General features: G+C 36.2%; 3 protein-coding genes and 1 non-coding gene across 4 annotated transcripts; 2 read left to right on the forward strand and 2 right to left on the reverse strand.

Annotated features, from left to right (window-relative positions):
- The first annotated feature begins 28,999 nt into the window (after nt 1-28,999).
- On the forward strand, nt 29,000-31,039 carry LOC143634405 (auxin-responsive protein IAA12-like). The gene is made up of 4 exons (XM_077102496.1): nt 29,000-29,531; nt 30,262-30,497; nt 30,578-30,671; nt 30,751-31,039. Exons 1-4 carry the CDS (start codon nt 29,257-29,259, stop codon nt 30,809-30,811), a joined length of 666 nt encoding a protein of 221 aa, XP_076958611.1. The 5' UTR covers nt 29,000-29,256; the 3' UTR covers nt 30,812-31,039.
- A 26,125-nt stretch (nt 31,040-57,164) lies between these two features.
- Nucleotides 57,165-57,245, reverse strand: TRNAL-CAG (transfer RNA leucine (anticodon CAG)). Its single transcript has one exon. It is a non-coding gene; the product is annotated as a tRNA-Leu (tRNA).
- A 7,064-nt stretch (nt 57,246-64,309) lies between these two features.
- LOC143634434 (uncharacterized) lies at nt 64,310-66,651 on the forward strand. Its single transcript, XM_077102521.1, has 3 exons — nt 64,310-64,860; nt 65,077-65,163; nt 65,265-66,651. The coding sequence occupies exons 1-3, from the start codon at nt 64,477-64,479 to the stop codon at nt 66,213-66,215; spliced, it is 1,422 nt and encodes a 473-aa protein (XP_076958636.1). The 5' UTR covers nt 64,310-64,476; the 3' UTR covers nt 66,216-66,651.
- Nucleotides 66,652-67,511: 860 nt separating this feature from the next.
- Nucleotides 67,512-71,966, reverse strand: LOC143634437 (alcohol dehydrogenase class-3). Its single transcript, XM_077102525.1, has 9 exons — nt 71,789-71,966; nt 71,542-71,678; nt 70,895-70,941; nt 70,487-70,812; nt 70,322-70,404; nt 70,150-70,225; nt 69,888-70,045; nt 67,847-68,008; nt 67,512-67,770 (listed from the first exon to the last, which is right to left on the reverse strand). Exons 1-9 carry the CDS (start codon nt 71,820-71,822, stop codon nt 67,660-67,662), a joined length of 1,134 nt encoding a protein of 377 aa, XP_076958640.1. The 5' UTR covers nt 71,823-71,966; the 3' UTR covers nt 67,512-67,659.
- Nucleotides 71,967-72,089: the final 123 nt, after the last annotated feature.

A 72,089-nucleotide genomic window follows, 5' to 3' on the forward strand; every position in this document is an offset into this window, starting at 1 on the left:
GCTTCCGATCATTATCGAGTTATTCAACCCTTGTATATTGTTATTTACATAAATGTTAACACCACAACTTTCATTCACCTCACCGGATGAGAACCCAGCGCCACGATGGATGATCAATGAAGCTTCCAAATTCGGGTTGCTAATGATATTGGGTCGTTGGAAGGCTGCGCTACCGGGGTCTCGGCGGATGCTCTCTGACGCCATGATTTGAGCTATGAGAGTAGATATGTTGATGGTGGCTGGTGTTTGGTTTTTGTGGTGTTTCATGGTGGTAATGTATGTTATGATTTACGAACCAAGAAAGAACCATACTTTGCTTATACAATTGGTAGTGGTATGGTTGATGCCTTTCTCTACCCACAAGGCAGCTTTATGTGTATGTTTGCCCAATTAATGATAGCTTCACAGATACACTTTTGCATTTTAACTTGACAATAATAGTGTTAAGTATAGGTGGTTGATATAAATGAGCTACTAGGCTAAAACTATGTTATGGTAGTGTGAAAGGGGCGTCAAAGCTACCAAGTTAGCATGCTTTGACGGTCAACACTGATGTGTGCCACGTCCATCAGTCCATGCACATGTACACAATGTGGGCTTCTAGTAGTTTTGGTTCCATGCATTTTCTTTTGATTAGATTAGTGGCCGGTTATTTGTTTAGCTAATGGGTAGTTTAAAGAAGTTAGTAATTGTATGGCTATATAATGGCCACAACCTATTTCCATTAGGGTATGAATGAAAAATGATGATTTGATTAATTAAAATCTCTTCCAAAAATCTATGATTTCTAATCTAGTTTCTATCTATTTTCTTTGGACCATTTGATTAACGAACGAGGTTCGTAACAAACACCGCCACACACCTAGCGTAAAGGGCAGGAAAGAGGCGCAAGGTCCGAGGGCAGCGTTACCATGGGTGGCGGGCATGAATGCTTGTTTCTATGATTTTTAAAAATTTTTCATTATTAACTATAAATTTAACCAATCGTTTCACTCCAATCAATTATTTATTTACCCCTTTCACTCGCTTCTCACATAACACACACTCTAGTGAGTGTGAAATTTAAAAGCCATTTTGCCACTTAAAACGCTTACATGACGCGATTTGCCAATTCAAATTCCCATTCCCCTTTGTTTTTCTTTTGTTATTTTTGAAAAATAGGATACATGGAGCAATGGCATCTCTTCTTGGGCATATTGCACATCAGGTAAAGAAGTTTGTCCAGACCTGTAACTCTGTAAGAATTTTCAGAGGGCATTTTAGTCTTTCCCTCTATACGGTAATACACACCATAGTCCATAATCGAGTGGGATTTGTTTCATGTCGGATTCCGAAAGCATCAAGCATTCGCACGTGTGAGAGCATCCATAATGGTGGATGAGTAAAACAAACTAAACGCGCCTGTAGGTGTAGGGTACGTAAAACCAGGTACGACATTTTATTTATTACATTATGTATTATGTTTATTACATTATTATTGTCTACTAACTAGGCCTATTGGCAGGCCCGGCTCCTATAAAGCAAAAAAAAAATTTGGGCCGAAGGCGAAATTTTATTTGGGCCTTAATTAAAAAGAAATGTTTTGTTGGTTTAAACAATTAAATTTTTATACAGGTTTATTTGGTTATAATTTGGGTTGTGTATAAAATTTTTATATAAAAATATGATTAACAAGTCACAAACAAATGAGACTTGAACCCATAACCTTTTGGTTGAGAGTAATACCCCTTTGCCACTAGACCAAGCTAGTGGTCTTGTAATTAAATTTAAACATCAAATATACATATTGTTTTTAATAAAAATAAATATAATTTAAAAAAAAAATTCGGGCCTAACGAGATGCCGGGCCTATGGCCGTTGACCACCCCGCCACCCCTATGAGTCGGCCATGCCTATTGGGCTGGGGGGTTTGTGGAGGTAACCCGTAACCGGGTCTGGCTCAATAAAGGTTAGGGTTTCATGATGGTAGTCATGAAGTTCCTATATAAGAACCTTTATCATTCATTTGAAGAACTTTCTCTGGGACCCTAGACTCCCACTACTACAAAAACAACCATAAGATGCGGTGATTTTGGCCAAAAGGTACGGTTCTAGGACCGCACCAAATAGCATCGAATCTTTTGATATAGGAACCGCACCTTTTAAAAAACCGCATCATCTGGCATGTATAGTCATAACCGCACCTTTTACATCCTAAACTAAATAACCAAACCGCATCTTTTAACATATGAACTAACCGCACCTTTTAGCTTAAATTCTTTTTTTTTAATTAGCTAGCTGGAAACATATCTATACAAAACCAAATGATATATATATATATATATATATATATATATATATATATATATATATATATATATATATATATATAGCTGGAAATCTTCAAATATACATCTAAATACACATATATACAGTATTTTATAGATGCAAAACCAAATAATATATTTAAAAAAAGGTTTCAAAATATCCAAAAATCATGTTTCAAAGTACCACAAATGCAATCCTCATACAAAAATCAATTTCAAATATTCAGTTCACAAACTCTAACTTTCATCCTTGCAACCCAAGAGACACGACTTCAATCTTCATACTTGCAATGCAATCCGAATCCAAAGTCTTCATACTTGCCTAACAAAACAACATATCCAAAGTCTTCATATATGCATTTACACTAACACAATCATATATATTTTATACTACATGTGACACGTATATATACATATAACACCACACCTAGGTGCTTATTCAATCAATCAATCATACCCAGTAAAATCCCACCGACAGCAGAGCTATAGGTAGGGTCTGGGGAGGGTGGGATGTAGGCACACCGTACCTCTATCCAAAGGAATAAAGAGGTGGCTTCCAGAGAGACCCTCGGCTCGAAGAACATGTGTATGAAGCAAAAAAAGGAAATCAAAGTTTAACAGTTATATAAAAAACTATTACTAATTATAATAATATTAATAAAAAGGTCACAGTTTAACCGCAATATAAAAGCTAATAATAATAATAATAAAGTATGTAAGGGAAATACCATTATGGTATGTGACCTAAATAAGTTAAGTCTAAGCCCTAAGGTATTCAATTCTCTCTAAAAATCCTTAACTTTAATTCTACTTCTCCACGAATTCCTATCCTCAACCATGTCCTCAGAGAGGTTTAGGTCTATCAAATCATGCCTAATCCTCTCATCCCAAGTCAATTTCGGTCGTCCTCTACCCCTCCTCCCCTCTATAGTAATGTTTTCTACGGATCTAACAGGATTCGTCGTCTGTCTTCTCTTTACATGTCCAAACCATCTCAATCTCCACTCTCTTATCTTGTCTGCTATGTTCGTCACCCCTAATCTCTCGCGAAGCACAACGTTTCTTATTCTGTCTAGCCTTGTGTGCCCACACATCCAACGTAGCATTCTCATTTCTGCTACCTCCATCTTCCGCACTTGTGCCTTCTTGATGGCCCAACAATCTGTTCCATATAGCATTGCAGGTCTAACTGCCACCCTATAGAATTTTCCCTTCAGATTAGTCGGGAAACTCTTGTCGCATAATATACCTGTGGCTGCTTTCCATCTACACCATCCTACCTGAACTCGGTGGGTCACATCACTGTCTAATTCCCCATCGCTCTGTACAAATGATCCTAAATACTTGAACTTCGTTACCTGCGGGACCACCTGCCCTTCAATTGTGATGTGTGCGTCTTCACTGTCGTTTATCTCACCAAAATCACAGTGTAGGTACTCCGTCTTAGATCGGCTAATCTTTAAACCTTTTGTCTCTAAGGTTGTTCGCCACTCCTCAAGCCTCATGTTTAGATCTTGTTTTTTCTCAGCAAGTAACACAATATCATCTGCGAACATCATGCACCACGGGAGAGTCCCCTGAATCGACTTTGACAACTCATCCAAGACTACTGCAAAAAGAAACGGGCTCAACGCTGACCCCTGGTGAAGACCTACCTCTACAGGAAAGAAATCAGTATCCCCCACTGGCGCACGGACACTTGTTTCACTCCTGGTATACATATCCATAATTATCTCTATGTATTTCCTGGGCACTCTTCTACCCTCCAAGCACTCCCAGAGCACCTGTCGTGGCACACTGTCGTAGGCCTTTTCTAGGTCAATAAACACCATATGTAGATCACGCTTCTTCTCCCTATACTTTTCCATTAATCTTCTTATAAGGTGTATTGCCTCTGTGGTGGAACGCCCCGGCATGAAGCCAAATTGGTTGACCTAGGTGCTTATTCAATAAAACAAAAAAAAAACTAATCAATTTAGCTTATGGCAGTTTACGCATCAACCATCCAATGCAAATTGGAACATAACCATATAGTAGCATGTATTTGTCCATTGGAAGCTAAATTCAAAAATGATAATAAAGTTACCTAAAATATAAAGTATTCGATTCACGAAAAGGGGCAATTTTGTCATTAAAAAACCAGTGCAGTTTAAAACCCGAACAACACAAGTCAAAAATTAATCAAACTCAAACCCTACTGCATACTAATATTTAAGCGAGTTTGTACTTGGCGCGTTAAATATAAATGAACATAAAATGGTAGAATTTGGGATAACCTTAAGACGCTTTAGAGAGTCCATGCCCGGCACTCCAACAATCAAACTCCAAACACCTTAGTAATCCCATCAGCCATTAATTCTACGACCATAAACTCAATGTTCTTATGAGAAGTAATCTCTTTTGTATTCCACAACTGAAATAAATAAACAAGGTATCTAAATGTATACATATTAACAAAAAAGTTGATATTTTAAATATGTAAAACACTTACCTTTTCAATAAAATCATGTTGAATGGTCCCAACAAACTCCCACATATGTTTAATAACCATAAAACCACATTCCCATGCTTCTTTTTGTTGGTTGCACTGCAATTAGAGTTCACAATTAATTATTTTAAACACTTGAACGTAAATAAGTTGATAAAAGAGTAGAGAACATACATTCACCGCTATCCAAGTAAATTTTCTCTCGAAAGCATTATCAATAAGACCCGATATGGTGTAACTCTCCTTACGTTTTCCCCTTTTTAAAGAATCAACAATATAGGCGGTTAAGATGCCCGGTTCAAATATTAAAAGCGTCCAATGAACACTAAAAAGAAGAAATTATAGAATAGTTAAATATATACGTATGTGTATGTACCGTGAAAAAGTAAATATTACCCTTCAATATATGGTGCAAGAAAATATCTTTTGTTTCCATGGTATTTGAATATTTCTTTGATGTATTCTACAACAGCATCCAAACTTGTATCACATTCTATAGCTTTAATGCGGTCAGGATCAAAGAATGCGCATCTGGATTTGGGCAAGAGAAAAAATACCTTGAAACAAAAAAAATATACCGTATTTAGACAATAATAACTCACATTGCAAACGAATGTATAACACTAAAATCAAGCCACTCGTTTATAAATATTCCTAACAGCTCCGAATATGGGATTGGAATTGCAACTCGTTCGGGTTACATCCCTTGGGGTGAAGAAATGCAAATAGAATGGCGCTTACCAACAAATTTGTGTAACTGATCAAACAAAAATCGAATGATACCCGTTTTTTTCTTTAATTCTCCAATTTATGTTCCAAATCAGGATCTTCCCATTTATAGCATTCAGAATCATTTATTACTGTAATTTGCGCTTTAGGCTAGGTACGGTAGCATATGTAGCAATCTGTTGTTGATCCATTAACTAAAACAATTACATAAACATTAGTATGATTAATAACATACATGTATATATATACCAATTTTTATATAAACAGGTTTTTGAGAACTTACGGCCTTTAAAAAACCATCTTGAAAAGGATCAGGATTTTCCATTTGAACTTGGTTGTCTTCATCAACCTAAAATAACAAACGAATTGTTACAACACTGACAAATCAAACGAAATTAACAAAAAAAAAAGTAATGGGTCGGCTACCAAATGATAACATGAACTACTCGCCATGTTGTCGGCGTGGACGTGTGATGAGTCACGATGCACTTCAGCAACCTAAAATTACAAACAGATTGTTATACTGTGAACAAATCAAACTAAATTTAAAAATAATTATTAGAGTAAATGAGTCGACCTTTTGTGGACGATAACTTGAAGTGTATGTGGTGTCATCGCCATGCATTTGTGGCGATGTATTTGTACGACCCTGTGACCCGCGACTTGAGTCCACTCTTGGGGCACTAAGTGACTTGCTAGGTGGCCCTTGGTTCACAAGCTACAATTTAACAAAATAATATTATAGTAATTAGTAATGTATTTATATACTACAATATATTCTAATATAAAAAATACCCTTATCGCATCTCTTGGCCATTGAACGATCTGGTCGACCATTTGTTCAACTCGTTTAAGTTCACTCGTCATTGTCACTTTGTAGGCTTTCAACGTCTTAAATTCATCAATGACATCATCCACCGTAACCTTGACACAACCCTCCATTATTGTTTTACAATGTAGAATTGTATCAGTGCTCGGCGAGGCCATACCATCAGCCACCTTCTCTAGTGAATCACCCACTTTTAGTAACAACTCACAACTGAAAAGGCTCTGAAAAACCATTCAACATTATAGTTACACCACACAACTAGTAACAACTCACCCACTTTTGGCCTAGTTACCTGTTTGATCTTTAGTTCTTTACTAGTATTTGTTTTCAAGTACGTTCGTTTGTGTTCACTTACTTTTTTTAATATATTCTTTAAACTTTTTGGCCCATTACAGTATAGCCTAGTTTTAATAATTTTTTAAGCCCAGCAGTTTATATATTTACAATTTTGGGTGAAGTGGTGCAATAAAGGTTGTACCAGCTGCAGTAAAATTTGTACACCACTCCCCCATCTTATTAAGAAAATGTATACACTGAACAAAAGAAAATGGACCAAATGGTAATACACTGAACAAAATGTGTTTATTTGAAAGACACTCCTTAAAAAGAATTTATATTTTCTTCAAACAAAGTTGAAGCCACCAGACTATTTTTCCACAAAGGCCAAAATTATTTAGTAAATTAGTTTTTATGTCTTTTGTTTATTTTATGATTTAAAAGTTTACACCAAAATGCGTTTGAGGTCACTGTTCAACGAGAGTCAACAACCTGTTTATATTTTGTTATAAAAATGTAGGTTTTTAAATTATAATTCTTTATATACTAAGTTGTTTAAATATTAATATACGTATTTAATATTATTGTTCAACTTTATTTTCAAGAGCAATATATGAACTTACTCTGTGATGTGTGTTGGAGGACGATCAGCTACGGTGACGGAGGACGACGGGTGAAGGCTTCAGGTGCGGAGGAAGGCTGGTGAGGGCGGAGGACAGCCGGTAAGGGCTGAGTACGGCCGGAGACGGCGGAGGACTGCCGGAGACGGTGGAGGACGGCCGGATACAGCGGGTAAGGGCTGATGACGGCCAGTGAGGGCTGAGTACGGCTGGAGACGACGGAGGACTGGTGGAGGCTGGCTAGGGTTACTTGGTTGTAACTTCTCTATTTTTGGTGTGTGAAAATTATTTTAAGTTAATTATAGTTATTATATTTTGGCTGAGAAAATTTTTTTTTGGAGGGAACAGGTAAAAACTTTTGAGAGGGAAACAGGTAAAAAATAATTTATGGTGTAAACGAGCTTGGCTCGTCTAAAATTACTAAAGTCAATAAACTTTAAACATAGAATTAATAAACTCACTACGATATATAAAAGGTTTAAATGAAATAATACAATCAACAATGTCTCATTAATATGCATAATCAAACACGCCATTTTTTATCTTCATCATTCTTGTTTATTCTGCATAAAAAAATAATAAACTGGCTGTTATACTAAAAAATAAGAATAAATTATATTAATAAATTGATTATATCAAACCTTCATCAACGTAAACCCCGTTGATGTCATCACGTAAGTTTGTGGTATGCACAAAGTTGTCGTAATTAACCGGTTCAGTATCGACCGAAAATGGTGGAAGATCATCAAAGTGGTCGTATTCATCCTCGTTAACGACATTATCAACACCAAGAATGCGTCATTTACCTTGCAGTACAATGTGGTATCTTGTTTTGCTCGGGTCCTTGACATAGAAAACTTGTGACACATGTTTGGCCATAACGAATGGTTCAGATTTATAGACGTGAGTTGAAAGGTCGACAAGCGTAAAACCATATTTGTCAACTTGAACGCCTGTACGGTTATTCACCCACTTACATCTGAACAAATGAATTTTGAAATCATGATAGTCCAATTCCCACATTCATTCTATAGCATCATAATAAGAATCTTTGGCGATTTTTATCAATGTATCACGACGTTATCTTCTGAACTCGGTTGTTGATGCTATTACTGTAAGTCCACTATTCTGCACCACACTTTTTTTTATCTTGATCACGGGTGTAAAATGTATAACCGTTAATGTCGTACCCTTGATAAGTATCAACTATAAAATCTGGACCTTGCCCTAACCTTTTTATGGTTTCATCAACATCAGTTTCTTTTACCTTCCTTTTCATCCACTTTGATAACTCTTTGTTTTGAGTTTTTATGTACCATATATCATCCTTACCCGGGTTTGTCAACCGTAGCATTTGCATGTGTTCATTAACATATGGAGCAAGACATGTCATGTGTTTCAGGTCCACTAAATGCGCATCATGTAAAAGTTCGTGACCTGGCGAGAATGTTTTGAAACCAACTCCAGCATGACCATTAAGTCATCCTAAATGATGAGTTTTAGGAATACCAACACTGTCAAGACCCTCCACATAGCCTGTAAAAAAAACAATATATTATATTGTAATTTAACACTAATAAATGTAATATAGTATTGATAGAATTACCTTGGCAGAACTCAATCACCTCTTCAGAAGTATACCCTTCAATAATACTGCCCCCTGGTCGATGACGATTTCTTACATAAACTTTTAAGACACTCATATATCTTTCAAAAGGGTACATGTATCGTAGGAACACAGGACCACAAGCCTTAATCTCTTGTACGATATGAGATATTAAGTGAACCATTATATCAAAAAATGATTGTGGAAAATACATCTCTAGTTCACAAAGGGTAACATAAACGTCTTTTTGCCATTTATCCAGTCGAACTCGGGCTTGGCTCGTTTGCACCTCTACACACACAGGCATAAATATGTATATACACATATAGATAACAAAATATATACAGATACTTATAAACAAGTCAACAATAATGCAACAAAATTAAAATTCTCCATACCTTAATTAATTTGCTTGGTATTTGAATGATATATCTTGATTACTAGACAAATCAAACTTTAAATATGTATACATCAAAAAATATATAACAATACATAAATGTATAAGTTAAAACTAAATTAATATGCCTCAAAGTTGAGTTACGTAAATGATGTGCAGGTTGGTTTGGAAGAAAAAAAAAAAAGAGAGAAGTTATTATATCATATATATATATATATATATATATATATATTTATATAAGAGATAATAATTTGAAAGCTGGTTAAGTTAATTGGAAGAAAAAAAGAGATAAGTTAGAATATATAAGAGATAATATATAGTTTGAAATTAGTTGAACTTTTGAATTATATTTGTTGGGTGTCATGTGTGAACCGCATCTCTTTTGCTATCGGCTATCAAAAGGTGCGGGTGTTATTTGACTGCATCTTTTGTCTTTGTGAACCGTTGTATTAATTTAGCTTAAAAACCGTTTTTATGTCAAAAGGTGCGGTTGAATAGCTGAATCGCACCTTTTGTATTTTGCCTATCACATCTTTTGCCCATTTTTGTAGTAGTGTCCAACATATTTGTGTCTGTAAATAAGAGGAAACTCTTAAGTCACCTCCACTCCCCCGCTTTTCTATGGCAAATCTCAAGCATTCGGGAGAAGAAAATCAAGGCGTCGGTTCGTTCAACTCGAAGACCGGGGAACTTAGACATGTATCCGACCCGGATCCATTTCACGTTTGTTCAGCGCGACATCAGATTTTCACTCATTTACTTTCAAACACAAAAAATTCTCATTTTTCCTCCAACACTACATCCATTTTTTAAGCATCTGTATATTTCACATCGTCACCTTCTATTTTATATCTATAAACTCATGTACTTTTATAAACTAAAATCTTATTTCTTAATTCATATTATTTAAAAATCAAATAGGTTAAATAGATTTAAAATAAAATAATAAAGACATATAAATAAAATTTTAAGATTACATAAACAATAAATAAAACAACCACGCGAAACACACAAAAAGAAATTATTAAATAACTTTTTTTAAAATTACATAAACAATAACATTTTTTTATTAAAAAATTTTACCCTTGAAATTAAAAGAAATTATTTTTTAATTCAAAAAGAAAAATAATTAAAGTGGGTGTTTGAAATTGGTTTTAAATTTTAAATGAAAAATTAATCAAATTGGACCTACTTATAATGTTTAATTCCATCCATTTTGATGGATATGCTCTAAACTGAACATCACATTCAATGTGCATTTATCCAGTTTAGAATTATAAACAATGTCATCTTAGAACTAAATATCACACTGGAGATACTCTGATATGCCAATAGAAATGCTACACTGGACAACACTACATGTGTTACATTTATTATTCATCTCGATTTAGTATTAACAACATTTAATTAATAGAATTCTAATGAAATCTTTATAACATCAAAATGCCTAATTATTTTTTCACAACGTGCTAGACATTATCCTACACCATTTTTTCCTATACGGTTCGTATAAGGCTATATGGTCGTATAAAACCTTAATCGTGTCAGTTTGTGTCGGATGTGTCAGTTTGTGTCGGATGTTTGTCGGTCATTGTTTGTGGTGCCTTGTATAGCCCTGGGCTGTAAAAGCCTATGCGGGTCGTATTTTAGAAAAAACATTTCGACAACCATGTATTTATATGATTGGACATCCTATGTAGCCATCATCCAAATATATTATTTGACTTGCAACATATTTTTTTTAGCTATTTTCTCCGCTCTGCTTTTCAACCCTTTCATTTTTTGTTTTACTTGTATAGAATTATGTTTTGTATTAAAAAGTTGAATGATATGATATTTTAGAATAAAATAAATGTCTATCCAAATTTACATAACATAATTGGCTAAGTAATTTGTAGCACTAAACGGCTCGTATAATTGGCTAAGTAAAATTTACATTTTCATTTTCCGACGGTGCTTAAGAGTGTTCAAAGCAAGGCTGGCGTTTTCTGCAAAAGTTTTATATACGGTCGTATAGCCCAATACGATTGTATAGGTTTTATAGTGTGTTAGTGAGCAATACGAGCCATTAAACACCTACACGGCTCGTATATGCCTATCCGGTCGTATAGGCTGCAAAACGTTTTTCCCATGTCCGTTATGCTTAGCCTATATTGCCCGTATAGGCCTATACGAGCCATATATGCATGCCCGGTCAGCATAAAGGCGGTGTATGAGGATCACGTCCCTTTATCAAAGTGTTGCTTTGAACTTGTTTGTAGTATTTTAATAATCTCTAAAAAGTTATGTTTGGGTATAATAAAAGTTCCAAATAGTCAAACAAGTATGTGATTTTGTGATAAAATATAGTAGATGATTAACCTTATGTCATGTACACAATTAATTTGAACGGGTAGCTTTGACCCATTTGTATTTTGGTAAACTAAACTTATATGCACATGTGTATGAATAATATGGATAAACAGGGTAGCTAGCCATGAAGTAGTTAATGACACATGTTTGGGTGGTACATTTACTAATGGTGCGTTACATTGTTATGGTACCGGCATTTTGGGGAATAATCGTATAGGATTTCTTGATCATGTTTGATGTAATTAAATATGGTAGTAATATTGATTGGACTTGATTGCATTTATGGTCTCTGTGATGCAATTTAAAACGTAGTTTTCAACCTCGTGGTGGCAATTCCGTGGAAAAACATTGGTGGCGGTCCTTTTTTTGCTCTTTAGGTTTTCTCTTTATTTGACTGCTAAATCCAGGGGTAAAGTTGTCTTTTCACGATAATAATAATAATAATAATAATAATAATAAGACTTAACAAACTCATCTTCATCAACAGGTTTGTTACCCATTGTCATCACAGGTTCAGAACCCGTCTTCATCAACCAACCCATCTTCATCCAGCGGATAAACCAGCAATCGTTCATGCTTACCTTGTTCGATTTTAAATAACCCTAATTCTTGTCTCAATTTGAAATAACCACTCCACCATACTCAACTCTCTCAAACCCCGTCTTCTTTCAAAATAACCATGCTTACCTTGTTCTTAGCATATCTTCTTTCAAACTCATCTTCTCCGGCGTCATTTCGATCGGAGACGTCGAATCTCCGTCTTAAACCTTCTTCCGGCAACGACTCTCACCTTATCGTTACTCTATCACTCGAAGACCGTCATGTTGATCAGTTCTTCATGTAAGTAATAGAAAACATGATAAATATTAAACCTATGAACCTGTTACAGCAGAGAGAGAAGTAACCGCAACAGGGTATGATGTAGTCGACATGTTTGTCATCTTGGTCAAGTTCCCCTTTAGATGTATAGTTAAGGATGGAGATTAGGGTTCTTGAAAGGAACCCGGTTTTCGGAAAGAGGAGGCACACAAAATTGTTATGTGTATGATTAGGTTTTGATGTTAATATTTATCTCTCTTTATATACATCCAAGGGGAAACCCTTTATTAGCTAGTAAGGGTAATATGGCCCATCAACAATTACCAAACTAATATATAATAAGGTATAATTAATATTTTGATCTATTATAATATAAATGATTACAATGTCCATATATAAATATATATAATTATATATTTAATCTTACACGCCAAGTTTAGCCTACATGATAACTCGTTCAATCAAATCCACAATGTAAGGTTTTATTGCCGAATAAGAAAATTAAAACCCGAGTAGATTCCGGCGCGAACGACGTGGGCCGAGGCCCAAGGAGAAGGTAAGGTTTTCTGGCTAGAAGGGATGTCGACGGCGGCGGTAGATGAATCGACCGTCATTAATTTGCGGATTAGGATTGATATATAATGAATTTGAAATTGGGATGAGAGTATTGGGGGTTTTAGATAAGTATGGAGATGGTTAGGTAAGAAAATAATATCTATGTTTGAAAAAACAGAGCCAAACTTTTATCAATAATCATTTTAATCTAGTTGGTTGTATGTGTTGTACTTGGTATGGCTAAACCAGCTGGGTTCGAAACTCATGCTACATGGTTTTGTTATAATGTTTTGGAGGGAAATCGTTTAATATAATGAAGGTCCAAATTGCATTTATTTAAAACCACATGGTTGCAGATTGCAAGGGTATTAGTGTCTTTTCACTAAAAATTAACGTGGATAATATGTTATGAAATGTAGGATCAAAATACCACATACATGCAACAATTGAATTCTGATCACTCGTTTGTTATTTGAACGAAGTCTTTGATAATGGAATTTGAGTTGTGTGAAATATGTCAAACTGTATGTCTTTCATTCCATACATTATTGTGTACATATACAAGAGATAGCAACTAATCAGGAGATATACACGGTAACTAAATCAATCTAATAATACAAAATATACATAACAAATATGCTTGGCTAAGACACCCCCTCAGGCTTAGCGGCAGTAGAACGAACGCAAAGGCTGGATTGAACTTGTTAAACAAGGAGCGAGGCAACCCTTTCGTAAATATGTCGGCGTACTGGTAATCTGCTGGCACATGTAGAACTCGAATGTCGCCGACCCGAACTTTGTCCCGTACAAAATGTATGTCTAGTTCGACATGTTTAGTACGTTTGTGTTGTACAGGGTCTTGTGATAGATAAACGGCTGAGAGGTTATCACAATATATAACGGTTGCTTGACGAGTGGGGACAAAAAGTTCAAGTAGTAAGTTACGTAACCAACTCGTTTCGGCCACGGTATTAGCAACCCCACGATACTCGGCTTCAGCACTTGATCTCGAAATTGTAGGTTGTCGTTTAGAAGACCAGGAGACCAGATTTGTGCCCATAAAGATACAATATCCAGAGGTGGAGCGTCGTGAACCTGGACATCCACCCCAGTCCGCATCGGAATATGCTGTAAGTGTTGTAGATGTAGATGGGGTGATATGTAAACCATGAGACGTGGTGCCGCGAATGTAGCGAAGTACCCGTTTAAGAAATTGAAAGTGTGGTTCCCTTGGAGCATGCATAAAAAGACATATTTGTTGAACGGCGTATGCAATATCCGGCCGGGTGAAGGTGAGGTATTGGAGATGCCGGCTAAAGAGCGATAAAGGGAGTCGTCAAGGAGAGGTGTGCCAGAAGAAGCACTTAATTTGGATGATGTGTCCACAGGAGTGGCAGAGTGTTTACAGTTAGACATGTCTGCGGTCTGCCCGTTCTAGTATGTCTTCAGCGTATGTTTCTTGTGATAGAAATAGACCGCCATTTTTTTGTTGTACATTGATGCCGAGAAAATGATGAAGAGTACCAAGATCAGACATGGCGAATTCTCTGGAGAGCGAGGCAATAATTTTTTCAAGTAATGACTTTTGTGAAGCAGTCAATATAATGTCATCCACGTAAAGCAATAGATAAGCCATATGATCTCCCTTTTTATAAATGAATAAAGATGAATCTGAGATAGCACTTTTAAAACCACTGTAAGGAGATATGATGCAAACAGTTGGAACCATGCACGAGGTGCCTGCTTCAAACCATATAGTGATTTTCGTAATCTGCACACGTGTTCCGGTCGGTTGGGATCTTTAAAGCCGGGTGGTTGGAACATATATACCGTTTCTTTGAGATCGCCGTGTAGGAAGGCGTTTTTGACATCTAGTTGATGAATCGGCCAAGAACGAGAGGTGGCGAGACTTAGAACGGTGCGAATGGTTGTAGGTTAAACCACAGGGCTAAATGTTTCATCACAATCAATGCCAACCTGTTGAGATTTTCCATTTATGACGAGACGTGCCTTGTAGCGTTGGAGTTGACCTGTAGCATTAAATTTATGGCGAAAAAGCCACATACAACGAATGATGTTTGCATTTTGTGGTCTTGGTACTAACTCCCAAGTGTTATTAGTTAATAAAGCGTTATACTCATCTTTCATGGCAGCGGTCCAGTTTGGATCGGTTAAAGCGGTAAGGTGGGATTTGGGTAAAGGTGATATGGATTGGGTGTGAAGATTAAGGGGAATTTTTGGTTTAGTAATACCGGCCCGAAGGCGAGTCGTCATGGGGTGGGTTGGTGGTGGTGGTGGTAGTGGTGGTGGTGATGGTGGTGGTGGTGGTATAGGGGTGTGAGATAGATCAACAGATGTTGGAAAATGGTTTGTGATAGGTACTGTGTGTATAGGAGTGTTTGGCTGGAGGGTGGCAGAATGTGTGGTGGGTTGTGGTTGAGTAGTAAAGTTGTTTGTAGGTTGGGCCGATTGAAACAGGAATGGAGAAGGAACATCCGGATCTAAAAAGGTATAATCATGGTGATTGTTTGATGGTGAATTACTAAATGGGAATTTAGTTTCATCGAAGATGACATGTCGGGAAAATATAACTTTACCCGTTGATAATTCGAGGCATTGGTAGCCTCGGAAATTTTCCGGATAGCCAAGAAACACGCAAAGAGTGGAACGTGGACTCAATCTATTTTTTCTCGTGGCCGATGTGTTCGGGTAGCACGCGCACCCAAAAACACGAAGGTGGTCATATGAAGGATGACGTTGGTACAAAGCGGCCATGGGTGAGTGGTTTTTGAGGAGTTTTGTAGGTAAGATATTGTGAAGATAGGTGGCCACGTGTAGAGCTTCGACCCAAAAATTAGGGGGTAGGGAAGCATGGGTAAGAAGAGTCAACATTATTTCATTTAATCGACGAATCATGCGTTCCGATTTACCATTTTGTTGAGAGGTTTGTGGGCATGAAAATCGAAATTGTAATCCGTTGGAGTTTGCAAAAGTTTTGAAATTATGGTTATCAAACTCACCCCCTAAATCACATTGAAAGGATTTTATTTGAGTTTGAAATTGAGTACGTATGTATTTGTGAAATTTTGCAAACTTTTCAAAGGATTCTGACTTGAATTTTAAAGGAAAGGTCCAAGTATATTGGGTTTTATCATCAACCAAAACCATGTAATATTTATATCCGGACTTGCTAGGTACGGGTGAGGTCCACAAGTCACAATGTATAATATCAAAAGGCAATAAAGTTTGTGACATGGAAATTGAAAAAGGTAAACGTTTGTTCTTAGCAATTTGACAAGAATGGCAAACAATGTCTCGAGAACGTTTATTACATGAAATAAATTTATTCAAAATAAGTGAATCAAAAACTGAAAGTCCCGGGTGGCCAAGACGGTTATGCCAAAAATCTTGATCATGGGAAAAGTGAAATGCGGAAGCGGTGGTGTTGGTGACCGAGTAGAGGTGGCTGTCACTGTCATGCCTCGTTAGGATCTTCCCATCCGTGAAGTCCTTCACAGAAAAGCCAAAAGGGTCAAATTCAATAGAGGTCCAATTGTCAATATTAAATTGACGAACGGATATAAGTTTTTTAATGATTTGAGGAGTGTAAAGCACATTATTGAGATGTAATGGTTTTGTTGAATTAGGCAGGGTACTATTACCGGATACAAGAATTGGGATTCGCTGTCCATTACCAACAAGTATAGAGCTTATTGAACTTGATAACAAAGGGGAAGTTAGTTTACCTTGGTCACCGGTGATGTGAGAAGTGGCCCCCGTATCCATATGCCATGAGTCATCCGAGTTTTCCGTGTTCATGGCGGCAAAAGCATTGCTCAAATCTGTAGGATCAAGCGCGTCAAAGTCGGTTACGTGGGCTTGAGCAGTTTGAGCAGGTGGCCCATTGGTGGAGTTTGAAGCTTGTCTTGTGCGATTGAGCCCGTTGAATGATTTATCAGCAGGTGGTGGCCCGTACCAAGGAGCCGACGCCCAACCAGATTGTGTCGGATATGGGCTAGGAGGAGGTGGCGGCATATTCCAATAATTAGGCCAATAAGGTGGAGGGCCCATTTGGGGGTGCCAAGTTTGTGGGTTGTTGTTGTTGTTAGGAGGATCCTGGTTACTTCCGCTTCGAGAACTATTTGAACGGTTATTTCCGGAGCCATGATAGTTGTGCCGATTGTTGTTATTGAAGGAACGATGACCGCTGCGATAAGATTCACCACGATTTTCAGAAGGGCGACGAGTGTTCGGTTCATTGTGAACAGCCACGGCGACCACTGGAGATGGTGATTTGGAGTCGCGAGCGAGCTGTCGGTCGCGTTCCTTTTGCAACATGTTACATGCATCTTCCCAAGATGGATTAGAGTGGGTAATAACAGCCCCTGTGACATCGAATTCCAATGGTAAACCGTTGACAAGTTGAATACCTAATCGTTGTTCGGTTACCGGAGAATCAAGGTCGTTAAGTTGGCCTGCAATTTCTTTCAATTGTTGGCAGTAGGCTTCCAAAGATGGCTCATTTCGAAGCTTTAAACTTACGAATTTTTGTTCCAATGCAGCGACCCGAGGGCCACGGTTATTATGAAAAATCTTTTTGACTCGGTTCCATGCTTCACATGCGGTAGAATCGTTTTCAAGGACTCGTTCAAGTAACTCGGGGGAGAGAGTGCCATAAATCCATTGTAGAACAATGGAATCGATCTTTTGCCAAGATGCAAAAAGACGGTTCATCCTTGCCGGGAGCCGGAGTGCCATCAATGTGAGATAAGACTTCATAGCCTCGAGCGTGCAAGGTGAAGAGTTTGACCCATGAAGAATAGGTCAGTGTTTTCCCGTCTAATGTACGAACCTTATTTAGGATGTTCGTCACGGTATAGACGGGGTGGAGTGGGATTGGTTTGGGTACTGAATCTGTTTGTTGGTTATCTCCCATGATAGCAGGTGGGAAAGGATTATGACTGGTTGAATGAGGTGAGTGGAAGGTGACCGAAGTCAGCCGTATGCCTGCAGATCGAAGCCGGCGGCAGAATTAGGGTTGAGATTGTAAGGCTCGTGATACCATGAAATATGTCAAACTGTATGTCTTTCATTCCATACATTATTGTGTACATATACAAGAGATAGCAACTAATCAGGAGATATACACGGTAACTAAATCAATCTAATAATACAAAATATACATAACAAATATGCTTGGCTAAGATTGTGTTGGTTCATAAGTTTTTATTGGGTTATGTATCGTGTATGTAACGTCATTTTGTGTGAATTTGTTTATTAGAATCACGTACAGAAAGGCTCTAGCATGGATTGGACGACCGAGTTTGGAAGTTGAAACAATAAATTGTGGTGCGGACTTAAAGCCAGCGTGTTATATGCCAATAGTGGTGTACTTTACGCCGTCTCAGGGCATTTGCGCAGGTCTCGTCATGCCTCACGTCGCCTTACATTGAGAAATACGATGGTCTGGCGTACCTTACGCTGTAAACTAGTGTTGGCTACGCCGGATTATAAATTGATTTTCCATTTTGTTGATCTTTGACGTAGTTTTCAAATGCAACGTCTATTCAAGGTCTTATACTCTCCTACTACTAGTCATGGTGTTACACCATAGGTAAGAATTCTAAAAAAGTTGTTGGTTAGTGATCAAGTGCTCGAGACGAAACGTGAACACCATCTTGAAATTTAACTTTTATCAAGTTGTTTAAGTGTCTAAGTTTATGGTGTTTATTTTGCTAGTAATGACACTTGAATATTGTCAAAACATCTCTAAAGAAACTTTTGGGACTATTTTTCTGCATTAAAACATAAAATAAATCCGTTTTCAAACTTAGGGTGTTGCATTTGCGTGAAATTTAGGAAAAATTTGACTATTTTTTGTGTTCACCGTGGTCATACATGTTCAAACATCTTTCCGGCGTCGAATGATGGAACATCCCTTTTCCATAGTCTCATCCTTTTGTTCTCCTCAGCTTATGACACCCTTTCTATATGTTGAAAAATCTTCTCTTGACTTTGAGTTATACTAATACCATATTACCAATAAACATTATTCTTCCTCAGGCTTGCTTACATCTTCATTAAACCCGATTCGTCCTCGGACACACCTTCTAGTATAGGGTATGCATTGTTTGGTTGAGTTCAGTTTTTAGCCTTAACTGAGACCGAAATTTTCAATTAAGAGTTTCTGGTTTTGAATAATTCAGTTTATGTTAAGATATTTTTTTTTTAAATTTGGTTTTGAACTTGGTTTAGTTTGTTTTCGGTTACTTAACTGAATATATGGCTCCGGCTTAAAATTTTAAACTTTTAGGTAGCGTTTGGTATGAATGAATTAATGAGAGACGAAATGGAATGGTCTATTATGATGGAATGAAAAAAAATATGTTTGGTTGGTCAATGGAATGGAATCACTCATTACCATGTTCATTCCATTCCCTCCAAAACACCCCAAATTCATTCCATCCACCCCCTTGTTTTTTTCATTCAATCCCTCTTTCACACCATATCACCTCCAACACCCTCTCACCACTACTACCTATTACCTTCACACCACCACCCACCGCCCACCACCGCCTTCGCCGCCGGCCACCACCACCATCGTTGTCCACCACCGCCTCTATCAACCACCCACCACCACCTACCATTTTCGCCCACCACTGCCACCACCAACCATCGCTCCCAACCATCACCGCCGCCCGCCGCTTACTATTGCCACCACCACCACCCACTATCATTACCACCACCAATCGCTCCCGCCCATCATCACCGCCCACCACCCACTATCACCACCGCATGCCACCACCACCAATCGCTCCCTCCCATCACCACAATCACCACTACCGCCCGCCACCACCATCCCATCGCCACTCACTACCATTTTTTTATTACGACTTTTTCTAGCTTACCAAAAAATAAAAATTTAATAATTCATGTCATTTCCACATGGTAACCAAACATGTCAATGGAATGGTAATAATCAATTCCATTACCTCGTCCATTTCATTCCCTCACTCATTCCATTCCATCACCTATTTCATTACCTCATACCAAACAGACCCTTTTTAACTTAACAATGGCCTAAAAATTAGGAACAACACTTTTAGTAGGTGGGCTTGCCCCTCTCTTTCAATGTGAAAAATTACCCTTACAAAACAATGTCTCTTACCTATGATTCTAACCTATCACTTTAAGATATAAATTACAACACTCTTAAATGAAAAAATGAAAAGTGCAACTAAGCAACAATGGAGAGAAGAGACTATCAAATGATTTTGAGCAGATGATTTGAGAGTGAACCAAATGTGGCCTCTTCAGTCGACTTTTAAATGCATTAGCTAACTAAACCACACCTGGGGCCAAAGCTTGAGAGGCCCAAACTGCTACAAACAACCGCTACATTCTACACTACTGCTTCAAGCCCACGAACATGCTATAGCTTCAAGGCTTCAAGCCCACATCCTCAATTGACCAACTCTCACAAAATATGCAAACAACGTAAAAAACATATTTAAGCAACAATTTAGACTATAAACATAATATCCCAACAATTTAGACTAAAAACATAATAAATATGTAAAAAACGTATTTATCTTGTGCTTGATAGCATAATTAACTTCATTGTTCTCGGTATGCTTGGCTTGGCTTGGCTTGGCTTGGTATTCTGACTTGAAGCCTAAGTTATTAATATTCCTAGCTATTTGATCTTTGCTTTTAGTATGGCTTTGGTTATTCACAAACCCACTATATGAGTTGTGTAAGACATATACGACTCGTATAATGGATGTATGGCAACATGGAAAAATGTAATAGCGGCATAGATGGGGTGCAAGGGTGTAGCTTAGTTAGGGCCAGGGGTGGCCCTGAACCCGTACGTTTTTCAGCGCGATAGTGTAAAATTATCCTTTTTCGGCCAATACTTTTATACATATTGTAAATTTACTCATTTCTGACTGAAATTTTGAGCCCAGCCCCCTCGGATTTTTGCTCGGTAGTGTAAATTTTTATCCTTTTTTGTTAGAAAATTTTTATGTTAGTGTAAATTTACCCGTCTCCGACCTAAATTTTGAGTCTGGTCTCCTCCGTTTTTTCGCTCGGCAATGTAAATTTATCAGTTTTCAGCAGAAAATATATGGTGTAAATTCATCCGTTTCTGACCGAAATTTTGAGTCCACCCCTTATATACATATTGAGTTCGGCCCCTCAACGTGTATGTCCAAGCTTCGCCAGGAGTGTACGAGTTCCTCTAGTATTAATTATATTAAGGGCAGCCTTTAAAAAGAATTGTATAATTATTTTAACATATAAATAATAAACAGTTGCTCTAAATTTTATATTAAAGTAGACGACAAATGTGTCGTTTGGCTAGCAGACAAAATAATAATTTTTACGTGGATCTTCCGCAAATTTGTTTCCTGTCGCTTTTGTTAGAATAAAGGGGTGTTTGCTTAACGGAAATGAAGAATGGATATTATCCCCATTAAAACTTGTTTGGCCACTAGGTATGGGTTTAGACCTCCAAACAAGAACCATTTCTCTCTCTTTTTCTAGCAAATATTTCTTTTTCCATACATATATATGGTTCAGAAAACTAATACTATGAAAAATTCAATTTTTGTTTTCTTACATTGGTTAACCAAGGCTCCTCTAAACATGGGATTACAATGAGAAGGGTTTGGAACCGATAGTATCAATCTCATATCTGACTATAAATTGTGTTTCGTGCATGGCTAAATATTTGTTATGTATTTTATGGGTTATTACCCATGAGTGTTGGGCATAGTTGTTGGTTAAAAAATACCCGTTAAAATTCGAATATTACTTTTTCCTAGCCATCTAACTTTTATATAATTTTATGTATACAGCAACAAAACATGTTATAATATGATAAATTATATACATATCAGTGTCACCATAAATTTTTTTGAAAAATCTGAAAGTGTAAATACAACAAACCATAACATAAGCAAAAAGGAAAAATTGAGAAAATAAAATAAGAGAGTTTCATCCTACAATGGTGGAGGAAGAAAAATGGAATGCTTTCACCTTGTTATAAATAAGAAAATGAGTTCTTATCCTACATTATTAGTTTACAAAACTTGTAAGCTCTTTATAAGAAAGAGAGCTCATATGATAATTTTCTTATATGACAAGACACTCTCAGTGTTCCTAGTAGAGGGTGCGTGCACACACATGGGCACGGGGGAAGTGCAATAGGTGCAATGTGGCGCTTTGATACGCGACGTGGAGGTTACGCTGACATGACACCTTGCTTGCCACGTGGCCTAGCTAGGGCTGACTCAGCGAAGCTATATGCTCGTCGCGCTACGCAATGGCCTTATTACAGGTCCATCACGATACGCGACTGACCTTGAAATCAACTATAAATAGGGAAAAAATCAGCCTTCATTCCTCGTTCAAGTCAAAGCTCTCTTTATCTCTCTCGTTTCTCTTATATAAAAGCATTGGTATAATACCCGAGTAGTCGTAACGATGCTCTCTCCGATCAAATAAAGTTGTTTGTACACGAATCCAAAAACTCTGCCTGAACAAGGTAAGGCATTATGTAATCGTGTAAGATTTCTAATCTCGTGATTATCGTTATGATTATTGGGTTTATACTAATCTAGATATACTACATAGTATTTAACCTAAGTGCTTAATATCAGGAAGCCCGTTAATTATAAACTTGCAATGTGAGACATTCGAGTATTTACACAACTTTCATCTGTGTGAGACAACTAATTTTTCAATACTGTCATGATGATTTTTAAACTCAAAACTCATGACAGATAGTTCAAATGTTTTCAAAATATATTCAAAGGGTTTTAATTACATTACAGTGATTAAGTCTTTGTAGACTTACGGGATGGTTACTACTTGTATTTTGAGATTTTGTATACAAGGTTTGCCTAATGGGTTATTACACGTTACTTACGGGACAAGTGTTAGCCAATGAATAATATGACCACAGCCAAAGATACGGTCGAGTGACAAGGGTTTTATCTCTATAAACATATGATTGTATAAATATAGGTTTTATTCCCATTTTATAAAATAATAATCATGGTTTTTTTAACTCTGATAATTTTCCTGGCCATGGTCTTGATGAATTTTTCGCTGCTAAATATTTTAATAATAAGAACCGATACCATCACTCGATATTCAGGACCCCCTTCCAAAGTATAGGGTCCGGGAATGTGAGTAATTTTTTTAAAGCTTTAAATTGAATGATTAGTTCATACTATAACGTAGCATGGAAATAATATTATATCTTCGAATATATAACACAAAACTAAACTTTAATCTGCATATAATATAATGAATATACTAAAATGAAATATTAATAAGCATTGTGGAGGGAAAAAATGAAAATTAAAACTTTATGGGTGTATGATTCGAGAAAACATGCATGTGGCTTCGAGTAATCAGGTCAGTAATCACTTAATTCATACTCATCTCCTACTTGAGAAACAAACTAATCACATACCCGATTTCATACGCGACTTCTCGTTCAATACTCATTCGAAATGTTTCAGAATGCAGGGTATTACCATGTAACATATGGCCCCTCACACCACCAATATTGTCCGCTTTGCCCACGAAGAGCTCACGTATTTGTTTTTGGTTGCACAGGTGGAGACTTCCCATGAGGTCACCCATCCTGCTACTACTTCCAGCTGAGCACACTTAACTGTGGAGCTTTTCTCTCGTCCACTACCGTTAAGCCCACAACGTATTAGTGAGTTAAAAGGCAGGGCATTTACTTATGAACCAAGGATCTCTCTTGTTCACGGCCGATGTGGGATTTGGCTAGGATGTTACAAACACCCCCATGTACTCATCGTCCTCGATGAGGTTTGCCCCACCATACCATCCAGGATGTGGGAATTGCCTAAGGTGTACCTCACGACACCCCGGGGGACTCACCGTCTATGATGAGATTTTTCCCACCATCCCGAACGGCACAAGAGTGACTCTGATACCAACTTGTAAGGCCCTGGTCCTGGTGCCCTACTTTGGCGTTGGATTTACTCATAAACACAGTTCTACATATCATAGTAAATTAAAACTTTTCGCAAAAATTAATAAGTCAACCATATATTACATAGCATTCTAAATCTTGTCTTAACATCATTTAAATTGTCTTTCAAATAAAAACATAATCATATATATTACATCATAACATTCTTCACAAGATGTCAGTATCTTCAGTCCAATGTCATGTGTCTTCATTCAAGCTAGCTGCCTTAGCATATTCATCTGCGTGAATGCTAAAAGTCAGCTACGCTGAGTAAGTTCTAGTTAATCAGTCAACATAAAATACGCTCATGTACTACATACTTAACCTTTTTTACTTTCTTTTTTGCAAGCATAATTATATACCTCCATTCTTCCTTTCGTAATTTATCTTACTTTACATACATAATTAGAGTCTGTCACCCTCCTTTCACAGATATTATTAGGGTCTGACACCCTCTTACCATACAACCATACATACCTTTCTTTATATTTATTTTTATATACTTTCATGCATACTATTAATCTTTTCTATAACTTTCATATATCATTCATACATCATTCATAAAACATTCACATAACATACACTACCACTTTAGGTAAGTGTATTAACTAAACAAATCGAGTATGCACACAGTCCCGAAAACGTAACAATGAAATGAGGCTAGAAACTCATCTATGTCTTGTGCTTCTTAGAGTTAACTGTAATGCCCCTTCTTAGCTGTGCACGGCTAATTGTGTAATAATTATAAGTAATTAACTATCTCTAACTATATCATACTTCTATATATGTGTAACCCCTAGCTAATGGGGGTTCCGGGGACAACGCCCCTGGCAGTGGAGTCTAGGGGCAGCAGCCCCTAGCAGGGTTCAAGAGGCAAAGCCCCTGTCTAGGGTCGAGCTGAAGTTTGAACCAATCGAATCGAACCATAATTCTAATCGGATGACCATTCTAATCGAATCACTGATTCTAATCGAATCAAATTATTCATTCGATTCAATTCCTAAGTCAATTTGATTCGTTTACTTTTCTTTTGAATCAAGTTTCTTAAGGGCTCGATTCATATCTGGTTTCCATTCTCATCACTTTCCAGCCTTTCCTTTCCACTCGTTTTGCCCGTCTTGCATAAGAAACGAGCCTTAGGCTATAACCACATCGTTTTCTTGCACTAACTCGGTCCAGACATTACTCATTTGTCCCGTTTGATTCCAAAAATCTTGTTTACGTTCAAGTTTACATTTTTCTTACATAATAAGGTCCGATTTGCCTTAGTGTAAAATCTTAGGGCAAACCGACCTCAAAAGCTTAACTTTTATATCTAAAGTGTACCTTTTTGGTTCACTTCTTGCTACGGGTTTGATTCAACATGTGATTATGGACGTGTTTATTGCTTGTATGACGAAGATCTATCGCAACCCTTATTGGTTCGGATTCAATTCTGATCCGTAATAGAATAGAAGTGTTTGTGTGTGTTTTTGAGTGTGTGGAGGTAAAATTGGTGGAAATGAGGGTTTTAGGATTTTAGAGAGGTTTAATGGGGTTTATATACTCTTAAGCATATGAACCTAAGACCCATCACCATTCCTTATTCCATCTTTTATTGTCCAAGCTCATACTCTATTATTTTTATTTAACTCAACTAAATAATAACACACTATTAAGTAACGAAATTCTTTTATTTGTTATTATCAAAAGTAAGATGCTACATACCATAGGGCTCGGGTTTTATTGTCATCCTACTCCAACCTTACTCATAAACCCTCACTTTGTCAACCATTATACTAAAACCCTAACCACCTTTTAGTGAAACAAATTTTCATACATACTACTATAGAGTACTAGGCTATAAGCCCCCCTTGGTAGATAAACCATATTTGATATGATTTTTTATGTTGACAAAAATTATTTTTATAAACGTAATAATAATTAGGAGTGATGGTTACGTTTTCTTTGAAAACATTCGCAATATACTTTTATAAATAGTTGATTGTATTACAAAGTAACTTAAGAGATTTATCAAATGATAGCTAATTAATATATTATATCGACTAAAGCGCGTCTAAAAAACCTAGGAGACTTATAAATGTGTATGTGGTCTTTTTTATATTTAAGTCGTTTTTATAAAAACTATTAACGCCAAAATTGGTAATCAAATAAAAGTTTATCATATAAATAAAAAAAGTATCTAACATCATAACAAATTTGTCTTAACACTCATTAATCAATTTCAATGAAACGCTTTCTCGATTAGAAGCGTCTCTCTAAATCAATAGGGACCAGTGTCGCATATCAACATTAAGGTGGCACGGATAACATTTCTTATTGTCTAACTAACTAATTGATTATGAAGAAACTAGTGAACATCTTTTCACGTCTTGCTACTTTGTATGTTTGGTGTGACAACTTGTTAGCCATTGGTGTCATATTCTTCATATTTATGTTTTTTTTGTTCAAGACTTCCTCGAGTATCAAGGCTCTAGCATTACAGATCGTCATAAGAAAAATGTGCTATATGGGATCATTCTCACAGGTTGTTGGTGTATTTAGAAGACGCGGAACGAAACTATTTTCTCACAGAAACCAGCTTGCCTTACCAAAACTATGGAATATATAAAATCCTATAGTTTTTTGGACAAAAAAGCATTTGCCATTGGATAAAAAATCGTTCTACTTCTAAAAGCATTGTTTGAAAATATTGGTGTAATTTTTCTTTGTAATTTTATTGGTTTCTAGCATCTTGCTAGTTGTTTGAATGAAATTTGTTGTTCCAAGAGAAAAAAAGAAACTAACTGATATAGTAGTTTCTCTTTTTCTATTTATACCATTAGTGAATTAATTTTATACTAAAGTTATCATATGGCTTCTAAACTTTAAATATTCTTAATTTCAAACTATTTACGTTTCTACCCCTCAACTTTAATAAAGTTATTATACAGCCTTTGGACTTTAACAATTTATATTCTTTAAACGATTCATGTTTCCACCCTTGAACATTAATAGAGTTATCAGCTATTAAAGTTTTTTATTCTTTTTTTCACAAATATTTTCTTTTATTTTTTTATATGTTTTAACTATTTTTTAAAACCTTGTTTATATAATTTAGTATAATTAAAGTTAACATTTAAGTATCTAACTCTAGACATGTATAGTTAATCGTATGATTTTCTTATTTTTACTGTCATTTAGATTAAATCCCGCATTGTCTCTATTAATTCATCAATATATCTGGTAACATATGCATTCTTGCCAACATCTTTTTATGACTCGTATGTGAAGCGCGTGCTCCTATACTAATTTTTTTTTAACTTGGTTTTTTTTTAAACGATCAACCAAATTGAAACTAGCAAGGCGCTAGAGCCACCGATTACACAAAGACAAGAACATCCAGCAATGAACCTAATGTTCATGCCGCCACCAAGTACGTACATGTGACATACCTGAGAATTAAATTACAACCGGAAACCACCCCATTCCTCTCACGATAACCCACTTCGCTTCGATCCACTCTTAATCCATAGGAAGCTAAGAACTTTAATTTTTTCTATCAAGCTTTGAAGGTGAAGTGATTTCCCTTGATGGACTATTGCATTCTTTGTCTTCCAAAGACACCAAATCATTATTAAATAAATTGCATGGAACGCTCAACTAAATCCCAACATTTAAACTTGGTTATGCATTAAGAAAAACAATGGTTTCCTTTTTTCTTTTTATTTTATTTTATTAGTTGATTAATGTTGCGATATTAATTATTAATGGGAGTAAAATTGAAAGCACGTGTAAGCAGTTAAAGATAGACAAGGAGCCGTGAAGTTGACTTTATTGAACCCCACGTCGTGTCTATTTGTCCCCACCTTACCGGCTCACCTCAGTCTTCATCTCGTGTCTCCCCGACAATTTAAAGTCTTGAAGATGTTTACAATTTACCATCACCACTACGGGTTATATCTTCAATTCTTCATGCAACATTTTCACCAACGATCTTTGGGTTTGTTTACTAAAACTAGGGTGAATACCAGTCGTTAACTATTTGAAACCCGCTCACAAAAAAGCTCTAAACGAGTCGAGTTTAAACAAGTTCAAGCCTAAATATTAATAACGAGCTCGAGCCACAACTTTACTTAAGTCTTTCTAAAATCATGAGTCTAAACGGTTGTTTACATATATATCTAATGAAATGTTTTGTATAAAAATGTATAAATTAATAACAAAATTTTATTAAAAGAGTAGCTAAATAATATATTTTTTATGTCTATATAGTTCTAATTAGAACGAGCTCAATGTTAAAAAATTATCAACGATGCGAACTTAAGTTTCTTTTCTTAAAGCTTAAAATTAAAAGGGGTTGAGCACAAGTTCTCTAAAACTAAAGGAACCAATCTAAAGTTATATTATTACTCGTATTTCATTGCAATACAGTAAAAGAAAGTTAAAACGCCACTCTTATAAATCTTGATCATCAATCAATCACATTATTTGGGACGGGTGTTTAACTTAAACAAATCACAAAACCCAAAATTTAGTAAAATCAAAACAACAATAATAATATTTTTTTTGTACGACAAAATAATAATAATAATAATAATAATAATAATAACTGCTCAAAAATAATTAAATACACAGTTTTATATTTTTCAAAAAATATGAGTAAAATAAACATTATATAAATAATTATTCATAAAGTATAATAAAATGGGTAATAAATAATATTCATCATTCATCTTGTAAAATTTTCCATGATGTTTAGTTACAATCGATACTAAATCCAATAATGTAAAAAAGACGTTAACGCCTATGACTTAACGTTAGATATAGATTGGGTTAGCTCTTGCGATGAATTTAAAAAGAATACCAAAACCTCAACTATCCAGATGTAAAAAAAATCACACTCGATTCGGTGCATATATAACTAATTTAACTTTTCACTTAAAAATGGGAAAAAAACTAATAATAATAATAATAATAACAATAATAATAATAATAAAAGAAAAACATGTTTTGAGGTGGCCTAGCTTCTTTCATGGCGGGGGCAGTGTGTTTGGTTTTTTAATGGAAACACACACACTACTGATGTGTGTTTGTGTTTGTGTTTGTGTTTGTGCGGGGTACGGAGACTGCTTTGGAAGAAACCGATCATGAATTAAGGTGCACGAATCCGACATATGGGTCCCACCTCAACCCTTTAATAAGTTTCTTCCTTTGCACTTCACCTTCCATGTTTTCATATACCCTCCTTCATATAGCTACCTAGCTAGCTTGATCATGTCAAATAATAAAGCTAACAATAATAATCATAACATGTCAACTAAGGATGATGATGATGATCTTGAACTGGTGTTAGGATTGAGTATTGGTGGTAGTGGTTTGAAGCCTAAGGAAGAAGCTTCTAGAATGATCTTGGCTAGTCAAGATTTGCATAATTTGAAGCCTTCTTGTTCATCTTCATCGTCGTCGTCTTCGGTAAACATCCCTACTTCTTCTATTGATGGTATTAAGAGAACTTGTGTTCAATCTGTCTCTCCTCCTAATGCTACCAGGTAGTTATAGTTTAAATCTTACCATCTTAATGATTTCTTGATATTTTTTATTTTCTAGAAAGATTTTCCATTTGAGCATGATCAAAAAAATATATCTTGTTTTATGGTTATTTTGTTATTGAATCTGTTTACATCCCCACATTAAGCATTTAAGCTTATGTAATTATGTTAATTTTGGTTTAAATCTTTTTGGGTAACCACGAGAACTTATTATCAGAAAACTCACTAGACCTGCTAGTAAGGATAACAAACAAACCAAACCAATAACATGATCAACGGGTGTGGAACCGGATATGAGATTAGTTTTAAAAATTTTAAAAGGTAATAGAGGGGTGTGGTATTAGTTGATAGTTGATACCACACCGAGACCTGCTTACCTGAAACATATGTATCTGTTTAGTCGAACCATAACCATAAACATTTTGTTTTTATTTTTTATATTCATTTGTTTTAGGCAGCAGAATAATTAACTAATTCACAAATTTTTAGTTTTTATAATTCTAATTTTTTGAGTAATAAAATTTGATAAACTTTAAAATGGTAAAAAATGTAATTGAAAATCTTAATGGATAATTCTTAACAAACTAGCAGGTATACGGTATACCCAATACCAAAATTGGTAATAACCCGATGGGCATGGTCCGAGGTTACTTAATACCCTGCTAACCAAAGGGTTCATGTAAATCATACGCTTGATGGTAATATATGTTTTGAAATCATGTTTCTGAAGCGTGATCGGATGGCCACCAATAAGAAAAGCTCACCGTGCGCCAATGGCTAACCGCACCAAATCAGAGCATGAAGAGTTTAGCTCCAGACCCAAAACCGAAAACATAACCAACGGTCATCATTTAACTGTAAAGGTGAACATGGATGGAACCCTGATTGGAAGAAAGGTTGACCTTTATGCCCATTCATCCTATGAAACATTAGCTCAAACCCTGGAGAACATGTTTTATGGAAGATGTAAGTTGAATTCACATTAGTACGAAATTTGAATAGTTTGAAGTTCGGACTTGGGATTTTACAATGTTGCCATTGTTCAGGTTCTTCAAGATTGTTGAATGAAACATCTGAGTTTGTGCTCACTTATGAAGATAAAGATGGAGACTGCATGCTTGTTGGAGATGTACCTTGGCAGTATGTTTATGTTTTTTGAACCTCAATTTGTTTAGAAAATGAAGGAGTTTGTGTCTTGATTTTCTTGATTTTGTGTCAGGATGTTTCTTAGCTCGGTGAAAAGGCTGCGGATCCTTAGAAACCCCAAAATGCAGCATTAAGGTTTCAAGACAACAGGAGACGCATATACGATGTTATACGGATTAATGGAAGGGTTTTTGGGTTGTTTAAGTTCCTAAATGTTGGTTTACATTTTGTTTTTTTTTATATATATAGCTTATTGGCACCATGATCAGCTTTGAAGTTTAAGCAAGCATTTGAGCTGTTGGTGCAAGCATACAGCTTGACTGAGTGTCTGGTTTGAGAATTTGTATTGACCTTTTGAATTATCAAAATACACAAATTTGTATGATTTGGATTTTCTTATATTTCGGACGGTTTTGAACAAAGCCAAAATGTTATTTTGGATTTGTATTAGTTTCGGTTACTACAGAAAGTACCAAACAATCTAATATCAGGAGAACGCTGAGAAGAAGAAATCAAATGGGAGAATTGTACCGTTAAGCCTCATAACACGACATATATAAATAGTACAAAGATCTAGTGAAAAATATTCTAATACAATACAAACTTATTGAAAACAATATTTAGACGATATGGATATCATAGCACGGTTCGCTGATTAAAAGTAATTCACGTGCCATTAAAACCTTAATAGGTAAAACAATAAAACCTGATTAGACAAAGGCTTAGCGAAGAAAAATGTATATAATTCCTTTGATATGTTTTATGATGTTATAATGGTTACCTCATTAAAAGTTTGTTAATAGAAGAAAGTGTGACAATATCATAGCTTAAGAGAACTAAAAAAATATTAATCATTAACAATAAAATGTATGAACGAACACAAACAGTAGTTAGGCCATCAGATCAGCCATTAATCGTGTATCGATCAATTTCATATACATAAATTAAACGCGCATACACTTACATGATATACATCATCATGAAAGCCAAAACAATCACCAAAATCAGTAACACATAAAATCCCAAAGACAAACTATTAGTTTTCTTAGAAAACCACTTCTCAAGGTTTGAATCTTTCAAAGTTAACCATACCCCAGGATCTCCCATATTCAACTGGCTTCCGATCATTATCGAGTTATTCAACCCTTGTATATTGTTATTTACATAAATGTTAACACCACGTCTTTCATTCACCTCACCGGATGAGAACCCAGCGCCACGATGGATGATCAATGAAGCTCCCACATTTGTTCCTTCCAAATTCGGGTTGCTAATGATATTGGGTCGTTGGAAGGCTGCGCTACCGGGGTCTCGGCGGATGCTCTCTGACGCCATGATTTGAGCTATGAGAGTAGATATGTTGATGGTGGCTGGTGTTTGGTTTTTGTGGTGTTTCATGGTGGTAATGTATGTTATGATTTACGAACCAAGAAAGAACCATACTTTGCTTATACAATTGGTAGTGGTATGGTTGATGCCTTTCTCTACCCACAAGGCAACTTTATGTGTATGTTTGCCCAATTAATGATAGCTTCACAGATACACTTTTGCATTTTAACTTGACAATAATAGTGTTAAGTATAGGTGGTTGATATAAATGAGCTACTAGGCTAAAACTATGTTATGGTAGTGTGAAAGGGGCGTCAAAGCTACCAAGTTAGCATGCGTTGACGGTCAACACTGATGTGTGCCACGTCCATCAGTCCATGCATATGTACACAATGTGGGTTTCTAGTAGTTTTGGTTCCATGCATTTTCTTTTGATTAGATTAGTGGCCGGTTATTTGTTTAGCTAATGGGTAGTTTAAAGAAGTTAGTAATTGTATGGCTATATAATGGCCACAACCTATTTCCGTTAGGGTATGAATGAAAAATGATGATTTGATTAATCAAAATCTCTTCCAAAAATCTATGATTTCTAATTTAGTTTCTATCTATTTTCTTTGGACCATTTGATTAACGAACGAGGTTCGTAACAAACACCGCCACACACCTAGCGTAAAGGGCAGGAAAGAGGCGCAAGGTCCGAGGGCAGCGTTACCATGGGTGGCGGGCATGAATGCTTGTTTCTATGATTTTTAAAAATTTTTCATTATTAACTATAAATTTAACCAATCGTTTCACTCCAATCAATTATTTATTTACCCCTTTCACTCGCTTCTCACATAACACACACTCTAGTGAGTGTGAAATTTAAAAGCCATTTTGCCACTTAAAACGCTTACATGACGCGATTTGCCAATTCAAATTCCCATTCCCCTTTGTTTTTCTTTTGTTATTTTTGAAAAATAGGATACATGGAGCAATGGCATCTCTTCTTGGGCATATTGCACATCAGGTAAAGAAGTTTGTCCAGACCTGTAACTCTGTAAGAATTTTCAGAGGGCATTTTAGTCTTTCCCTCTATACGGTAATACACACCATAGTCCATAATCGAGTGGGATTTGTTTCATGTCGGATTCCGAAAGCATCAAGCATTCGCACGTGTGAGAGCATCCATAATGGTGGATGAGTAAAACAAACTAAACGCGCCTGTAGGTGTAGGGTACGTAAAACCAGGTACGACATTTTATTTATTACATTATGTATTATGTTTATTACATTATTATTGTCTACTAACTAGGCCTATTGGCAGGCCCGGCTCCTATAAAGCAAAAAAAAAATTTGGGCCGAAGGCGAAATTTTATTTGGGCCTTAATTAAAAAGAAATGTTTTGTTGGTTTAAACAATTAAATTTTTATACAGGTTTATTTGGTTATAATTTGGGTTGTGTATAAAATTTTTATATAAAAATATGATTAACAAGTCACAAACAAATGAGACTTGAACCCATAACCTTTTGGTTGAGAGTAATACCCCTTTGTCACTAGACCAAGCTAGTGGTCTTGTAATTAAATTTAAACATTAAATATACATATTGTTTTTAATAAAAATAAATATAATTTAAAAAAAAAATTCGGGCCTAACGAGATGCCGGGCCTATGGCCGTTGACCACCCCGCCACCCCTATGGGTCGGCCATGCCTATTGGGCTGGGGGGTTTGTGGAGGTAACCCGTAACCGGGTCTGGCTCAATAAAGGTTAGGGTTTCATGATGGTAGTCATGAAGTTCCTATATAAGAACCTTTATCATTCATTTGAAGAACTTTCTCTGGGACCCTAGACTCCCACTACTACAAAAACAACCATAAGATGCGGTGATTTTGGCCAAAAGGTGCGGTTCTAGGACCGCACCAAATAGCATCGAATCTTTTGATATAGGAACCGCACCTTTTAAAAAACCGCATCATCTGACATGTATAGTCATAACCGCACCTTTTACATCCTAAACTAAATAACCAAACCGCATCTTTTAACATATGAACTAACCGCACCTTTTAGCTTAAATTCTTTTTTTTTAATTAGCTAGCTGGAAACATATCTATACAAAACCAAATGATATATATATATATATATATATATATATATATATATATATATATATAGCTGGAAATCTTCAAATATACATCTAAATACACATATATACAGTATTTTATAGATGCAAAACCAAATAATATATTTAAAAAAAGGTTTCAAAATATCCAAAAATCATGTTTCAAAGTACCACAAATGCAATCCTCATACAAAAATCAATTTCAAATATTCAATTCACAAACTCTAACTTTCATCCTTGCAACCCAAGAGACACGACTTCAATCTTCATACTTGCAATGCAATCCGAATCCAAAGTCTTCATACTTGCCTAACAAAACAACATATCCAAAGTCTTCATATATGCATTTACACTAACACAATCATATATATTTTATACTACATGTGACACGTATATATACATATAACACCACACCTAGGTGCTTATTCAATAAAACAAAAAAAAAACTAATCAATTTAGCTTATGGCAGTTTACGCATCAACCATCCAATGCAAATTGGAACATAACCATATAGTAGCATGTATTTGTCCATTGGAAGCTAAATTCAAAAATGATAATAAAGTTACCTAAAATATAAAGTATTCGATTCACGAAAAGGGGCAATTTTGTCATTAAAAAACCAGTGCAGTTTAAAACCCGAACAACACAAGTCAAAAATTAATCAAACTCAAACCCTACTGCATACTAATATTTAAGCGAGTTTGTACTTGGCGCGTTAAATATAAATGAACATAAAATGGTAGAATTTGGGATAACCTTAAGACGCTTTAGAGAGTCCATGCCCGGCACTCCAACAATCAAACTCCAAACACCTTAGTAATCCCATCAGCCATTAATTCTACGACCATAAACTCAATGTTCTTATGAGAAGTAATCTCTTTTGTATTCCACAACTGAAATAAATAAACAAGGTATCTAAATGTATACATATTAACAAAAAAGTTGATATTTTAAATATGTAAAACACTTACCTTTTCAATAAAATCATGTTGAATGGTCCCAACAAACTCCCACATATGTTTAATAACCATAAAACCACATTCCCATGCTTCTTTTTGTTGGTTGCACTGCAATTAGAGTTCACAATTAATTATTTTAAACACTTGAACGTAAATAAGTTGATAAAAGAGTAGAGAACATACATTCACCGCTATCCAAGTAAATTTTCTCTCGAAAGCATTATCAATAAGACCCGATATGGTGTAACTCTCCTTACGTTTTCCCCTTTTTAAAGAATCAACAATATAGGCGGTTAAGATGCCCGGTTCAAATATTAAAAGCGTCCAATGAACACTAAAAAGAAGAAATTATAGAATAGTTAAATATATACGTATGTGTATGTACCGTGAAAAAGTAAATATTACCCTTCAATATATGGTGCAAGAAAATATCTTTTGTTTCCATGGTATTTGAATATTTCTTTGATGTATTCTACAACAGCATCCAAACTTGTATCACATTCTATAGCTTTAATGCGGTCAGGATCAAAGAATGCGCATCTGGATTTGGGCAAGAGAAAAAATACCTTGAAACAAAAAAAATATACCGTATTTAGACAATAATAACTCACATTGCAAACGAATGTATAACACTAAAATCAAGCCACTCGTTTATAAATATTCCTAACAGCTCCGAATATGGGATTGGAATTGCAACTCGTTCGGGTTACATCCCTTGGGGTGAAGAAATGCAAATAGAATGGCGCTTACCAACAAATTTGTGTAACTGATCAAACAAAAATCGAATGATACCCGTTTTTTTCTTTAATTCTCCAATTTATGTTCCAAATCAGGATCTTCCCATTTATAGCATTCAGAATCATTTATTACTGTAATTTGCGCTTTAGGCTAGGTACGGTAGCATATGTAGCAATCTGTTGTTGATCCATTAACTAAAACAATTACATAAACATTAGTATGATTAATAACATACATGTATATATATACCAATTTTTATATAAACAGGTTTTTGAGAACTTACGGCCTTTAAAAAACCATCTTGAAAAGGATCAGGATTTTCCATTTGAACTTGGTTGTCTTCATCAACCTAAAATAACAAACGAATTGTTACAACACTGACAAATCAAACGAAATTAACAAAAAAAAAAGTAATGGGTCGGCTACCAAATGATAACATGAACTACTCGCCATGTTGTCGGCGTGGACGTGTGATGAGTCACGATGCACTTCAGCAACCTAAAATTACAAACAGATTGTTATACTGTGAACAAATCAAACTAAATTTAAAAATAATTATTAGAGTAAATGAGTCGACCTTTTGTGGACGATAACTTGAAGTGTATGTGGTGTCATCGCCCTGCATTTGTGGCGATGTATTTGTACGACCCTGTGACCCGCGACTTGAGTCCACTCTTGGGGCACTAAGTGACTTGCTAGGTGGCCCTTGGTTCACAAGCTACAATTTAACAAAATAATATTATAGTAATTAGTAATGTATTTATATACTACAATATATTCTAATATAAAAAATACCCTTATCGCATCTCTTGGCCATTGAACGATCTGGTCGACCATTTGTTCAACTCGTTTAAGTTCACTCGTCATTGTCACTTTGTAGGCTTTCAACGTCTTAAATTCATCAATGACATCATCCACCGTAACCTTGACACAACCCTCCATTATTGTTTTACAATGTAGAATTGTATCAGTGCTCGGCGAGGCCATACCATCAGCCACCTTCTCTAGTGAATCACCCACTTTTAGTAACAACTCACAACTGAAAAGGCTCTGAAAAACCATTCAACATTATAGTTACACCACACAACTAGTAACAACTCACCCACTTTTGGCCTAGTTACCTGTTTGATCTTTAGTTCTTTACTAGTATTTGTTTTCAAGTACGTTCGTTTGTGTTCACTTACTTTTTTTAATATATTCTTTAAACTTTTTGGCCCATTACAGTATAGCCTAGTTTTAATAATTTTTTAAGCCCAGCAGTTTATATATTTACAATTTTGGGTGAAGTGGTGCAATAAAGGTTGTACCAGCTGCAGTAAAATTTGTACACCACTCCCCCATCTTATTAAGAAAATGTATACACTGAACAAAAGAAAATGGACCAAATGGTAATACACTGAACAAAATGTGTTTATTTGAAAGACACTCCTTAAAAAGAATTTATATTTTCTTCAAACAAAGTTGAAGCCACCAGACTATTTTTCCACAAAGGCCAAAATTATTTAGTAAATTAGTTTTTATGTCTTTTGTTTATTTTATGATTTAAAAGTTTACACCAAAATGCGTTTGAGGTCACTGTTCAACGAGAGTCAACAACCTGTTTATATTTTGTTATAAAAATGTAGGTTTTTAAATTATAATTCTTTATATACTAAGTTGTTTAAATATTAATATACGTATTTAATATTATTGTTCAACTTTATTTTCAAGAGCAATATATGAACTTACTCTGTGATGTGTGTTGGAGGACGATCAGCTACGGTGACGGAGGACGACGGGTGAAGGCTTCAGGTGCGGAGGAAGGCTGGTGAGGGCGGAGGACAGCCGGTAAGGGCTGAGTACGGCCGGAGACGGCGGAGGACTGCCGGAGACGGTGGAGGACGGCCGGATACAGCGGGTAAGGGCTGATGACGGCCAGTGAGGGCTGAGTACGGCTGGAGACGACGGAGGACTGGTGGAGGCTGGCTAGGGTTACTTGGTTGTAACTTCTCTATTTTTGGTGTGTGAAAATTATTTTAAGTTAATTATAGTTATTATATTTTGGCTGAGAAAATTTTTTTTTGGAGGGAACAGGTAAAAACTTTTGAGAGGGAAACAGGTAAAAAATAATTTATGGTGTAAACGAGCTTGGCTCGTCTAAAATTACTAAAGTCAATAAACTTTAAACATAGAATTAATAAACTCACTACGATATATAAAAGGTTTAAATGAAATAATACAATCAACAATGTCTCATTAATATGCATAATCAAACACGCCATTTTTTATCTTCATCATTCTTGTTTATTCTGCATAAAAAAATAATAAACTGGCTGTTATACTAAAAAATAAGAATAAATTATATTAATAAATTGATTATATCAAACCTTCATCAACGTAAACCCCGTTGATGTCATCACGTAAGTTTGTGGTATGCACAAAGTTGTCGTAATTAACCGGTTCAGTATCGACCGAAAATGGTGGAAGATCATCAAAGTGGTCGTATTCATCCTCGTTAACGACATTATCAACACCAAGAATGCGTCATTTACCTTGCAGTACAATGTGGTATCTTGTTTTGCTCGGGTCCTTGACATAGAAAACTTGTGACACATGTTTGGCCATAACGAATGGTTCAGATTTATAGACGTGAGTTGAAAGGTCGACAAGCGTAAAACCATATTTGTCAACTTGAACGCCTGTACGGTTATTCACCCACTTACATCTGAACAAATGAATTTTGAAATCATGATAGTCCAATTCCCACATTCATTCTATAGCATCATAATAAGAATCTTTGGCGATTTTTATCAATGTATCACGACGTTGTCTTCTGAACTCGGTTGTTGATGCTATTACTGTAAGTCCACTATTCTGCACCACACTTTTTTTATCTTGATCACGGGTGTAAAATGTATAACCGTTAATGTCGTACCCTTGATAAGTATCAACTATAAAATCTGGACCTTGCCCTAACCTTTTTATGGTTTCATCAACATCAGTTTCTTTTACCTTCCTTTTCATCCACTTTGATAACTCTTTGTTTTGAGTTTTTATGTACCATATATCATCCTTACCCGGGTTTGTCAACCGTAGCATTTGCATGTGTTCATTAACATATGGAGCAAGACATGTCATGTGTTTCAGGTCCACTAAATGTGCATCATGTAAAAGTTCGTGACCTGGCGAGAATGTTTTGAAACCAACTCCAGCATGACCATTAAGTCGTCCTAAATGATGAGTTTTAGGAATACCAACACTGTCAAGACCCTCCACAGAGCCTGTAAAAAAACAATATATTATATTGTAATTTAACACTAATAAATGTAATATAGTATTGATAGAATTACCTTGGCAGAACTCAATCACCTCTTCAGAAGTATACCCTTCAATAATACTGCCCCCTGGTCGATGACGATTTCTTACATAAACTTTTAAGACACTCATATATCTTTCAAAAGGGTACATGTATCGTAGGAACACAGGACCACAAGCCTTAATCTCTTGTACGATATGAGATATTAAGTGAACCATTATATCAAAAAATGATTGTGGAAAATACATCTCTAGTTCACAAAGGGTAACATAAACGTCTTTTTGCCATTTATCCAGTCGAACTCGGGCTTGGCTCGTTTGCACTTGTTTGCACCTCTACACACACAGGCATAAATATGTATATACACATATAGATAACAAAATATATACACATACTTATAAACAAATCAACAATAATGCAACAAAATTAAAATTTTCCATACCTTAATTAATTTGCTTGGTATTTGAATGATATATCTTGATTACTAGACAAATCAAACTTTAAATATGTATACATCAAAAAATATATAACAATACATAAATGTATAAGTTAAAACTAAATTAATATGCCTCAAAGTTGAGTTACGTAAATGATGTGCAGGTCGGTTTGGAAGAAAAAAAAAAGAGAGAAGTTATTATATCATATATATATTTATATTTATATAAGAGATAATAATTTGAAAGCTGGTTAAGTTAATTGGAAGAGAAAAAGAGAAGTTAGAATATATAAGTGATAATATATAGTTTGAAATTAGTTGAACTTTTGAATTATATTTGTTGGGTGTCATGTGTGAACCGCATCTCTTTTGCTATCGGCTATCAAAAGGTGCGGGTGTTATTTGACTGCATCTTTTGTCTTTGTGAACCGTTGTATTAATTTAGCTTAAAACCGTTTTTATGTCAAAAGGTGCGGTTGAATAGCTGAATCGCACCTTTTGTATTTTGCCTATCACATCTTTTGCCCATTTTTGTAGTAGTGTCCAACATATTTTTGTGTCTGTAAACAAGAGGAAACTCTTAAGTCACCTCCACTCCCCCACTTATCTATGGCAAATCTCGAGCATTCGGGAGAAGAAAATCAAGGCGTCGGTTCGTTCAACTCGAAGACCGGGGAACTTAGACATGTATCCGACCCGGATCCATTTCACGTTTGTTCAGCGCGACATCATATTTTCACTCATTTACTTTCAAACACAAAAAATTCTCATTTTTCCTCCAACACTACATCCATTTTTTAAGCATTTGTATATTTCACATAGTCACCTTCTATTTTATATCTATAAACTCTTGTACTTTTATAAACTAAAATCTTATTTCTTAATTCATATTATTTAAAAATCAAATAGGTTAAATAGATTTAAAATAAAATAATAAAGAAATATAAATAAAATTTTAAGATTACATAAACAATAAATAAAACAACCACGCGAAACACACAAAAAGAAATTATTAAATAACTTTTTTTAAAATTACATAAACAATAACATTTTTTTATTAAAAAATTTTACCGTTGAAATTAAAAGAAATTATTTTTTAATTCAAAAAGAAAGATAATTAAAGTGGGTGTTTGAAATTGGTTTTAAATTTTAAATGAAAAATTAATCAAATTGGACCTACTTCAATCATATCAATCAATCATACCCAGTAAAATCCCACCGACAGCAGAGCTATAGGTAGGGTCTGGGGAGGGTGGGATGTAGGCACACCGTACCTCTATCCAAAGGAATAAAGAGGTGGCTTTCAGAGAGACCCTCGGCTCTAAGAACATGTGTGTGAAGCAAAAAAAGGAAATCAAAGTTTAACAGTTATATAAAAAACTACTACTAATTATAATAATATTAATAAAAAGGTCACAGTTTAACCGCAATATAAAAGCTAATAATAATAATAATAAAATATGTAAGGGAAATACCATTATGGTATGTGACCTAAATAAGTTAAGTCTAAGCCCTAAGGTATTCAATTCTCTCTAAAAATCCTTAACTTTAATTCTACTTCTCCACGAATTCCTATCCTCAACCATGTCCTCGGAGAGGTTTAGGTCTATCAAATCATGCCTAATCCTCTCATCCCAAGTCAATTTCGGTCGTCCTCTACCCCTCCTCCCCTCTATAGTAATGTTTTCTACGGATCTAACATGATTCGTCGTCTGTCTTCTCTTTACATGTCCAAACCATCTCAATCTCCACTCTCTTATCTTGTATGCTATGTTCGCCACCCCTAATCTCTCGCAAAGCACAACGTTTCTTATTCTGTCTAGCCTTGTGTGCCCACACATCCAACGTAGCATTCTCATTTCTGCTACCTCCATCTTCCGCACTTGTGCCTTCTTGATGGCCCAACAATCTGTTCCATATAGCATTGCAAGTCTAACTGCCACCCTATAGAATTTTCCCTTCAGATTAGTCGGGAAACTCTTGTCGCATAATATACCTGTGGCTGCTTTCCATCTACACCATCCTACCTGAACTCGGTGGGTCACATCACTGTCTAATTCCCCATCGCTCTGTACAAATGATCCTAAATACTTGAACTTCGTTACCTGCGGGACCAATTGCCCTTCAATTGTGATGTGTGCGTCTTCACTGTCGTTTATCTCACCAAAATCACAGTGTAGGTACTCCGTCTTAGATCGGCTAATCTTTAAACCTTTTGTCTCTAAGGTTGTTCGCTACTCCTCAAGCCTCATGTTTAGATCTTGTTTTTTCTCAGCAAGTAACACAATATCGTCTGCGAACATCATGCACCACGGGAGAGTCCCCTGAATCGACTTTGATAACTCATCCAAGACTACTGCAAAAAGAAACGAGCTCAACGCTGACCCCTGGTGAAGACCTACCTCTACAGGAAAGAAATCAGTATCCCCCACTGGCGCACGGACACTTGTTTCACTCCTGGTATACATATCCATAATTATCTCTATGTATTTCCTGGGCACTCTTCTACCCTCCAAGCACTCCCAGAGCACCTGTCGTGGCACACTGTCGTAGGCCTTTTCTAGGTCAATAAACACCATATGTAGATCACGCTTCTTCTCCCTATACTTTTCCATTAATCTTCTTATAAGGTGTATTGCCTCTGTGGTGGAACGGCCCGGCATGAAGCCAAATTGGTTGACCGTAACCTGAGTTTCTCGTCTAAGTCTAACCTCAATCACTCTTTCCCATAGCTTCATAGTATGACTTAGTAGTTTGATTCCTCGGTAGTTACCACAACATTGGGCGTCTCCTTTGTTCTTATAGATAGGAACTACAACGCTGCTCCTCCACTGGTCTGGCATCTTACCTGATTTGAGAATACTATTGAACAGAGTAGTTAACCACATGACTCCTTCCTCCCCCAGACACTTCCACACCTCGATGGGTATGTTGTCTGGGCCAACCGCCTTAGACCTTCCCATCCTCCTAAGTGCGTCCTTCATGTCACACCCGGTCCATAGGCGGAAACAACCGGTGTGCGACTCATGAAAGGTTTTTCGAGAGCGCGGTTAAGCAAACAACTATATGATAAAAATACATGAGGATTTCATTCAAGATATAAGTTTTACAAAATACCAATAATAAAGTTTACATGTAACATATTGAGATTTCACAGTTATGTCCCGCCGAAGGGGGAATAAAACCATGAAAACTCCAAAATATAAAATCCTCATACATGAAATTTTCATAGTTAAACATAAAATCGTAGTGAGACACCGTGACCTCTCCACGTGGCTAAATACCTGAAAGACACGTAAAATAATTTAATCAGTATAAACTGAGTGAGTTCACAAGTTTTGTGACTCGATAAAATGCTTTCTAATATAATTCTCATAACGTCATGAATGCAATATCCATGACTTGCAGTGTAACGTGAATACATGAGTTCGTAACCATTCCTTGACTATATATATACACCATAAAGCCCCACATAACATCCCACGAGTCCACGAGGGAATAAATAAATCGGAAAACTAAGCACCCGTCTTATAAAGTGGCGCGACCACTTACGAGTGGGTTGGTCAGACCAGTAGTACTACCCGTAGAGTTCCTCGGCTATAGTTGCCTATAGTTTATGGTTACAATATATACCGGGGACTTTATGTACCATGAGCGCGCCAAATATCTCATGTACACGCACATTGTAAATCAAGATATACACCATGATAAAACATATTTAAACACATGTCCCTCGCCCCGAAAACAGTTTAAAACATAGTGAAAATAGTGAAAATAGGGGCTGTGAGACTCACCTTAAATCGAGGAATAATGTTCCGTTATACTTGGTGAGTTTCCTGTATTATATCGTATACGTACATTCTTCAGTACATAATACTTATACTACTATTAATACTTAGCCCGATACATACTTATGAGGTGGCGGTATATATGTATTTTTATACCTTAGCGATATGGACGTTAGACAACGTCTTATACTTGTTATATATATGCCCGTTATATTCTCTTTATATATATATCCTTCGAGCATTAGGGAATGCTCGATACAAATTATTAGTCGGTAATCATGACGTTCGTGACATGCTTTGGCCTAATAGGTTTTGGAGCTCTCATCGTTAGTCCCCAGGTAGGTAACGGGCCCATCTATGATATATTCAGTTACCAGCCTAGACAGGACGTCCCGACTACCGGCACCTCCACCCTTCCAGTTACTCGCAATGTCCATCACAAAAACCCGTATTTTATATTTATTGCACATATATAGGAATATATGTGTATGACTTGTATACTTATTTTGTTATGTATATATTATAAGTATTATTAATATCCTTTTTAAATCTTATAAGCATATATTATATATATCTTACTAGTACTCGTATTTTATCATTATTATTATTATTATTACTATTATTATTACTATTATTATTTTTACTTTTATGACGAACCCGATACGGTTTTTAATACGTTAGTTATATCCTTTGTAAAGTTTAACATAACCAAAATTCCATTTTTACATTTAGATCATCTTGTTTATTTATAAATGGGTTTTACTACTGAAGATCATTTTTACCTTAACCTTCCTTAAACACCCCTTTAAATCCTTTATATCTTTTACTTAACATGATTTATCCTTACTTATATGTCACACTTCAAGTTTATATTCATGATTTATCACCTCATTAAATATATGTATCTTAGGCTTAATCCATGTTTTTCTATTAAACATAATATGATTTTATTACCTTGGAAATGTCGGTTTTTCGAGACGTTCTTGAGCGTGTTTAGGCTCTTGGATGATGGTCTTGTAGTGTAGGCTCTAGAATATGTTTATTAAACATGAACACAAGTGTTAAAATCAAAGGAAACGAGTGTGTGTTGGCTGGACAGAAAAGAACCATTTTCCAGCAAGTATTTTATGAAGAACAATTAGACTTTTAGGCTTACCAAGTGCTGAAATTAAGCCGGAAATGGATATTCGAAAGATGGTTCGTGATCCTTACGAGTTTCCTTGGATTTCTAAACAAGAATCACCGAAAAATACCAAGTAGTTTGTGAGATATGAACAAAAGAAGAGAGGTGGGTACTGCTGGAAAATGCAGTTTCCCAGCAGTGACCTTCGAAGGTTCAAAGCTTCTTACCGAGTTTTCCGGGCAGAGATCCGTTCAAGGCTTTCCACTACGGTTTAAGGATTTCTTCTAGCTTTCCAACGATATATAGGGTTCAGAGGGTTCAGGGCAGAATTATAGAGAAATTGGGTTGCAAAGAGGCGGTTGCTTGGTGTTGCGCTGCTGCTGTTCTTCAGCCATGAAAAGAGAAATTTAGAGTGTGTTTAAGGGTTTGTATGAGTTTGTGTGTGGTGTTTTTCATCAAAATAATTGGTCTTATTTATAGGCAAACCCAAGGGAACACATCCCTTGATTTGGGGGATCCAAAAGATTACAATCCCTTGATTTAAGGGTGTCAAATCTTACACCATAAAGTGAAATAGTTGGTCAAAGCATGGTTTTTATTGTTGTTTATTTGATGGAATGGGGGTAGGCGGCCATAGGGAATGGTTAGGAAGATTTTGCTTGATCTTGTAGTACTTTCAATATTGTGCCCATACCTTGGTAGGTAAAAGATAAGATCTTCCAGAAGCATAGACTGGCTCATTTTGGGCGGAAGTATTCCCTTCCCCGCAGGTCTTCCCGCAGGTCTTCCCGCAGGGTCTTCCCGCAGGTCTTCCCGCAGGGTCTTCCCGCAGGGTCTTCCCGCAGTCTTCCCGCAGGTCTTCCCGCATGTCTTCCCGCAGGGTCTTCCCGCAGGTCTTCCCGCAGGGTCTGAGCACGGTCTTTGAGCACTTTGAGCACAGGGTCTTTGAGCACAGGTTCTTTGAAAAGGATTTTTGGTTTTTAGGGTTTTTCGCAAGGATTCTTCCCACGGGTTTCCCAATGTCACGCAGAGTTTTTCCACTCTTCTGTTTGAACTTTGGGTATATTATAGATGATATGGAACCCGTATTTATTTTGGTTCCCGGTATGATGTATATTTAAATTTAGCCCGGAGTTATATTTGGTTAAATAGTGCTCCATATTGTAATCCTTTATGGATTGTTTAAATTATTAACTTCATATTATTTTTGACTAGTATACCTTTAATTCCTTCATAGTTTCATATCTTGGTCGTCTCACTGTATAATGTATCATTGATTTGGCCGGTTCGGCGACTATATTCCATTATTTAAACGTTTATGGCGTTTTGGTCCTAATTAGAGTATTAGAACATTACTGGGCATGGTCTTACCATTACCCCTTATATTGGATCATAGGTATATATTTAGCTTGATATGTTTGTCACCTCTGACTATTACTGGGCTGTCTTTATCATATAGTCGTTCTCATCGGCACTTTATAAAATCCTATAGGCATTACGACTGTTCTCGTTCACATTTCAAGTATACTATGGTTTATACGTCATATAACTTATATAATCAACACATAATTTAAATCAAGTATATAGATTAGAGTGTGAAATAATTATCGGGTGTCACATTCTCCCCCTGTTGGAAGAATTTCGTCCCGAAATTTGTTGTTAGTTATCCGTTATAGTTGGGTCCGGGAAAAGGTGTGGGTACTTCTTTCGAATTTGATCTTCTCTTTCCCAGGTAAACTCGGGTCCTCTTTTAGATTTCCACTGTACCTTCACTAACTTAATCCGACTTCTTCGTAGTTTTTGTTCTTTCCAGTCGGTAACGGCTATCGGTTCTTCAACAAAATGTAACCGATCGTCAATATGTACTTCATCTAAAGGTATAATTAAAGATTCATCGGATAGACACTTTTTAAGGTTCGACACATGGAATGTGTCATGTACCCCGTTAAGTTCTTCCGGTAGCTTCAACTTATAGGCCACTGGACCTATCCTTTCCAGGATCTCGAACGGTCCGGTATATCTTGGGCTGAGCTTGCCCCGCTTTCCAAACCTTGGAACTCCTTTCCATGGCGAGACTTTTAAAAGAACTTTATCTCCCACTTGGAATTCCAAAGGCTTGCGTCTCACATCCGCATAACTTTTCTGTCGATCGCGGGCCGTTTTCAGTCGTTCTTTTATTTGAAATATCTTGTCAGTTGTTTCTTGAATTAGTTCGGGACCCGTCATTTGTCTGTCGCCAATTTCCGCCCAGCACAAGGGCGACCTACACTTACGACCATACAAAGATTCGAACGGTGCAGCCTTTATGCTCGTGTGGTAGCTATTATTATATGAAAATTCCACCAAAGGAAGGTGAACATCCCAGCTACCACCAAAATCAATTGCACACGCTCTTAGCATATCCTCCAATGTTTGTATAGTTCGTTCGCTTTGGCCGTCAGTCTGGGGATGGTAGGCGGTACTCATATCTAATCGCGTGCCCAAAGCTTTTTGTAACGACTTCCAAAAATGAGACGTAAATCGACTGTCGCGGTCAGAAATAATCGAGACTGGGACTCCATGTCTTGACACGATCTCTTTTATATATAGTCTAGCTAACCGCTCCATCTTATCCGTTTCTTTGATAGCTAAGAAATGCGCGGATTTGGTTAGCCGGTCGACTATCACCCATATGGTGTCATAACCTCCTGGAGTCCTAGGTAACTTCGTAATGAAATCCATCGAGATTTGTTCCCATTTCCACATGGGAATCTCGGGCTGTTGTAATAATCCGGATGGTTTCTGATATTCCGCCTTGACTTTTGCGCAAGTTAAACATTTTCCCACATAATTTGCTATATCACCCTTAAGATTAGGCCACCAATAGTATCCCTTTACATCTTTATACATTTTATCTGCACCGGGGTGCACGGAATACTTCGTCTTGTGGGCTTCATCAAGTATTCTTTCACGTAATCCTCCCTCGAGAGGAACCCATATTCGGTTGACAAAGTACAGGGTACCGTCTTCTTTGGATTCTAAGTTGTCAACCATACCACGGAGACCCTCGTCTTTGATATTATCAGGTTTCAAAGCTTCTCGTTGGGCTTCGTGGATAAGGGTGGTGAGGTTCGTACTTATAGTTAGCCCTAAAACTTTAACACGTGATGTCTTCACCCTGTCTTTCCTGCTTAAAGCGTCTGCTACAACGTTCGCCTTTCCAGGGTGGTACTTGATCACACAATCATAATCATTCAATAATTCAACCCACCGTCGTTGCCTCATGTTTAATTCTTATTGATCAAATATATGTTGTAGGCTTTTATGATCGGTGTAGATTGTGCAATGAGTGCCGTATAAGTAATGACGCCATATCTTAAGTGCAAACACCACTGCGCCCAATTCTAAATCGTGAGTGGTGTAATTTTTCTCGTGCACTTTGAGTTGTCGTGACGCGTACGCGATGACTTGATTTCTTTGCATAAGGACACAACCAAGTCCTTGATGCGAAGCATCGCAATAAACTACGAAGTCATCCGTCCCTTCAGGTAGAGCTAGGATAGGCGCACTACAAAGCTTCTGTTTTAGCAACTGGAACGCCTTTTCTTGTTTATCTCCCCAATTAAAAGGTTTATCCTTCTGTGTGAGCGCAGTAAGGGGTTGTGCTATCTTCGAGAAATTTTCAATAAATCGCCGATAGTAGCCTGCTAGCCCTAGAAATTGTCGTATTTCCGTCGGTGTCTTCGGCACTTCCCAGTTTTTAATGGCCTCTACTTTTGAAGGGTCAACATGAATTCCCTTTTCGTTGACGACATGGCCTAAAAAGTGTACTTCTCTTAACCAAAATTCACACTTTGAAAACTTTGCATACAACTTCTCCTTTCTCAACAATTCTAAAATCAATCGAAGGTGTTGCTCGTGCTCCTCTTTCGTTCGGGAATAAATTAATATGTCATCTATAAACACTATCACGAACTTGTCTAGGTAAGGTTTGCACACTCGGTTCATTAAGTCCATGAACACGGCAGGTGCGTTCGTTAGCCCAAAAGGCATGACTAGAAATTCATAATGACCATACCTCGTTCGAAACGCAGTCTTTGGTACATCATCCTCGTGTATCTTCAGCTGATGGTACCCGGATCGTAGATCTATTTTGGAATAGAAACTAGATCCCTGTAATTGGTCAAACAAATCATCAATCCTCGGTAAAGGGTACCGATTTTTGATGGTCAGTTTGTTAAGTTCCCTGTAATCAATACACATACGGAACGAACCGTCTTTCTTCTTGACAAATAGTACCGGGGCTCCCCAAGGTTAGTAGCTCGGGCGTATGAAACCCTTGTCTAGTAGCTCCTGTAATTGATTCGATAGTTCTCGCATTTCCGAGGGAGCTAATCGATAAGGTGCTCGCGCTACTGGTGCAGCTCCTGGTACTAGATCGATTCGAAACTCCACTTGTCTTTGAGGTGGTAACCCTGGTAGATCTTCTGGAAAGACTTCGGGGAAATCTCTCACTATAGGTATACTTCCTATCTTCCTTTCTTCATCCTTCTTCTCCACCACGTGGGCTAAGAAAGCTTGACACTTCTTTCGCAAGCACTTTCGTGCTTTCATACACGAAATTAACTTCATCACAGTGCCACGTCTTTCCCCTTGAATAGTCAGCGTTTCACCACTTGCCAAGGGTACGCGGATTTGCTTGTCATAACAAATAATTTCAGCATGGTTCTTTGCTAACCAATCCATGCCTATAACGACATCAAAACTTCCTAAATCTATCGACAACAGATCTACGTTAAATTCATGTTCTCCCATCACTAGTACGCAACTTTCCACTATATCGTCTGATCGTAACTGTTTGCCATTAGCTAATTCTATAGCATAGGGCGTTGCTAATTTACTAGGTGCTAAACCAAGTAGGTCCTTAAATTCAGTGGATATAAAACTTAAATCCGCACCAGTATCAAATAACACAGACGCATAGTGGTTGTTAAGTAGGAACGTACCAGTGACGACATTTGGGTCTTCCTTAGCTTCACCCGCCCCGATAACAAAAGCCCTAGCTTGAGCTGTATTCTTCATCTGCGGACAGTCCTTGATAAAATGACCCGTATTTCCGCACCCATAACAAGCTCGTGGTGTCGTTTTCCCCGGTTCTTGCTTCACAACTACTGCACCATTCTTAATTCTACACTTAGCTTCCACATGCCCTCTCTTGTGACAATGCTTACACACAATACTTGAGCAGTCACCAACATGATAATACTTGCATTTGTCACACCACGAGTTTGACCCGCTATACGTCTTCCGTGGTTGATCCGTGGTATGGGCGGCATACACTTTCACAGTTTCTTGTTTCTTGACAGGGGGTTCCTTGGAACTTGACCCTTGATTACGAGAGGCCCAGCTCCTCTTGTGATTGTTATGGCGGCTGTTGCTGCGTTGGGAGAATGGTTGGCTTGCTTCCTTCCGAGTTGGCTTTCCTAGGGTGCCAGCTCGTACTGCATCCTCTGTCAGACTCAGACCTAGTTCAACAGCCTCGGCCATGGTCGCAGGCCTAGTGGCCGTGATTGGTCCCCTAATAACTGTTGCTAATCCCCAGATGTACCTTTCAACTCTCTTTTCTTCAGTGGTGGCCATATGAGGAACTATTCGGCATAGCTCGTGAAATCGCGTGTTATATGCTGTGATGTCGGCTCCCTTCATGGTGAGCGTCCAGAACTCATTTTCCAACTTCTGCATCTCAGTCCTTGGGCAATATTTCTTTTCCATCATCTCCTTTAACTCTTTCCAGGTCTTACCATAGGCCACGTCTCGGCGTAGGGTTTGTACTTGTAAATTCCACCACGATAGGGCTTCATCTTGAAACATACATGTCACGTACAACACTTTCTGCTTTTCTGTGCATCCACTGATTGCTATCACAGATTCTGTCTTCTCGATCCAACGGATAACTCCTATGGCTCCTTCCGTTCCCTTAAAGGACCATGGTTTGCATGTCATGAAAGTTTTGTAGGAACATCCTCGTTCCTCACCGCCAGTCTCTGGAACTACATTTTCAGTGTTTGCGGAATTCCTTCGTTCTTGACTTGAGTCGCCCCTACTGGCTTCGTAGGCGGCTATCGCTTGCGCTATGACTTCTTGTAATTGCGCAGGTGTATTAGGTAAACTGTCGTTCCTTCTCCTTGGCATTTTCCTTCAAGTTGAGAATAAGAAGGATCGGTTAGTATTGGCATCACGCTTGTATGTAAGTAGTTGTAGGGTTCGATACTTATTACATTCACACCCATATATTTGCTTATAGTCATACTTATCAATCATATACTCGCATACATAGATTTTATTATTACATCTCATTATACCACATCGTATACTCATACTCATATATCATAAACATAACTTCATTACATCAAAAGATTTGATTACATAAGTTTATGTTTAAGTCTACTACAAACTCCTACAACATACAAGCGTTTTGCCAAAAGATCGGGTCGTAGCCCGTAATATATTACTTCCCATACATATGATTACTACCCGCTAATACTAGTCTATAGTCGCTTCATGGCATCGGTGGTGGCGGTGGTGGAAACATGTCTCCCAAAAAGGTTTGAATCGTCTTAACCTCATTTTCCAATCTCATCACTCTTTGTTCGGCGGCAGCGGCCCGCCTCGCTCCCACATCAGCTAAGTGCAATGCATCCCCTACCATATGCTCCAACTTCAGTATCCTCATCCTTGCATCGGAGATCAAGTCATAGTGATTATCAAGGCGGAGACTGGTCTCACAGGCCTTGCCTTTCACGCTCTCCATAAACACCTCGACCCTCTGCTCCCAATCCATGAGCCATTCCTCAAGGGCCTTTCTCTCAGCCTCGGCGGCTGCTGCGGTCGGTGGTACGGGGACCTCTGTATCATCGGAGGTAGCGCGCCCTTGGGGGCGTGAGGACTCGCCTACCTCATGTATAGTCCGGGGCACCTCATCGTCGGAGTCCGTGGCATACCTTTTCAGCCCGGCGGCTCGTATCTCCTCAGAGGGCACTGCAGCCAGCTCCTCCATCTCCTCAAGGTCGTCGTTGTCATAGGTTACCTTGTCGTCCTCATCGAGCCTGATTACCTCGGTAGGCTCGTCATCGGAGATCTCTATAGGATCATCAGGAATTGGAACAACGTCGCTCATATGGACACTGCTGCTATCAGTGTTAGAGTCAGAGCCGGAGTCGGAGTCAGTGATGGCTAGGCCATGATATGGATCATTGTTCGGGAAGGCCATCGCTGAAAGGATTAAGGTTTAATTAGTGATAATATCGCTTTATGTTTTTCCTATCCCTTATTTTGGTCATTCCCATACTAGACCATTAATTGCGATAAAGGTGTCGTGAAGACACGTGCACTCTCGTGTAATGCAAGTTTTGAAAACATGTCATGCATGAAAAACGTTTTCACGAGGGAATCTAAGGGGTTATAGTCTAGACTCATGGTTGAATCCTAGTTCGCTATAACCTTGGCTCTGATACCAGTCTGTCACTCCCGGTCCATAGGCGGAAACAACCGGTGTGCGACTCATGAAAGGTTTTTCGAGAGCGCGGTTAAGCAAACAACTATATGATAAAAATACATGAGGATTTCATTCAAGATATAAGTTTTACAAAATACCAATAATAAGTTTACATGTAACATATTGAGATTTCACAGTTATGTCCCGCCGAAGGGGGAATAAAACCATGAAAACTCCAAAATATAAAATCCTCATACATGAAATTTTCATAGTTAAACATAAAATCGTAGTGAGACACCGTGACCTCTCCACGTGGCTAAATACCTGAAAGACACGTAAAATAATTTAATCAGTATAAACTGAGTGAGTTCACAAGTTTTGTGACTCGATAAAATGCTTTCTAATATAATTCTCATAACGTCATGAATGCAATATCCATGACTTGCAGTGTAACGTGAATACATGAGTTCGTAACCATTCCTTGACTATATATATACACCATAAAGCCCCACATAACATCCCACGAGTCCACGAGGGAATAAATAAATCGGAAAACTAAGCACCCGTCTTATAAAGTGGCGCGACCACTTACGAGTGGGTTGGTCAGACCAGTAGTACTACCCGTAGAGTTCCTCGGCTATAGTTGCCTATAGTTTATGGTTACAATATATACTGGGGACTTTATGTACCATGAGCGCGCCAAATATCTCATGTACACGCACATTGTAAATCAAGATATACACCATGATAAAACATATTTAAACACGTGTCCCTCGCCCCGAAAACAGTTTAAAACAGAGTGAAAATAGTGAAAATAGGGGCTGTGAGACTCACCTTAAATCGAGGAATAATGTTCCGTTATACTTGGTGAGTTTCCTGTATTATATCGTATACGTACATTCTTCAGTACATAATACTTATACTACTATTAATACTTAGCCCGATACATACTTATGAGGTGGCGGTATATATGTATTTTTATACCTTAGCGATATGGACGTTAGACAACGTCTTATACTTGTTATATATATGCCCGTTATATTCTCTTTATATATATATCCTTCGAGCATTAGGGAATGCTCGATACAAATTATTAGTCGGTAATCATGACGTTCGTGACATGCTTTGGCCTAATAGGTTTTGGAGCTCTCATCGTTAGTCCCCAGGTAGGTAACGGGCCCATCTATGATATATTCAGTTACCAGCCTAGACAGGACGTCCCGACTACCGGCACCTCCACCCTTCCAGTTACTCGCAATGTCCATCACAAAAACCCGTATTTTATATTTATTGCACATATATAGGAATATATGTGTATGACTTGTATACTTATTTTGTTATGTATATATTATAAGTATTATTAATATCCTTTTTAAATCTTATAAGCATATATTATATATATCTTACTAGTACTCGTATTTTATCATTATTATTATTATTACTATTATTATTTTTACTTTTATGACGAACCCGATACGGTTTTTAATACGTTAGTTATATCCTTTGTAAAGTTTAACATAACCAAAATTCCATTTTTACATTTAGATCATCTTGTTTATTTATAAATGGGTTTTACTACTGAAGATCATTTTTACCTTAACCTTCCTTAAACACCCCTTTAAATCCTTTATATCTTTTACTTAACATGATTTATCCTTACTTATATGTCACACTTCAAGTTTATATTCATGATTTATCACCTCATTAAATATATGTATCTTAGGCTTAATCCATGTTTTTCTATTAAACATAATATGATTTTATTACCTTGGAAATGTCGGTTTTTCGAGACGTTCTTGAGCGTGTTTAGGCTCTTGGATGATGGTGTTGTAGTGTAGGCTCTAGAATATGTTTATTAAACATGAATACAAGTGTTAAAATCAAAGGAAACGAGTGTGTGTTGGCTGGACAGAAAAGAACCATTTTCCAGCAAGTATTTTATGAAGAACAATTAGACTTTTAGGCTTACCAAGTGCTGAAATTAAGCCGGAAATGGATATTCGAAAGATGGTTCGTGATCCTTACGAGTTTCCTTGGATTTCTAAACAAGAATCACCGAAAAATACCAAGTAGTTTGTGAGATATGAACAAAAGAAGAGAGGTGGGTACTGCTGGAAAATGCAGTTTCCCAGCAGTGATCTTCGAAGGTTCAAAGCTTCTTACCGAGTTTTCCGGGCAGAGATCCGTTCAAGGCTTTCCACTACGGTTTAAGGATTTCTTCTAGCTTTCCAACGATATATAGGGTTCAGAGGGTTCAGGGCAGAATTATAGAGAAATTGGGTTGCAAAGAGGCGGTTGCTTGGTGTTGCGCTGCTGCTGTTCTTCAGCCATGAAAAGAGAAATTTGGAGTGTGTTTAAGGGTTTGTATGAGTTTGTGTGTGGTGTTTTTCATCAAAATAATTGGTCTTATTTATAGGCAAACCCAAGGGAACACATCCCTTGATTTGGGGGATCCAAAAGATTACAATCCCTTGATTTAAGGGTGTCAAATCTTACACCATAAAGTGAAATAGTTGGTCAAAGCATGGTTTTTATTGTTGTTTATTTGATGGAATGGGGGTAGGCGGCCATAGGGAATGGTTAGGAAGATTTTGCTTGATCTTGTAGTACTTTCAATATTGTGCCCATACCTTGGTAGGTAAAAGATAAGATCTTCCAGAAGCATAGACTGGCTCATTTTGGGCGGAAGTATTCCCTTCCCCGCAGGTCTTCCCGCAGGTCTTCCCGCAGGGTCTTCCCGCAGGTCTTCCCGCAGGGTCTTCCCGCAGGGTCTTCCCGCAGTCTTCCCGCAGGTCTTCCCGCAGGGTCTTCCCGCAGGTCTTCCCGCAGGGTCTGAGCACGGTCTTTGAGCACTTTGAGCACAGGGTCTTTGAGCACAGGTTCTTTGAAAAGGATTTTTGGTTTTTAGGGTTTTTCGCAAGGATTCTTCCCACGGGTTTCCCAATGTCACGCAGAGTTTTTCCACTCTTCTGTTTGAACTTTGGGTATATTATAGATGATATGGAACCCGTATTTATTTTGGTTCCCGGTATGATGTATATTTAAATTTAGCCCGGAGTTATATTTGGTTAAATAGTGCTCCATATTGTAATCCTTTATGGATTGTTTAAATTATTAACTTCATATTATTTTTGACTAGTATACCTTTAATTCCTTCATAGTTTCATATCTTGGTCGTCTCACTGTATAATGTATCATTGATTTGGCCGGTTCGGCGACTATATTCCATTATTTAAACGTTTATGGCGTTTTGGTCCTAATTAGAGTATTAGAACATTACTGGGCATGGTCTTACCATTACCCCTTATATTGGATCATAGGTATATATTTAGCTTGATATGTTTGTCACCTCTGACTATTACTGGGCTGTCTTTATCATATAGTCGTTCTCATCGGCACTTTATACAATCCTATAGGCATTACGACTGTTCTCGTTCACATTTCAAGTATACTATGGTTTATACGTCATATAACTTATATAATCAACACATAATTTAAATCAAGTATATAGATTAGAGTGTGAAATAATTACCGGGTGTCACACTTCACCTCTTCTCGTGTGATCCGTCGGCAGTAGCAGTTATTCGATTGTTGTCGATGAAAGTTTGTGTTGTCATGTTCTTCTTGGTAAGCTCTCCCATTGTTAAAAAGATTGTGAAAGTAGGTTTGCCATCTTAGCTTGATGTCCTGCTCCTTGACCAGTACATGCCCATCTGTATCCTTTATGAACTTCACCGGTCCTAGTGCATTTATCCATCCATTTTGGTGGATATGCTCTAAACTGAACATCACATTCAATGTGCATTTATCCAGTTCAGAATTATAAACAATGTCATCTTAGAACTAAATATCACACTGGAGATGCTCTGATATGCCAATAGAATGCTACACTGGACAACACTACATGTGTTACATTTATTATTCATCTCGATTTAGTATTAACAACATTTAATTAATAGAATTCTAATGAAATCTTGATAACATTAAATTGCCTAATTATTTTTTCACAACGTGCCAGACAAGTCAAGAATGTTTTGAAACTTTTGTTAGGCTTTTTTCTTTGTATTTTTCGGTTTCTATTAATAACTTGTTCTTCCCACATAGTGCTTAACTATACCATTGAGACAGCTCAACTGAGAACTAGATAGATTCCACCTCAGCTTCAAACTGAACATGCAGTTGACCACTACCCGATATCATGTTGGGATATTGTCCTGGATCATATTTAGACTTTATAAATTTTCCTAGTTCCGATTATTACCTAAAGTGACATTTTTCTTTTGTGAAAATTACAGTAAAAGCTTCCTAATTTACGCTTAAAGAAAAGGCAAGGCAGATCACCCACAAGGCGGCAGTGTGGCACATACTAGAGGTGCACAAACCTGTTTAAAACTTAAAACCGGTTTGGTTTAGTCAACAAAAGTCAAAATCGGTTTATGATCGGTTTCGGTTCGGGTTAAAACCGGTTTCTCGACCAAGTTGTGATCGGTTCGGTTTGGGTTTTGACCGGTCCTTGCTCGGTTTTGGCCAGTTTTGGTTCAGTTAACTGGTTTGGAACCTATTTTAGGGAAGAAGATTACAAACCGGTTGAAACCTTCTGTCGGTTCCAAACCGATTTCTACATAATCGGTTTAAAACTGGTTCAGTTTCGGATCGGTTCGGTTAACGGTTTTATTTGTCCACCTCTATCACATACCACTAAACAACCAACACATATATAAGAGAAAAATTAACTATTTACATAATTTAATCGATTACTATAACATAGAAATAAATAATCTTTAATAACTTAACCAACACATATATAAGAGAAAAATTAACTATTTACATAATTTAATCGATTACTATAACATAGAAATAAATAATCTTTAATAACTTGCCACAGCCCAATCCTGGTGGCCTTGTATAACCAAGAATCAAAGCAAATAGGCTTAGATATATCATCATCGTAGTTATATTGACACCTAAAAATGTCAAAACCCAACCGTGAACATATATAATATTCTTTCAAGTTATATTCAACACCATTTTAACCGAGAAAAACAAATCGTAGTCTCCCAATTAAGTCATTGATAGTTTCGGAAACAAAAATTTTATCGTTTACACTTATCAATATAAATGTTTGAATTGTGAATAAACAGTTAAAAGGTGGATGGAAGTCTAAAAACCCATGATTAATAAAAACTAAATCGTGTATTTAAAACGCCTAACTTCTAAAAGGATAAAAAAAATCAAAACAACTTGTCAAGAATGGGATTCGAACCCATGCCCTTTCGGACCAGTACCTGAAACTGGCGCCTTAGACCAACTCGGCCATCTTGACGTTATGATTCTAATTGTCATCATTTAGACACTTATCAATATTTTATACTTTTTGTTGCGATTACGCAAGCAGGTCCACAAATGGTTTGTCTCGACCTCCACTATGATCCCATTTGTTCATGGATATGATGTCATCATGCATTGCCCAAACGACCAAACCCATGGCCATGGGTAACTAAAAGTGTAAAAAAGCAATATTTGTTATTAGTTAATGTATACTTAATCATCTTAAAGTAATTATAATTTGTTATAGAATAAAACAAGAAATAGCGGAGTGTGAGGTCACGGGTACGGTTTGGAGGGGGTGTCTAGGTGGTTAGAGATGACTTTCTCGATTTTCATGATTCGGATGATTTAGTTTTTATTTATTTTATGGATATGAGTTGTTTTTTTTAAATGTGCTCTGGAAGCTATTATTATGAGTTATCGGTGGGTTCTTTAGAGATACATATGCGAAAGTATATTCGGCATGGGTTTGATGAAGCATGATTTTATTTTCGATGATGTTAAATATTATTTTCTTTGATCATCTAACGGGTGTTCTAAAGTTATAATTGATTTTGTAGGTTGGTTATAAAAAATGTTGTTTGTTGATGTAATTTTGGTGGTTGCTTTTATATAAGTCAGTTTTCGAATAAAGTAAATAAAGAAAAAATAGGTACAGAGTACAAACTATTTCCTTAGTTATTCGTAAAGATTAAAGCACGAAATTAAAATACTATCCGTAATAAAGCTATTATTAAAAACCACGAAACATCAAGAAAAACACTATTTAAGCATTTTTATTTTGCCTTTTTATAGAATAAAACGTTTGATAATAGATGATGTATTTAGTATTTACATAATAAATCAAACTATTTTGATTTCACTTAATCCATATTGCATGTGGTTAAGCCGTTAAGGTGATGCACCCAAAGACTTCAATTTTAAAAAGGGAAGACCTTGGGTTTAAGTCTTACATGTGAACAAGTGAACAAAAATTTTTGGGGGGGGGGGCATTCAAGGTTGAGTCATAGGATTTTCTCGTCTTTGGTGGGTTTCCTCTTAAGGATGGTCTTCGATACTCAGCGAATAGAGATAATCGGGTCAACCAGTGACCAGTCATTAATCTAAAATTAGCCTTTAAAAAAAAGTAATCCGATCCACATCACTCGAAGGAAATAATATCATATTTCTACCTTCTATTTGAGACTAAGCATTTATTTTCTTTTTATAGCTCAGAGTCACTTTTTCATGTGACACATCAAATGGCTAAGTAATAATTTGACATTTTATATAAGGCAGTTTTACTAATTTGGTTTGTAGTCTGTAAATTTATTTTAAATTTTTTTGAAACTATAAGCAACGTTTTGATTTCAAAGATCATTGAATCAACTGAACCAGTGAGCACTTACCACATAGAAAGCCTCATTTTTAGAAAGTTCTAAAATTCCATGATTTATTAACAAATTTATGTTAAATCACTTTTTTTAACGAAAATTTGGATCACTGACACTCGATCACTCAATCATCTCCATTCTTTGATTACTTGAACCACCCACCAGGAGCAAACCCATCATAGCCTCATAGGTGAGAAAACCCCGTAGTCTGATGTGGAACCCTTATTTTGTCAAATGTAAGACTCTAATCCAAGACCTCCTATTTTAAAATGAAGCCTTTAGATATTTCGCATCAACCACTTGAACCCGGGATCACTATGTTAAATTACTATATAGTTATAAAAGGTCCGAAAAAATTATTTTTGTAGATCATGTGATCGTGTATTTAACTATCAAATCAAACTATTTTGATACATATCATATCACTAGACGAGAGGAATCTTTAACTTTCTATCCTGTATACAAGACTTAACGCACCATGTTTTCTTTATCATAATGTCTTCTTTATCATTCAATGTGAGTCGCTTTTCCAAGTGACTAAAAGATCATAGAATTGATCTTCTTTTTATGTGTCATTTTCGTTTCTTTGATTTGTAACACTACTAGTTAGTTTGTTTTGAAAAACCTTGAAGCCGTAAATGATGATTTAGCTCTAGAAAGACCATAGAACCAATTGAACAGACTGATGAACACCTCGCTATGTAAAAAGCCTTAAATTTGAAGTCAGATTTAAGGCACATGAAAGCTTAAATCGCCCATGGTCCTAATTCACCATCGCTAGCATAACAAACATTATTACTATATATTACTATATAATAAAATAGAAGTCTGGTGCCGCTTGAGTTCCTATTGGATCAAGTGGCACGATATCAATGAACCACGTCATCTTTTATGTTTTTTATTTAGGTGTTAATTTTAGTACGGTAACGCACATAACTGAAACCGATCAAATTCACGACGAATCACCACCGCAACGCTCGGGTTTTACCTATTCACGGTTGCAGTGTTAGGAACCGGGTTTTACCGACCAAATAAAATTCGTCTGAATTATTTTATAATACACTATACAAGTGCCGCTACTTTTTTTGGGTTTGATTTTTAATATGTTAATTTGGACGAAAACTATTTTTACGTTTAGTTCCGGTAGTGTGACGAGCATAGTCAGTACCGACCGAATTCGTGTTGACTCGCCGCTGCAATGACCGGGTTTTACCGACCAAATTCGTCACGCAATGCGGGCGAGAAAATATGTATCGTTATTGCTACGAACTTTTTAATAAGTTAATTTTTATCTATACGAACGTTGCTACTGTTTTCTGGGTTAACATACTGATTACTTTTTTTAGTTTAGTGTCGATATCTTAACGAACTTAACACATATTAACCGAATCCACATTAGCGCACCATTGTAACCGACATGTATAGAAAGAGATCGAAGTTGCGCCGGGTAAATATGCTAGTTTCAAATAATATGGAGAGCTTATGAACCGACCATTAACTTCCTCCAATGCACTTATTCGAAATCTATATCAACTTGTGTTCTCCGAAGATCAAGTGAAAAAAGATGATCCGTATCAAAAGACTTGTCGTTCAAGAGCAAGAAAATACGGCATGCCCTTTTCTTGCATGCTCTTCAATATACGTACTCTCATATATTAACCGAAATTACGGTATAATCTTCAGTATTAGAAGAATAGTTGTCAATCTCTACATTTTGCCCCGTGTTCTCAATTTCAGTAGTCATCAAGTGTCAATATGTAGCTCTTAATAGAACATTTGGTTTTAATTTTTGTAGGTTTGTTAAACAATACTACCATTGCCCTTATTGATAGAGGTTTGTAAAGGTGATTCAAACTTACACCAAACTAGAATAATCTTGTGATGTGTAAAATAATCTTAGTAGTATAGCACATCATTTTCTTAATCTCGACTCACTTGCTTGCTCTTTGGTCGCGATAACATCCATTGATGTCGCCACCAATAGCACCGGTCAACACTGACATTTATGAAATATATAAGTTTAGATAACACGTGAAAGAAAAAGTATAACAACTCGTATTTTTAATTAGTGTTTATTAATCATAACCCGACTCATTTCATTTCTGGGGAATTTAAATCAATATAAATATTATTTATCTTTCTATTAGTTTGTTTATTATAATTATTATTATGTGTTATATTTATTATATAATAAAACTTTGGAAAATGTGTAAAAATTACTCAAACATAAACTTTAACTAAGATTGTTTCAATCTCTTAAGTTCAGGGACTAACACGTAAATAAAGCAAAGTTATAATATAATAATAATAATAATAATAATAATTCAAATCAGAAACCCAAATCAAAACCCGTAACCCGTTTAGGTTTTCTTGGACCTTAATCTTCGTTAAAATCAAAAATAGATCTTACCAAATCATGTATAATGTTTAAACGATCTCAACTATAGTTTATAATTAGAAAAACGAATAATGAATGATCTTAATTCTTAACTTATTAAACCGACAATAAACAAATAGGGTTCGTCTACAAATCGTTCATAATAATTCAATTAAACAGCTACACAGCATCCTATCAATCCGGCTACTAAACCCTCTCAAGCAATTGAAGCAAAATCAACTGTTAATGTTGTTTCTTGTTCACGTCATTTCCGGAAACTGTTCAGTCAAATTAACCCTCGAATCAGCCTCGTTTAAGGTAATTGAATCCAGGTTTTTGTTCGCGTTATGATTATGAACCAAAGCCCTAACATCAATTGAAATAAACATTAACGAATTGATTGATATTGGGAATTAGGGTTCTTAGGGTTTACGAGTGCAGGCCTTTTCTGTTTATGGATTATTATTTCTGATCCTTAAATATATATTCAGTCTGGACCAGCTGGTTATGTGTGTGTTTTATCTTGTTTGGAGGCCATCAGGCGCGGGTTCGGGTCCCGGCCGGCCCTTTATTGGTTTTTATTTTTCTTAAAGCTTTTTTTTTTTGATAAACTATAATATCAAACAAACATAAATAAATATTATTGTTTTCACCCGACATGTTAACCAATCACGTTTTCGGATATTGGTTAAAATCATATATATATAATATCACGTTAATTCACATATTGAAATAGAGTTCAAGTAATTTATAAAATATTATGTAAACCTTATTATTTATATATATTATTTATTATTAACAATAAAATGATATTTAAATATATTAAAATGTGTTTTAGTATAGATAAACATTTAAAAACGAATCTCTTATATATAATTTATCAACATTATAAGTATTATTTAATTCAAGTATTCTACTTATAATGATAATTTTATATAATTACAATTTGTTATTTTATTTAAACTCTTGACAGATAAAAGTGATAATAAAAATTAATAATAAATCTACTAATATTCAACTTTCGTAAGAGTATACCCGATAATCAAACCCCGAACGTTTATCTAGTTTAAGATTCATTGTTGAAAATCATAGTTATTTATATTCCGCAATTATTCTTTATTAAGATATCTCGTCGGTATTTCCCGAAGAGCTTGATCTACCTTTATCTTTCTTGTTGAATCATTGTCTCTTGCTTAATCGCTAAGGTGAGTAATCACTCCCCTATTTTACTTATTTTTAAATCTTTTTGGGGACATGTGCGTATCTTATATATTTATCTATTATCTAGTATTCAAAACCGCAATTGTTAATCCTTGTGTGTATATCAGTTTATGCTTAACTTGCTATTTGCTTACTTGTTTTATATGAACGTTGAGTGCTTACTTCGGCAACCGATGTCCATTTTTATGGCAACGGTTTCGTCCTTGCTTTGGTAACCAATGTCCATTTATATGGATTGATTGAGCCCTTTTTTTATGGTTTGCTTTCTTTATGGTTGATTGCTTGTTTATATGCTATGGCTTAACTGTTTATTCTCACAGGAACAGTTTGCATCTTTCTTTATTTACTATATATTATTATTGTTGTGTCTTAAACTAGTGTTTTACTCACTCAACATGTGTTGTTGACAAATATTATATTTTATACGCATATGCAGGTTATCGTAGAAATTTAATGCATGTTGGTGAAGACTTAGTGAAGAATTTAGTTAGAAAAATATTGTAATCAATTGTGTTGCTGTATGAATTATGTATTTGTTTATATTTGATTTATTTGATAATTGAATTTAATTAATAGATATTGTCATCTAAATGTTGCATGATAGTAACTTTGTGAGCTGTGACAATCAGTTAATGCCCCGACATTTCCGTCTTAGATTGGGGTGTGACAAAAAGAACGTAACACCTCTATCAATGTTATAACATAACATGTTCTGCAACTAAAGTGTCACATATTTAATTCAAAAAACCATAAAGTCAAGTTTCTACAATCACAATGCGATTAATTAACCCCCTCCCCTGAATCGACAACTACAACCAACTAACCAAGAGTTCATTGAGGTGTTCCTAGAGTCTCAATAACAAGGTTAATTATCATTTTCTTAAACCTTAGTTGATATATCGAAAGAAACATAGCCAGTAAAAACTCAAGCACATGATAGGGACTTGGAAGGGTAGAGTGTGGATAAACCTTTTCTTTATACAAAAAGATAGAAAAACTGCTCTCACTAACACTTCCAACTCTAAAAATCTTGTATTGAAACATACACTATTCACATATAGTCAGTGGCGGATCCAGAAAAAATTGCTAGTGGGTGCAAAAAACGGTAAATATAGAACGAGTCAAGTCAAACTAAAACGGGTCAAACCAAAATGGGTCAAGTCAAATGAAATTACATTAAAATAAACCACGTATTGAAATTAAAGCAACAAATTTCCCCAAAACACAATAACAAAATACATATCACAGTTGATAAAAACATTTGCATAATTGTTACGATACAAAGCGCTCTTTGATACAAATAAAAATAATTAAAGTTACATAGTGTAAAATTATAAAAAAGAAATGATACTCTGAATAATATCATATTTTGGTCTATTTTTTATAATTGTCAAATTAAACTAACAAAATATATCATCATATTAATAACTAATTGATGAAGTGGTTAGACAATTTAACAATCTAAGCTTAATTGTTATTTTGTGAAAGAAAAACTACATTTGCGTTTGAAAAGTTGGCTCAGAAAGTTAGGTTTGGTGCACTAAAAAAACACGAATGGGGCACTTAGGGTCTTTAAACCTAATATATTAGAAGTTTATAGAAAAAATACGTATTTAAGGAGGTGCATACGCTCTCCCTGGCTCAATAGCCCTGCATATAGTATAACACAAACAATCATGAACAAAACAAAAGGTATAAAAACCTATAAATAATAATAATAATTTTTTTTAACGGCCAACGAATCCTCTAAAAGACTACTGGCTAAATTTACCACATCAAGAATACTTGTCTTTCGATATAAGAATAACCATCACCTAAGATCAACGCCCATGAACACTCGCCCAAATGTACGACAATACGGTGATTCATCACCTAATAATCATATGTTTATATTAAAAAGAAAATCATAAAACTAGATATATGAATTTACTATCACAAAAGTGATTACCCTTTGCACGTCGAATGACGAAATCAAAGATGCTGTGAGCCTGTGATGGTGACTTGTACACACATCCATATAAAGTAAATCCTCAATTTCACTTATCAGTTCTCACATAATAATAATAATAATATTCTGACAATCTTACCCTTGTCAATCGACACACTAGGGTTTCAGTTTCAGATTCCAATCATCCTTCATTACTTACCTCCATTCAATTCAATCAAACTCCGATCATGCACACCCATCAAAATCACTCCTTTTCACTTACCCAAATCCATAATTAATAACTTTAACTTTCTGATGCAAAACCCTGATGGATCCGAATGCAGTCGTCTTGGATATCAGTTCCGATGATGAACCCAATTGGGATGTTGTCAACACCCACAAAGATATTATTATTGACGCCAACGATGATTACAACTGGATAGCCGATATTCTTGACGAGGTTAATCGAGACGACTGCGGCTACGATGATGATGATTCCGATGATGTCGTCGTTGTTAGTGAGGTTTTGCCCAAGAAACCCAGGAGGAAGTTGCCGTCAAAGTCCACTTCTGTAATTGACTTTGACGATGACTGTGTGGTTCTTGATCATGACCCTGATAACCCCCCCGAACCCCGAAATGATAACCCAATTGATCGCCAAGAAGACGATGATGATTCCGATGATATCGTTGTTGTTAGCGAAAAGGGGCAGGTTTTAATTTTATTCTCAGGACATTTGTTTGATTTTGCTAATGTTTTGAGCGTTTACGGATTTATTTGTTTGGTTTAGCGCCGGTGTAGTAACGAACTTAACCGATACTGGCCAAATTCGAGTCGTGATGGCGGGTTTTGTTTTGTTACTTATTCTATATGATTTTGCTAAAATTAATATAATAACAATAATAATATTATGTTATTTGATTTGCAGGTAGCTTGTAGAGATTACCCCCATCCGAGACACCTTTGTATCAAATTTCCGTTTTCAACTACGCCAAATCAAAGTCACTGTGATCAGGTATATTTTAATATTTACATGAATTATGATTTATGAATACATGTTTAAGTTAATTGGTGTAATAATATTGTTTTGATTTATATATTGTGTTTGAATTACAGTGTTACTGTTATGTTTGTGATTCACTGGCTCCATGTATCTATTGGGGCAACGGCAGTGGCACTATCGACCATTGTCTCGCCACCGATAAAATTAATTTCTGGGTACTCGAACGAAAGAATTCAAAAAATGTCGGTAAAGATGTTAATGTTCCGCTTTTGAACCCGGTTCCTCAAGCTACTTCCATGGATCATAATCCGACCCTGATGGCAAATCCTATCCCGACTTGCCCTGTAACCACAGCTAGTTTTTTCGTCCCGAACGCTATTAACCGAGATCAAAGCTCGTTGTTGTTATCTAGGAACAGTAAGTATCAGCCCAGTTTAGTGTCTCAAAAGTTGACGCGAACGAGTAGCTGCACCATTCCGGGAGGCCGGGTGAACCATAGTTTTTACCTAGGTGCCCCGCTTCACAGGCCTGTGTTTAAAAGAACACAGTTTGGTCAAACTGCAAGCCGTTATTCGTATAGCTCGTATTATAGGGATAATTACAGAAGCCATTTTCCAGGCTCTTCGCCGCCAAATATTTCCCAGTTTGACTTGCCGCCAAATTTTCAACCATTGGTTAATGCGAACCCACATGTCGAGGTCCCGGTTTTGTTTCAACCTAACCCAGCTCCGTCATCTACTTTGCCACAGTATACAGTTCCTTCTGAAGCTTCTAGGCAAGAAAGTCAGAGGTCAACAGTTGACTCGAGGTTTTTTAATGGAATAAGTTGGCCTCAAAATCAGGTAAACCATCATTCTGTCGGCCAAAGCTCGTTACTTGAAGTGGGCTCGACCAACGAGCCACCACTTGCAAGTGGTTCTGGAGGTTTGGTTGATTTTGGGCATGATAATTGGATGTTTAACGACCAGCCCGTTGAACCAGGGTCCATGGACGGGTCTGGACCTTTTGGGTTGAGTGAGTCTCCTGACCCTAGTTACATGGATTCATGTATATTCGACTTTTAAGGCTTTTGGTATTCGTATATATATAAAGATGCACCATTAAATTAGCAGAGAATGAAAGGCAACATTGGTGCATCTTACTATTAGAATCATATGTTTTAATCATGTAGATGAAATAAACCCTAAATGAAGAGAATGCCTTACTTTATCTTCAAGTATGAGTCTGAATATGATCTTATCTTTATCTATCAGCAAACGGAATGTCAATTTTATTTTAAATGTAATTGTTGATGTATTTGTACACCAGTTATAATGCATGATAAGTGACACGTTTGTAACATAATGTTTGATGCTGCCTGTTCACAGCTCGTTATAAGTACGAGGACAGTCTAGTGTTGGGCATGGTCATCAGCTTTTTGGGACCATTGGCCGCTAGTTGCAAGGTTACAATTTGTTATCTGATAAATAACTTGTTAAGAGAGTGTTTAAAAGAAGTTGATTGTAAAGAAGATGGGTTAAATTTCGTGTAATGGTATGCAGATATACAGTTGCTTTATTATTCAGTTTCTTGTGGGACTTGGTTTGGTTACCTGCACCTACCAGTCTACCACGGTGGCTTGGTCTGTTATAGTCTTATAGACAATGTCGAGATCATATTATGCCCCTGAGACCCAAGGCCTATACAACTTGACTAACTCGTTTATTCTAATCGATCTAAAAAGGATGGAAAGTCGTCAGCATGTTGCTAGGTTTGGTAATCAAATTGTAAGCGACTTAAAAGAACCTAAATACGGAGGCAGGCTGCAAATGAGTTAAAAACCGTATACCATTGATCCTAATTTCAGACAATTTGATCTGTTTAACCTTAATACAACATGGAGTTATTAAAGTAGTTATAACCAACCTAAAACATCATTATTTTCTTGTTAAAGTAGTTTAAACAATTTCTATACAGACCAAAATGAGACTTTGTGCATCACCCACTTACATCCTCCCTTGTGTGCTACATGGTTACATTCAAACTTCATCAACTAAGGATGCTAGCTGTTTGCAGATTAAAGGACCTCAGAAGGCGAAAGATTTATTAACATGATACCACACCATCTATCAAATCTCTTCAAGACATGGTTTCATAATTCAAGGTTAGTTCGCTTTTAACCCGGGCAAGTTGGGGGGCCTGAACCCAATCTATGCACTTCAAATCAGAACCTATTTTAACCCAAACCAAATTCATACCATTTTAAAACGATCCATTATAACCCAACTAAATTAGGCATAAAACAGTATTGACATAAACATGTTTTGGCCAGTTACGACCTGACCCAGCCTGCCATTTTGTGAGGCTTAGTTAAAAGCAAATAAAGAAAACACGTGGCTCAGTAAGAGTTCATTACTTAAAATCATCATCCTTCACACAGCCACCACAAGCGGTAAGAAAATCAAAAGGTGGAATAATAGACAAGCATTCACTTTATTTTTTCCCTCAAAACCACTCAATACTGATGTTTCAAACCTTAAGCACGCAACGCAGACAATCCCCTCCATGCAACAAGTCAAAAGCCTTATTGATCTCCTCCAGTGTCAAATTGTGCGTTATGTACTCATCAATCTTGATTTCCTGCACACAAACCACCATGTCAAATTCTCAATCCTTAATTTATAAACTATCAACCACCTATAAGAATATAAATTACCTTGTTCAAATACTTATCAACAAGCTGAGGCACTTGAGAACGGCTCTTAAAACCACCAAAAGCTGTCCCTTTCCAAACACGACCAGTAACCAGCTGAAACGGGCGGGTCGCTATCTCTTGACCTGATGCTGCAACACCCACTATGACTGATGTTCCCCACCCCTGTGTTTAAAGAACTTAGTTTTATATTCACGCTAAGTTTTTTAGATCATGTGATTATTGTATTACTAGTATCGTGTCCGGGCGATGCGGCGGCGACAATTTAAAATGATATAGTCGTGTATGTTGGGTAATAAGTCAACTTGTGAAATAAATAATAACTTAACATTAAGATTATTGTCTTCTTTTAGGGTATAGATCGGGTATTTGAAGAACCCGGTTTCGGATATTGGAGAAACTCGGTTTCGGGTATAGAACCGGTTCCGATTTTCGGGTATAAATCGGGTCCGGTTCTGGGTACGAGTTTTGGTACTGAAATGCATACCCTATCCGTACTATACGGGTAAGGTTGGGTACAAGTTCGGGTATTAAAAACCCAGGTATTAAAAAAACTGGTTTTGGGTATTTTTCTGGTAACAGTTCCGGGTTCAGGTTTTTTGTGCACCTCTATCTAGCCTAATTATCTCATCGGCTCTATCTAGCCCAATCCATTACTTAAGAGGTTTGCTCAAATTTTACATTATGAATTCATAACAGGATAATATTTTACATATAATTGTTGTTTCGGTTTACTTATTTTTTAATATATTTTTTTCTGTCATATTATGCAAAAACAGTTGTAACATGCTAAATAGCATTCAATGAGATTTGGTTAATAATGTTAGTGCAATTAGTTTAAATGCTTAAGTTGCAATATTTTGTCTATAAGCTTAGTTTTGAATTTGGCTGATTATTAAATATGTTATGTATAATATTTTAAGTTAATTATTCTATTTATCCAAAAATTTTAATATGTAGCGAATATATAGCAAATGCAGCAAATAAATATCAGGTTACTAAAATTAAGGAGATGCTAAAATAATATAAATTAAAGCTTCAATTTTTATGCTTTAAACTCTTGTAAATAGATGCAACTATGACTTGTACTACATAATCCGTACCTCAGTTTTAAACAAAATTTATATCAAAACATAGATAAAAATAAAAGCGTTACAATGGTATGTTTTAATTTTTAAGAAAACATGATATACTTGAAAGATATAAAGAAAATAGTAAGAAAAATATATTTGAGGAATATGTGAAGAAAGATGATGGGTTTGAAATGTAAATTTTTGTTAAATTTACAAAAGAGATACAAAGATAAGGGGGAAATGGTGTAAATAGATATCTACTAAATTTGTAACCGTGTGATATGTTGATGGAAAGACAAATTTAGCCATAAATATTCAAAATATAAGGCTACAGGAGTTGTACTTGTAGCAACAAGTTAGGTACCTCTTAATATTTAAGAGGTCCCTAACTCTTATATTATATATAGTAGAGATAGCGAATATATAGCAAATGCAGCAAATAAATATCAGGTTACTAAAATTAAGGAGATGCTAAAATAATATAAATTAAAGCTTCAATTTTTATGCTTTAAACTCTTGTAAATAGATGCAACTATGACTTGTACTACATAATCCGTACCTCAGTTTTAAACAAAATTTATATCAAAACGTAGATAAAAATAAGAGCGTTACAATGGTATGTTTTAATTTTTAAGAAAACATGATATACTTGAAAGATATAAAGAAAATAGTAAGAAAAATATATTTGAGGAATATGTGAAGAAAGATGATGGGTTTGAAATGTAAATGTTTGTTAAATTTACAAAAGAGATACAAAGATAAGGGGGAAATAGTGTAAATATATATCTACTATATTTGTAACCGTATGATATGTTGATGGAAAGACAAATTTACCCCTAAATATTCAAAATATAAGGCTATAGGAGTTGTACTTGTAACAACAAGTTAGGTACCTCTTAAAATTTAAGAGGTCCCTAACTCCTATATTATATATAGTAGAGATAGAGATAGAGATTATATGATAAAAATACCTTGTGACAGCACTCCAAAGCAGCCCTCATTATGGAAACATTGCCGATACACTCGAAACTGTAATCAACACCGCCATCTGTCATATCAACAAGAACCTGTTGGATCGGTTTCTCATGGTCTTTTGGGTTCACAAACTCAGTCACACCAAAGTCCTTTGCTGCAAATCATATTTAATAGAACATGTTTATAAAATTCCAACATTTCTTCGTCACGTCTCAGAAATAAAATATAAATATATAATTAGATAAAGTTAATACATACCTCGTTCAAACTTTCTGTTGTCAATATCTATCCCAATGATCCGTGCAGCACCTGCTGCTTTTGCACCCTCTGCTACCTATAAAATAGTATTCAATTTATACATTTTTGAAAAAGATTCAGCACTCACGATAAAATAATAGAGAAAAATCAGCCTTTTATATTACAAACTTACTGCAAGACCGACAGTTCCAAGGCCAAAAATAGCAACATTTGAACCTGCTTCAACTTTAGCTGTGTTCCAAACTGCACCAAGGCCTGAAGACAAAACATTTTAATAAAACTAGAACCACACAACTAGCTTTCAAATGACTATATGTTGAATTAAAGAAAAACCTACCAGTTGGAACACCACAACCAAGAAGACAAACTTTCTCCAACGGGGCTTTGGGGTCAATCTTGGCAACACTTACATCATGCACAACAGTGTACTGACTAAAAGTAGAGGTTCCCATGAAATGATAAATTGGAGTTCCCCTAACTGAAAACCGGCTCTTTTTATCATTCATCATAACACCAACTCCAGTGGCTCCCCTGATTTTGCCACACAGGTTAGTCTTCCCTGATTTGCAAAACTTGCACTCCTTGCATTCAGCTTGATAACACGGTATGACATGATCACCGGGCTTAACTTCAGTCACACCTTCACCAACACTCTCCACAATCCTGCCATTTTAACATCAGATACGATACTCAACTTGATTCCATGAAAAAGTAACAAAAAATAAGCACAAAAAAGAAAACATACCCTGCAGCCTCATGACCAAGAATGCATGGAAAGAGACCTTCAGGATCCTGCCAATTATGATGATAAATTGTTTATAATGGTCCAACTCTTGCCATTCGAGTAACAAATAACCAAACCATTGACCGAAACCAGACCGGAAAAACTACGAAACAGAACCGAATTAACCGAAAACTCAGTCAACCAAAAATCGGTTATTCTTTTATTTATACCCTCGGTTAACCATAATTAAACAAACCAAACCATTCATATTTTCATATATCTCTAGCTTTCACACAATTAAATCTCCATTTCATGTTTTATATCACCGTTTCATGTATTTCAAAGCAAAAAATTTATTCCAAGTTTGGTTTTGGTTATTAACCAAACAGAACTAAAAACCGACTAACAGAATAAACCGAATCAATTTAGTGAACACCAATTGGTTAACAAAATAGATTAATCGCCAAAAAAACTAATCGAACCGTGCACACCCTTACTTGCCAATCATTCCAATCCCCAAAAACTACAAATTACAAGTAATTTATCACGATATCACAGAAGATCTAATAACACTATGAATAATCCGATCCGAATATCCAGTGATAGAACAATCAATGGATTTTAAAATATTAACAGCAGATAAAACATTTGATTTTGTTTTGAACTACCTTGCCACTCCAAGTGTAAGCATCAGTGTGACAAAGCGCAGTGTAGAGAATCTGAACTCTGACTTCACCGGCTTGTGGCGGTGCTACCTCCACGTCTTCAATCACTAGCGGCTTGTTTGCCTCATACGCCACCGCAGCTACATCAATCAGATCCAACTTATTATTATTATTATTATTATTATTATTTTTATAAGAAATGAAACTAGTTTATAATTATAATAAAAGACATGTATGTAGTTATTAGTACCTTTGCAAGTGATGACTTTTCCTTGAGTCGCCATGGCTGATCGATGATAATGAGAGTGTGTGTATCGAATGGAATGTGAGGCTGCAGATGCTTCGGTATCAATTAAAAAGCCCAAATTATATTATTGACTGGATCCGGATCAGGATCCGAATAACTCCCAACGACCAACGATGTGTCTCTAATCGTTTGTGGTCTTTTTAGCTTTTCGACGTCTCTTTAAAAAAAATAGTTTGAAACAAAACATTTCAAAATAGGTTTATTGGTTTTATTAATCTAGACATTATCTTTTAGTCATTGCCAG

This window comes from Bidens hawaiensis, unplaced genomic scaffold (assembly GCF_021521415.1).
Source record: "Bidens hawaiensis isolate Kalapana, Puna unplaced genomic scaffold, B.hawaiensis_p1.1 tig00007049_1, whole genome shotgun sequence".
NCBI classification, from domain to species: Eukaryota; Viridiplantae; Streptophyta; class Magnoliopsida; order Asterales; family Asteraceae; genus Bidens; species Bidens hawaiensis.

Bases quoted from the DNA above. Each gene is read 5' to 3' on its own strand.
- LOC143634405 (XM_077102496.1), top strand. From the start codon at position 29,257: ATGTCAAATAATAAAGCTAACAATAATAATCATAACATGTCAACTAAG. The intron at 29,532-30,261 runs GTAGTTATAGTT...ATGTTTCTGAAG, and splicing joins TCTCCTCCTAATGCTACCAG to CGTGATCGGATGGCCACCAA. The intron at 30,498-30,577 runs GTAAGTTGAATT...GCCATTGTTCAG, and splicing joins GAACATGTTTTATGGAAGAT to GTTCTTCAAGATTGTTGAAT.
- LOC143634437 (XM_077102525.1), bottom strand. From the start codon at position 71,822: ATGGCGACTCAAGGAAAAGTCATCACTTGCAAAG. The intron at 70,942-71,541 runs GTAGTTCAAAAC...CATAATTGGCAG, and splicing joins CTTACACTTGGAGTGGCAAG to GATCCTGAAGGTCTCTTTCC. The intron at 68,009-69,887 runs GTATTTTTATCA...CTTTAAACACAG, and splicing joins CTTTGGAGTGCTGTCACAAG to GGGTGGGGAACATCAGTCAT.
- LOC143634434 (XM_077102521.1), top strand. From the start codon at position 64,477: ATGGATCCGAATGCAGTCGTCTTGGATATCAGTTCCGATGATGAACCC. The intron at 64,861-65,076 runs GTTTTAATTTTA...TTTGATTTGCAG, and splicing joins TTGTTAGCGAAAAGGGGCAG to GTAGCTTGTAGAGATTACCC. The intron at 65,164-65,264 runs GTATATTTTAAT...TTTGAATTACAG, and splicing joins ATCAAAGTCACTGTGATCAG to TGTTACTGTTATGTTTGTGA.